The following is a 72,089-nucleotide window of genomic DNA, read 5'->3' as shown; positions in this document are numbered from 1 at the left end:
CCCCTTGTCTCAGTGCTATTTACAAACTTGCCTTTTTGACAATTAGTGCTGCAGCCGCTTCATAAATAAGTTCACAGGATTGATCACAATGTTATCTATATGGCACACATGAAGTAGCAGTGTCTTGCTGTGAAAAGCTTATAAAATGCACTGAGATAAGAGACTGTCTGTAGTGGCTTAGAAACAGTCAGAAATTTAGAGGTTTAAAGGTTATAAAGTATATTAATATCATAATGTTGTCTCTAATCACATGCTTTTTTATTAGCTTTTTAAAACAGGAGACTGCTAGTTCATATGGGTCATATAGATAACATTGTGTTCACGCCCAGGGAGTTATTTAACAGTCAGCACAACACTGCACTAATTGGCTAAAATGCAAGTCAATAGATAATAAATAAAAAGTCATGTGATCAGGGGGCTGTCAGAAGAAGCTTAGCTACAAGGTAATCACAGAGGTAAAAAGTACATTATTATAACCGTGTTAGGAGGGGAAGAATTATTATATATATCAGAGAACATGTACAAACTGCAAATCAATGGGTTGTATTTCTCAGATAGCAGGGAGGTGGACTAACAAAAAAAAAATGATACTAGCCCCGACTGTACTGCATAATTACATGTAATATGAATCACATATAGATAATCACTCACTGCAAGTATCTAGGCCCAGTAGCAGCAGCTACAACACAGGAAACTATAAAGGGAACAATCATTAGAACAATCATTAGACGTATATCTTACATAGATAGGAACATGGCATGTGGAAAGACATTAGTGCGACTGTGCAGTGTAATGCACACCTGACTGACCAGCTGGAGACCATTACCTAATTAGCACCCTTTATAAACTTGCAGTTTTTGTTAGTTGGTGCTTGGTTATTCTGGCTCTCTGTAGCAGTTACCTGCCATTTCTACCCCCTGTTTTTGTTCTCTGATTAGATTCTGACTTTTTTTTTTAACCTCTGTACCTCTTAGAAATTTCATGGATGCATGGATTTTATTCTAACTTTTTTTTATTACCACATTGTATTTTAACATTTTACCTGCGATTCAACTTGATTGTTTATGTAATAAAATCATCTGTAACATCTTCGAGTATTTAGCCTTTTAAGCTATCTTAGCGCTTACTATCGCTCCATATTTCATATCTCACTTTTTAGCCTACTAGGAGGCTATTCTGTTAGTAAGCTTAAGGCCTATATTTATATAGCGCTCGGTTCACACATTATCATTAGATTCTGACTTTGCTACTTGCCTGCTCCTTTAATTTGCTGTATGTTCTGTTTCCTCACCCTGCAATGGCTACTGACTCCACTGTTTGCGTGTTTCATGATCTTCTATCTATTCCAATATTAAACCCTGCCCTGGCTACTGTCTCCGCTGTTTGACCTGCTCCTTTATCTGCTGTTGTTCCAGTACCTGAGCCTAGCCTTACTACTGACTCCGCTGTTTGACCTGCTGTAGATCTAGTACCTGACCCTGACCTGGCTACTGACTCCACTGTTTGACCTGCTCCTTGATCTGCTGTTGTTCCAGTACCTGACCCTAGCCTTACTACTGACTCCGCTGTTTGACCTGCTATAGGTCTAGTACCTGACCCTGGCCTGGCTACTCTCTGCCATTTGACCTGCTCCTTGATCTGCTGTTGTTCCAGTACCTGACCCTAACCTGGCTACTGACTCCACTGTTTGACTTGCTGTAGTTCCAGTACCTGACCCTGACCTGGCTAATGACTCAGCTGTGTGACCTGTTCCTTGATCTGCTGTTGTTCCAGTACCTGACCCTGGCCTGGCTCCTGACTCTGCTGTTTGACCTGCTGTAGTTCTAGGACCTGACCCTGGCCTGGCTACTGACTCCACTGTTTCCTTGATCAGCTGTTCCGGTACCTGATACTGCTTCTCTGCTCAGCCCCTGTGCTTTGGCCCACTCATGTTTGAATTGTGATCCTTACACTGAGAGACCACTGTAAGAGTGAGCCTTTTCTGCAATATGGAGTTTGGTCTACTAACCAAGTAAGTCCTTTCATAAATACTCTATTGCCTTTGTGAAGTATCTTGTCTTGCGGACATCTCTATTTAAAAGCTGCTAAGGTTGTCTTGCTTTTATTTTTATTATGTCTGTAACAATTTTAAATTGATGGTACTCTAAGTGTATAACAAATGCTAGGATTCACCATCACTAAAAATAAACATTGGTTTCTCTCATCATTTCGTATAAAACCATGTTAAACTCATCCTATTTGTAAGGAACGTAGATTGCTAACTCAGTGCCTCCGGCCGCCCATGGCACAGTGCCTTCTCCACTGAGGTGACGTTTTCACCTCTAGACCAATAGCCGTGCTAGGATGTCAGTTGACACACACAGCTATTGGTCTACAGATGGAAACGTCACCTCATTGAAGAAAGCCCTGTGCCGTGGGTGGCCGGAGTTGCTGAGTTAGCGATCTACTTTCCTTACAAATAGGGTGAGTTTGACCCTGTTTTTTACGAAATGATGAGAGAAACTAATGTTTATTTTTAGTGATGGTAAATCCTAGCATTTGTTATACGCTTGGGTTTACAATCACTTTAAGGTTCTTTGTTGAATGTGTTAGAGTACCCAATAGGTCACTCTGCCCCTGTTGTTGATGCTGCTCCTAATATCACCTAAGGATTTTCAGCACCTAGTTTGAGCATAAGTATATTTTTACAAACATTGATCACTGTTTATTGAAGAAAATTAATGTACATTTTGTCTCAAAACAAAGTTAGAGCTGAAGAATCTGTTGGCGCTCTACAAATAATAATAATAGTAGCTGAATTTTATAAATCTTCTACAGTGTGAAGTACACTTGCTACTAGAAATGTGAGACACAAGATAAAGCACATTTTCTAACTTCCCCAACACATTCATTTGCTTTCCTTCCCTACAGTGGGCCAGATTAAAATTGGATCACTATTTAACACTACCGCTCGATTGTTAACTGCGCTAGAAGTAAGTTTTTTGCGCACATCGAATTACGCTTGTATTATGAGTTGAAAGCAAAAAGTTTTCGCTCTTTCAATACCCTGACAAGCTCAATATATATATATATATAGGTATAGATATATACATATATATACTGTATATAGGAATATCCATGAATACATAGAACATATTCCCCTATGTGCAGACTATGAATGTGAAATATTTACAGTAAATACACTGTATTAAATATGAATATTGCATAAATATGCTCTTACGTTTTTATCTACTTAACTGCAAAGTTCTTCAGTGCACTTATATATATGTCTATATATTTGTACATATGTATTTATGTGTTAATATACATATATACACATATAAATACATATGTACACATATACTGTATAAATATATATATATATATTTAGAAAAAATAACTCATTGTGTAGTTCATTAGAAAATCTAGACAGGCCCAGAGGCTTGTTTTCCCACAGAAAACCTCTGAATTACACTGTTTCCAATGCAGCAAAGGATTCTGGGTAAGATATGCAAATTAAGTACACAATGACACACCTTTTTACTTCAGTCTGCTTTTCAGCAGGTTCCCTTTACGCCAAAGTATCGCTGTTCACACAGCTTATAAACTTAGCTAGGGTTAGTGCAGTGATTCATAACCATCCCAGAACAGACTGTTTCGTGGTTTTTGTCACTCATCAGCTGGGAGAAGGTTAGAATCACTGTGGTAATTTGCATATCTTACCCAGAATCCTTTTCTGCATTGGAAACAGTGTAATTCAGAGGTTTTCTGTGGGAAAACAAGCCTCTGGGCCTGTCTAGATTTGCTAATGAATTACACAATGAGTTATTTTTTCTATATTTTGTGCATAGTGGAGGATTTTAAACTCACCTTTTATCTCCCCCTAATTTAAAATGTTGTTATATATATATATATATATATATATATATATACATATACATATAGATATTTACAGGTATGTATTTATGTTAAAGCCCTTTGCCTGCCTTTTTTTTTACCACCTGAGACCGTATATCTTTGAGCCCTAATAACGTTTGTTACAATAATTTAAGAGTACTTTGTAATTTACTTTGTAACTGTACTATGTAATGTATTATGTAATGTATTTTTAATGTGTTTTGTGACACTTTTTTCGATCGCGTTCACTTTCAACTTGTAAAACAAGCGATAAACCCCGCAGCATATGTGCGTATTCTGCAGGAAAAAAGTAATAACTTTTACTAGAAGCCTTTATAGAAGTACATTTTTTTTTTTTAAATGCTATTTCAAATTGAAATCCTCCCACGCACATTTCAATTTTGACCTATCTATCCTTTTAAGCTGCAAATCTATTTTGTTGTTATTTTTTTTTTAACTTTTTAAATAAGGTGAAATAACGCTAAAACAAAGATGTATAGCTTCATGGAAGTGCAACTATGAGTTTATTTTATTCGAACAGTTAATGTTAAAGAAACAGTATAGTCCAAAATGCATTGCATGCTACTGCCTACACCTGTATCTAAAACGTGTGCATAATTAAAACAAAAATATTAACAGTCATGCTCCCTTTGAAATTTAAATGCACTTACACATTTGTTTGACAGTCGCTTGCTGCAATTACAGTTAATAGACAAGATAGTACAGGCTTGTCAGGGAAGAAAAAAACTTGCTTTCAGCTGGCTAAACATGCAGAGCTAACATACACTTACATTCGGCTAGATTCCAAGTTATGCGTTATGAGTGAAAAGCAGCGTTATGGCTCTTTTTCACTACCGCTGGTATTACGAGTTTTGCAGGTATAGGTGCACCGCACACCTTTTTGGCCATAACGCAACGTAATTACTGCATCTTTCAAAAAGTCCTTTTTCAATGGGACTTCCACAGCGCCGGTATTACGAGTTTGCCTGTCCTGGCAAAAAGTGATTGGTACAGCCCATAACTACAAGATCTGTACCGCCACCTGAAAGTCAGTAGTTATGAGTTTTACGTTACAAAGCTGTACCATAAAACTCATAACTAAAGTGTTACAAAGTACACTAACAGCCATAAACTACCTATTAACCCCTAAACCGAGGCCCTCCCGCATCGCAAACACTAAAATAAAATTATTAACCCCTAATCTGCTGCTCCGGACATCGCCGCCACTATAATAAACATATTAACCCCTAAACCGCCGAGCTCCCGCAGCGTAAACACTAGTTAAATATTATTAACCCCTAATCTGCTGCCCCCAAAATCACCACCAGCTAACTACACTTATTAACCCCTAATCTGCTGCCCCAATGTCGCCGCCACTATACTAAAGTTATTAACCCCTAAACCTAACCCTAAGTCTAACCCTAACCCTCTAACGTAACCCTAACCCTAACACCTACTAACTTTAACATAATTAAAATAATTCCAAATAAAAATTACAATTAATACCTAAATTATTCCTATTTAAAAATAAATAAATACTTACCTGTAAAATAAAACCTAAGCTAGCTACAATATAACTAATAGTTACATTGTAGCTATCTTAGGTTTTATTTTTATTTCACAGGTAAGTTTGTATTTATTTTAGCTAGGTTGACTACCTAGTAAAAATAAATACAAATTTACCTGTAAAATAAAACCTAACCTGCCTTACAGTTAAACCTAACATTACCCTAGAAATAAATAAATTAAATTAAAAAAATACATTTATCTAAATTACAAAAAATAATAAACACTAAATTACACAAAATAAAAAAGAAATGATCAAATATTTAAACTAATTACACCTAATCTAATAGCCCTATCAAAATATAAAAAGCCCCCCTAAAATAAAAAAAACCTTAGCCTACACTAAACTGCCAATAGCCCTTAAAAGGCCTTTTGCTGGGCATTGCCCCAAAGAAATCGGCTCTTTTACCTGTAAAAAAAATACAAACAACCCCCCAACAGTAAAACCCACCACCCACACAACCAAACACCCCACATAAAATCCTATCTAAATAAACTTAAGCTCCCCATTGCCCTGAAAAGGGCATTTGTATGGGCATTGCCCTTAAAAGGGCATTTAGCTCTTTTACGGTGCCCAAAATCCCTAATCTAAAAATAAAACCCACCCAATAAACCCTTAAAAAAAAAACTAACACTAACCCCCGAAGATCCACCTACAGTTTTTGAAGACCGGACATCCATTCTCATTCAGCCGGGAGAAGTCTTCATCCAAGCGGCAAGAAGTCCGCAAGACTCAGTCACAAGTGCTGCCTGGATCCGTTGGACTCACTTGGTCCCCATGGTTGAGCCGGCCCCTGTGAGAGGGTTTAGTTTTACGTTTATCTAGAGCACTGGTTTTTAAACCTGTCCTCGGGCCTCCCTAACAGGCCAGATTTTGAGGATATCTGAACTTGAGCACAGGTGAAATAATCAGCTGATTAGTAAACATGATTATTTTACCTACTCTCATCCAAGGTAATACTTAAAATTTACCCTGTTGGGGAGCCCTGAGGTAGGGTTGCCACCACAGCCATGTTTTCCTGGACACTTATGAGTTACACATGCCGCAGGGTGGAACATGTATTGTGTTTCTGGACGGCACTATTTATATTCCTCCCTGCACACCCTGCAGCATGTGTAACTTATAAGTATTCTGTATTTTAAGGGACGGGTGGCAACCCTACCCTGAGGGCAGGTTTGAAAACCAGTGATCTAGAATAGCTGACACTTGGTCATGATTTGCAGCACCCAACATTTTTTCTGCTGTGCTGCAAGTGCAATGTAAAACCTTTGCTATAGATAGGGTTGCCAGCTGTGATCCATAGAAATACCAGACAACCTATAGCTGACTGGGCACAGGAGGGAGGTGGGCTCACACAATGTCCCCCTAAAATCTCAAACATAGGCTCCACCCTTGATCCCACCATGTATATTTTTCACAACTAAGCAGTCATATTATTCCCTTGGTTGCCAGTAAAACACATTTGCAGTTGTGGTTTAACTACCAGGAGAGCATGCACATACAGCAATGATTTAACACCCCCTTAGCTGTTTGTAAAACATATAATAGAAAATGTTTTTTTTGCCTATATTTGTAATGCATAGAGGCCCTTTACATTTAGCTGACACTTAGGGGACTTTAAAAACACTTGACATTTAAGTGTCCTGTATTTTTGTATCGCTTTTACTGGACAGCCTGCTAAGATACTTGACTGTTCGGTTAAATACTGGACACCTTGCAACCCTAGCATTTGAAGGTGCTTTTTAAAAGGAACAGTAAATGTAGGAATTCAGATGTAATTTTACTAAATGTACTATTTATCTAATATAGGCTGTGCATATATGATGTTTAAAATTTCAAGGTAACGGGTAAAAAATAGTGTGGGTGTCTCCACTGGCCGCCCTCTGGCCTTGTTACTGATTGCGCTGCTGTATAAATCAGTGGTGCGAATGTTCAACTTTCTCACTGAGCCTGGCTTTGCAGAGAATAAGGCCTCTATTTATGAAAGGTCTTGCGGATCAGGTCCGCAAGACCTCGCTGAATGCGGAGAGCAATAGCTGCTGGTGCAACGCCGCCCCCTGCAGACTCGCAGCCAATCGGCCGCCAGCAGGGAGGTGTCAATCAACTCGATCGGGTTGAATTGTGGTGATTCCTGTCCGCCTGCTCAGAGCAGGCGGACAGGGTTATGGAGCAGCGGTCTTTAGACCGCTGCTTCATAACTGGTGTTTCTGGCGAGTCTGAAGACTCGCCAGAAACACGGGCCATTCGGAGCTTGATAGATAGGCCCCTAAGTCTGGCACGTGTGCATTACCTCTCTGCTAACATCAAAGTAAACACGAGGGGATTGCTATACTATACACAATGATCCTGTGTTTACTAGGGATGGGCGAATGTTTTGCAACCTCTGAAAAATTAAACACATTTTTACACATTCAATTTGTACAATATTTTAACGTTCATCTAATGTAATAGTATTTCTAATAGTCAAATGTAATATTTGAATAGTATTTGTTAAATTAAATGTTACATTTGAAAGTTTGAATGTGGATTTTCTATCTAATTATGAACATTTAAAAACAAAAGTACCATTCAAAAATCAGAAATAACATTAGTTTAACGGATTTTAAGTTGTTTTCCTCCTTATTGACATTAGTATGTCCACAGAACTATTTGTTCGACCAAACAAATTGTACTTTCGACAAATTCGTCCATCCCTAGTAACAATTTGATGGCGAAGCAGGGCAGGCAACAGAGGAAAAGGGGAGAGGGTGAAAGCCGCCTTGTGCACTGGACTGCTCCCCCAATAGGAGCAGCTTAGTGAACAGCCAGCAAGGGGATCCATAACAAATCTAAAAATATAATAATATAAGGTAATCAATGATTAAATACTTTTTTTTGCATAATCATTGCAACCATAAAGGCTGCTTAAAGGGACAGTCTACAATAGCATTTTATTGTTTTAAAAGATAGATAATCCCTTTATTACCCATTCCCCAGTTTTGCATAACCAACACAGTTATATTAATACACCTTTTACCTCTGTGATTACCTTGTATCTAAGCCTCTGCAGACAGCCCCCTGATCACATGACTTTTTATATATTTTCTATTGACTTGCATTTTAGCCAATTAGTGTTGTGCTGACTCTTAAATAACTCAACGGGCGTGAGCATAATGTTAAAGGTGGTGTATGTTTCACCCAGGCAGATGAGATACAGCTGGTTGTGAATAACTTAAAGGGACATGAAACCTAAAATGTTTCTTTCATGATTCAGATAGAGAATACAATTTTAAAAATTATTCCAATTTACTTCTATTATCTAATTTGCTTTATTCTTTAGATATTCTTTGTTGAAGAAATAGCAATCCACATGGATGAGCCAATCACACGAGGCATCTATGTGCAGCCACCAATCAGCAGCTACTGAGCCTATTTAAAAAGTATTTTCAACAAAGGATATCAAGAGAAAGAAGCAAATGAGATAATAGAAGTAAAAGGGAAAGTTGTTTAAAATTGCATGCTCTTTCTAAATTATGAAGGAAAAAATTTGGGTTTCATGTCCCTTTTAATATTACAAAGAAGGACCACTAAAATGGTGCATAGACTAAAAACAAATTTTTCACCGAAAGTTTGTATGGCCTTAATATGTGTAAGAAATGCATTTGAAGTGACATTGTATACTAGATTGTTCTTTACATAAATGTTTTGTAGACGATCCATTTATATAGCCCATCTGGGAATGTTCTTGTTAAAATGAATAATTTTGCTTATTTTTAAATAACATTGTGCTGATTTTCAGATTCCTAGCCAAGCCCCAAAGTTTTAGATGTATACTGATGTCTGCAGATGCCTGCTATCTCCTGTTTGTATAATGGGTCTTTCATATGCAGGGGATGGAGATGTCTGCTCTTCCTGATTTCACTGAGTATCCCAGCCTTACCTCATCAACAGTGATAAATTGGGAGCTTCTAAGTATGCTTTAAAATGTTTATATTTGATTTTTATATCGGTATCTGTGCATATTCTTTAGACATGTGCGCAGCGGAAAAATTTGTTTCGGACCGATTCAGATTTTTTCGAATTTCGTTTCGGATCGATTTGAATTCGGATACATTCGAATGTATTTGTTTTGTCTTCATTCAGATTCGAATAAATTTGGATGTATTTGTTTCGTATTCGATTTGTATTTGGATGTATTTGTTTCGGATTCGATTCATAAATTCGGAAGTTCGGTATGTGTAATGTTGATGCAGATGGTTCCAAGTTACATAAACTGAATTATTTCACTGTCCAATCTCACTAAATCTCACTAAATTTATTTTTTATATTTGCATTGTGATTATAGATTTAATTTTTTTGATACCACACTAGCGGGCACAAAAACTTAGATGTAAGTTAGCTGTATTGTAATGCTGTAAAGCAGGGCTGCCCAAACTGTGGTCCAATAGGTTAGATATGATCCTTCAATGTTTATTGAAATTGGAAGTATTAGAGTTGTTGTTGTTAGTATTAGAATTGTTGTTAGTATTAGAGGAGTTGTTGTTAGTATTAGAGTTGTTATTGTTAGTATTAAATTGTTAGTTATTGTTAGTTGTTGTTTTGGTTGTTAGTGTTAGTTGTTGTTTTTGTTGTTAGTATTAGAATTGTTGTTAGTATTAGAGTTGTTATTGTTAGTATTAGAATTGTTGTGTGTTGTTGTTAGTATTAGAGTAGTTATTGTTAGTATTACAGTTGTTGTTAGTATTAGAATTGTTGTTAGTTGTTGTTGTTAGTATTAGAATTGTTGTTGTTGTTAGTATTAGAATTGTTGTTGTTGTTGTTGTTGTTAGTATTAGAGTTGTTGTTGTTGTTAGTATTAGAGTTGTTGTTGTTGTTAGTATTAGAGTTGTTATTGTTGTTAGTATTAGAGTTGTTATTGTTAGTATTAGAGTTGTTATTGTTGTTAGTATTAGAGTTGTTATTGTTGTTAGTATTAGAGTTGTTATTGTTGTTAGTATTAGAGTTGTTATTGTTGGTATTAAAATTGTTAGTTGTTGTTTTTAGTATTAGAGTTGTTGAACTAATTCAGATTTATTTATTACAAATGCATTCGGATTAGTTTTGTTTCATTGCTAGGGTAATTCGGAAATTTGAATCGAATCTTCGAATTTGTCGAATTCGTCCGAATTTTGATTCTAAACAAAACGCACATGTCAAATATTCTTCTCTATTGTAGAGTCTATTACATGCAGTTATATGAAAATTGGTGCATACTGTTCTTTTAATTGAGACAAAGCGGTGCAGGGGGCAAGCAATGTAAGGAGGCATTGTCTAATGTAATGTGGTCATACAGCTGATTTAAAGCCGGTGTTGGGGGCATGTATCTCTTCTGAGGTCTTATGTTGTGGGCATGTAACAGGCATAAAGGATTTGCAGGGGGCATGAATCTGGTCTGATGTGGCCAAGCAACTGGTATGAAGTATGTGTGCCAGAGTGTGGGTCTTGGTCTAATGTTATTGCCATATACTCTGCATTATGAATGTGCAGAAGACATGCATTTGACCCGAATTCTGATCTTGTGGGTATATAGGTTGCATGCATCTGGTCGAGGGGTCTTGTGGTTGTATAAGTGGCATAAAACCATTCAGAGGGCGTAAAGCGCAGTGTTATATAATTTTACAGCTTGCCCAAATGGGTACAGTGTAGTTAGAAAACTCTTTATCCAAACTGTTTGGGACCAGAAATGTTTGGATTTCGGAATATTTGCATCTTTAAAATGGGACAGTTTGGAGAGGAGATGGGACCAAAAGTAAACAGCAATATCTTATATCATTTAGGCAATATTTACGTGCCACAATACTGCTTATATATGCATAATAGTATTATATAATTTTTTAATACTTTTGTATACATGGTACGGTACCCTCAGAAAGATAGTACAGTACTCTAATCAGAAAGGTAATATTTGCTGTTGTAAATAGAGACTATTGTTTGCATTTTAGACACAAAAAAGCAAACCAAAGACACAGGCAGAGATTTCTATTATTATTACTTACAGGCAGGGAAAAATAATAATTTCTGATAATTTAAAAATATTAATTTAAAAAGTTGTATTTCAGATCAAATTTGGATTTTTTGGAATTCAGTATTTGGGGATTTGTACCTATACTGGAATCATTTCAGATAGCAAAATATAAACAGATTTGCTATCTTGAGGGAAATCTCGATGTACAGTACTTCTTCCAAAGCTAAGCACTTAAATAGGAATTTTATTGTATTACTTTTAGAGCTTCTATACATTATGTGCCAGAAAAGCTTCTCAGACATATGCTTCTGCCTGTTAGGTTTTACTAATGTCAAGCTCTTCTCTGGCTATTGCATTATGAAGCCGAACTGGGTACACAAATCATTCATGATTAAAATTGTCAACATTTTCACTATATTTATCGCAGTCTACTGAAGTGAAGACAGCCACATTGATTCTACTCAGTAGAACTATACAGTTTTATAGAGGTGGAAGGTTCTTTTAGGCTCCATGCATCTAAAATAGGTAATATTTTATAATACCAGAAAAACAGATATTTTATATATATATTGTGCGTAAAGTAAGAAATTTGGTAATCCTAGCATTATCCCGGTAGTCCTGACATTACCCAAACGGCTGTGGGTAAAGCCCAATGTAACATGATAAATCTTCTAAAAGTGCATTGAATCACTGCATCAAACATATATACGATGCACTGTAATTCACACATCCTCATGATCTTTTTTGCCTCTGCCTGGGGGGGCAAAGCCCCCTCAAAAACCTCATTTCTAAGGTTTACTTGGGTGGATGCCAGAGGATCAGCGGGACGCCTTCCTTGAACTCCCCCCCCCCCCAAGCAGAGGTAAAAAAAATAGTGTGGATGGGGGAATTACATTACATTGGGCTTTAACCCACAGCCGCTTAGGTAATGTCAGGTTTACCCGGATTTCTGACTTTTTCCTGTAACACACGCATATATATATATATATATATATATATATATATATATATATATATATATTGTACTTAATTTGCATATCAGCTTGTGACATCACTGAGCATGTGCAGTTATTAGATGCGCATGCAGGCTGCATGCAAAATAAATATTATAATAAGCCTGTTATAATTCTAGAAAACATTTTTGCAAAAAAATGCTTCTAAATGAATCTGAAATACACTATTGTGATTTTTAAATGTACTTTTACATCCCTCTTACTTGCTGTTAGTGCCTGGTAATATCATTAAGTGTTATCCTAAAAAAGACAGAACATCAGACACTACCTACGCAGCATATTAAAAACGTTATGCCTATTATTCTGAACTTCATGTTCCAGTATGTGCTGCTGATACAGTGGGAGTATTTTCAGCATTCAGTGTCTACAGGCAATGCTGTTCTCATCTGTCTGCATTCTGTGTATAAAAAAATAAGGGGAAAAAAAAACATTTGGAGTCCTGGATGTGCAGTGATTAAAATTGTTAGATTGCAAATTCCTATACTGCTATTTTTTTAGATGAAAATGGGATAAAAGCCTTATAAATTATACAAAAACAAACAAACAGAAAAACAAAAGCATATTTACTTTCAGATAAAATTTCCACATAGAATAATACTGAAGCTGAATTGTTTTTTTTTTTTTGTTTTTTTTTTATTAAATATTTTTTTTTTATATGCATAGGTTATCACAACTCTTTCAAACGTTACAAATATGAAGTAAACACAGAAATCACAAGAATGGTATCTCGCATTACATTGAAATGACATAGATATTGCATAATATAACCAGGTTTTCACCTCCATTTCTAACAGATCTAAAGGTCAAACTATACCTGAGTGGGAGGTGAAATGAGGAGTGAGTAGGAGCGTTTACAGGTTAGGAGAGTCGTCAGTTGGTAGGTTAAGGTTTTGGCGTTTTTTCCGCCTTTTGATCTGCTTTATAAAAGCGGAATTACGCTAGTAGTCGGTTGTTATGTGGGTATTGCCTGTATAAGCAGTTGAGCGGATGCGAGGGGCCTACAAGGGCCACCGCTCCAAAGGAGTGAAATCAAGATTCAGTCATCCTTGCGCTATCGTGGGCTAAAGTACCCCCTTTGAGGGGGGAGAGGATATTAGATGAGGGGGGGGGGAGGGGGGGGGGAGGGGCTCATTGAGTGGAGGGGGGGGTGGAGGGGGGGGGGAAGGGTGGACAGACCGTCCTGGACCCGTATCAGGGGCCAGTGACACTAAGGGGCAGGGAATCCTAAGATTTAGCTCTGAGGCTCTGTAGGTAAGCTTCCCAGGGTTCCCAGACAAGACAGAAAGTTTCTGACTTGCGCCGGACTCTGTAGACAAAGTCTTCCATGGACTTGACATAATTCAGGTATTCCAATACACTCTGCCATTTTGGAGGGTGCACTTTTTTCCAGTTCCTGGCAATTGCCATTTTAACTGAGGTGAGTATGTATATAAGAAGGGTTCTCTGGTGCGGAGGCACTTTCTCTAGACCCAAGTGTAGAAGAGCCATTCCGGGGTCCTTTATCTCTGGAAGACCCATCAAGCAACAGATCTTACTGGTCTTACCCCAGAGTGCCTTTAGGTTGGGACAAGTCCACCAGGTGTGTAGTGGGGTGCCAATGCCACCACAGTTTCTCCAACAGGAGGGGGGGTGATTAGGATAGAAGGTCTGCAGTCTGGTTGGGACCAGATGCCACCTAGTGAGCATTTTAAAGTAGAGCTCATACATCGTGGTGCAATGTAAGGCAGCCTTGGTCTTGGCGATGGCCAATGTCCATTTCTTAGGGGAGTATACCGTTTGTAGCTCTGCCTCCCAGGAGAGCATGTGTCTCGTCTTAGGAATTGTGGGGGGAACCAGTAGGCATCGATAGTGTGCCGTGAGGGGTTTATAGGTCTGGAGGCCCGTTTTCCATCGAGCTTCCCAAGCCGTAAGAGGCCGTGGGGCATCTCTCAGGAACCCCCAGGCTTTTAGTAGAGATCTTAATCTTAGAAGTTCAAATTCCAATTGCCGCGGGACCTCAAAGTTTGCCACCATCTCGTCTTGCGTTAGAAGCCGATCTTCTACATAAAAGTCACCTACTGTCAAAATTCCGATCTGCCGCCACCAGTTCAGTCTCATATTGGGGAGGGTCTGAAGTATGGGGAGTACAGGTTGGATAGGAGAAGGATGGGGGGCGATCTGAGTGTGGTGTCGTAATTTATACCATAGCATTTGGCATCCTCTAACAATTGAGTTAGAGATGGTGTGTACGGTAGCAAGATGCGGGGGGAACCACAGCAAATCAGATAGATCTATATAGGCAGGCAATGATGCCTGTTCCAGGTCCCTCCATCTCGTGGGAGGGAGGTCTCGTCCCCAAGCTGAGACATGAGAGATCATTGCCGCCTCATAGTACATCTTCACGCTTGGCAATCCCAGCCCTCCCTGATCTAGGGGGGACTGTAAGATTGAGGCCGCGACTCTGGGTTTCTTGTTGTTCCAGACATATCTATTAAAAAGGGTCTGAAAATTTTTCAGAAGTTTATCTGGGACTGGGAGGGGAATACATCACATAATGTACGTTAGCTTGGGTAGCAGCATCATTTTCAGGGCTGCAATTCTACCCATCCAGGAGAGTTCGTCATATTTCTTTGCTCTCAGGTGTTTGTCAACTGCCTTCAACAAGGTGTGGTAGTTCTCATGGAGGACCGTCTCCTTGTCGTGAGACAAGAAGACCCCAAGGTGCCGGATACCTCTGGTAGACCATTTGAAGGAGTATTGCTGTCGCAAAGTTCTCTGTTCTTGATGGTCCAGATGAATCGGGAACGCCTCCGTCTTGGCTACATTTATTTTGTAGTTAGAGAGTACACCGAATCTTTCAATAAGAGCCATCAGCGGTGGGAGCGATAAGGTCGGCTCGGCAATGAAAAGTGTAAGATCATCAGCGAATAATGCCACCTTTTGTACTGAATCATGCAGTAACAGACCCTGGATTTGGGTGTCCTGCCTAATGGCTTCCGCTAATGGCTCCATAACCATCGCAAAAAGGAGCGGCGACAGGGGGCATCCCTGCCTCGTTCCATTTCGTATGTGTATCTTAGGGGAGCAAAAACCTAACCCCTTGACCACCGCTGTGGGAAGGGTATATAGGGCCTCAACTGCCCTACAGAATGAGAGCGGGATCCCAAATGTTCTCAGAGTCTCAAACATATATTCCCATCTCACCCTGTCGAAGGCCTTTTCGGCATCTAATGACAGGGTGAGAAGGGGCAAGCCCATATCGTGTGATTCAGCGAAGATGTTCAGCAGTCTACGGGTATTGTCAGAGCCCTGTCTGCCTTGAACAAATCCGACTTGGTCTAGATGGATTATAGAAGGGAGGTGTTTCCCTAGTCTTGTCGCAAGAACTTTAGAATATATCTTGATGTCCTCATTGATAAGGGAAATAGGTCTATAGCTCCCGCATTCCTTGGGGTCCTTCCCTTCTTTAGGGATGGTCATAATAGTAGCCTCTAAGAATTCCCTTAACATCTTGCCTCCTTTAGCCACATCGTTAAACAGTCGGAGTAGAAGAGGAGAAAGAAGAGACACAAAGGTTCTGTAGAAGAGGGTGGAGAAGCCATCCGGACCAGGGGCCTTGTGAGGTTTAAGGGACAGGACGGCCGCCTTCACTTCCTCTAAGGTGAATGGTCTATCAAGGTCTGCAGCAGACTCCTCACTCAGCTGTGGTAGACGCAACTTGGTTAAGAATTGCCCCAACTCCCCACCGCTCACCGGTGGGTCATTAGAACCGCTGTCTAGATCATAAAGGGCAGCATAATAGTCTGAGAAGGCTTGACCGATCTCCCTAGGAGAGCAGACCATGACACGGACAGAATTGATGGCCGGGATCCTACTGGCAACCGCCCTATTACGAAGTTTGGGAGCCAAAAGCCTATCGGCTTTGTTCCCTTTGCTATAGTATATTTGTTTTAATTTGAATAGGTTGGCTTGCACTTTTAAAAGCTCTCGTTTGTTGATCTCAGACCTTATTGCACCCACCTGGGTGGCAAGAGCGGGGTCCGGGGCTTTTTTGTTGGCCATCTCTAGGAGTCTTAGTTCGGCATACAGTTTTGATAAGGGAATCTTATGAGCCGCCTTCCATTGGGCCTTTTTCTTTATGAAATGACCTCTCAGGTACGCTTTAAGGGTGGCCCAGACTATTTCAAGACTCGTATCCCCAGTGTCATTGTGTGCTAAGAAATCTAGGATGATTTCATTTAGGAGTGGAATCTCTGTTTCCGCGAGACACTGGTCTGGAAGTTTCCAGGACGGCCTACAGTCAGGGGACTGTAAGGCTAAGAGTTGGGCACTAACCATATCGTGGTCTGACCACGGACAGGGCCTGATCTTTGACACAGCAAATTTGTCAAGTGTCCATGAGTCGCAGAGCAGATAATCCAACCGAGAGTATGAATTATGGGGCACCGAGTGGTGTGTGTAGTCTAGTTCGGTCGGAGCTAAGCATCTCCAGACATCAAACAGTCCAAATTGATACATTAGCCTACGAAAGGCCATTGACAGTGAAATTAGGTTTACGGTCAGTTGGGTGGTTTGTGTTTTTTTTCTTGTCTAGCACTGGGTTCCAGACCAGATTCAGATCGCCCCCCACCAAGAGATGTCCTCTCTTGATTGGATCTAGCTTGTTCAAGAATTTTCGGAGAAAGGGGATCTGTCCCGTATTCGGGGCATAGATGGATGCCAACGTGTAGAGGGCTCCATTCAGGGCACAAACTAGAATAAGGAACCTACCCTCAGGGTCTCGTTTAATATGGTCTATCTTACAACTGACATCACGGTGGATCATTATGGCAACTCCTCTTTTTTTTTCGTATAGGAGGCAGTTTCACAGATCGGATATAAAGGGGAACTCCTGGGCTGCTTAGAGCCCCTTTCCCAGTGGGTCTCCTGCAAAAACATTAAGTGTATTTTGTGGGCGAATAGGTAGTTATACAGGAGACTCCTTTTAGTAGGTGAGTTAAGTCCCTGGACGTTCAGGGTGGCAGCCAAAACGGGAGCCATGTTATGAGCGGGCGCCTCCTGGGTAACAAATGAGGACTTCAGTTGCGGGTAAGGGGAAAGGTTTTAAGGCGGGTGGCGCAGGTAAGTGGGGACGAGGGGATATGGGTGGGAAAAGGAGGGAGGCGGGTGTTGGAGCACTTCAGGCCACGAACAGGATGTCTTGAGGTTCAAACGCTACTAGCGTATGTTGATGTGTATATAAACACTATCACAATGAGTGATCTCGCAACTAACAGTTGGAGAGCACAACTATAGATGTGTGGGGGGGGGAGAGGCCAGCAAAGATAGCCGAGCCCCAGTCAGTCAGTTTAAAACGTGCAAGAATAGGGAGAGAGAGAGAGAGGGAAAGAGAGAGAAAGAGAAAACTCTCACGCCCCCAGTCACTATTGTAATTTTCTCGCTGTAAGCGAGGGTCTTATATTATATTACTGTAATGGGTGCATATTGTTATCTCTGGTATAAGGCTAAGAGAAAAATTGGGGTACGGGAAGTCTAATCTCAGTTCTGCAAGAATGAAGATTGGGGGAGAGAATGGAAGACTCGTGTGTTAGTCTGTATTTATGGTTCTCTGTCTATAATGTCTCCTCAAGGGAGGTTATGTGCATACAAGGTGCTCTTGTGGGGGAAGGTATTCCAGGCCCCAAATTTCTGCTATTATGAACAGAGGTATTAGGATGAACAGCCCAAAGCAATAAAAAGAAAAACAACAATAAACAACATCAACATCCTTATAAACAGACAATATATGATGGCCATCGTCAGTTCGCAGGGGCTAAGCTTGGGAGGGGTGTCGATCTTGTACCTTAGAGCTAATTTCTCATGTAAGTCTGACGGCCGCCAGGTTGAGAACTAATCTAATTCCTGGTTGATCAGGTACAAGTGGGGGGGACTGTTAGTATAAATGGTATGAGATCAACACAGTCGATGGGGCATATATTGAAGGTGCTTATGAATAGCTATAAATGGTGTACTTAACATTAGGGATATTGGTCACAAGTGGGGATTAAAAAGTGTGCAACTTCTGACGATAGCCATCTAACCTTTGTGAGGTATATACATAAATATCAGTTAGAACAGCAACAACGTGGGGACCTGGTGGTCGCCAGGTTGAAGACTCTGGGCAGATATTGGTTTTTGTACATCTTATATAACTTGAGGTACATACATAAATATCAGTAAAAACATCAACAGGGTAAACAGTAACAACATGGATACAAATAACATCACATAATGATGACCATCAGCCCAAAAGAACCAATTTAGGGATTATATAGGTCTGGGAACTCAGGCTGCTATTTAATGGGTGAATTGTCTTTTTATATAGAGAGCAACAGCAGGGGATCACTATTTCAGTTTGAAAAATTTCACATTCAGGAAAAGCTTGTGTAAGCACTTTGCTGTAGAAACGATAGTTGACTTGTGCAATAGATTTTCAGAGAGGGACAAATACAGTAAGGGAGAAGAATTGACATAAACATGAGGCTGTAATAAAAAAAAATAAGACTACATTTCAGTTGGCAATATGGACAGACTTAGTGGCCCTTCTGATTCTTATTTGACATCAAAATCTGTGTCTCTGTATTTTGATACATAAAAATGGATTTTGAATTAAATACATTTATTGTCAGTAGTTTGACTTTCAGATGGAATGGGGACAAATATCACAGAATGCTGTTACATGATGTGGAGAAGGCTCTAAATCTAATAGTAATTTTTACCTATCTTGGTCAACCTAGCAGCACTCACCAAAGATGTCTGTAACCTCTCCTTTCATATAAGACTCCTCCTCCTGCTAACACCATAAGTGGTGTTTTTTCTCCTGACATGAACAGTAATTTGACATTATATGTCTGGTGTGCTCCCTACAGTAAGCTATAGTGTTCCCTATTTAAATTTACTTTAACCCCCTTCCCGCCGTTAGGACGTTCCATGCCGTCCTAACTACGCTGGGCTTTCGCGTCGTTAGGATGGCATGGAACGTCCTAGCCGTTTGACTGTCTTGAAGCCATATCACCTTGCTAAATGGGATTGCGGGCTGGAGGGCATGCCTAGCGTCATAAGCACTCCCCCCTGACCCGATCCCATCATTGAAATCAATTCAATCAATTTTTAATTTATTGTTTACATCGGAACTTTGTTCTGATGTAGACAAATAAGTCCGGGCGGGAAGGGGTTAATGTTAGCATAGCTTTATTTCTGTTTACCAACAATGACACAGGAGCTGTCACTGTCAGCCAATAAACAAAGATATTGGCCAATACACATAAATACTGCTGTATAACTATGACTGTTGCTAATATCAAAATACATTGAAAAAGCTTTTATTTCAATTATAAAACATGTTTGATTGGCATTTAACTCCTACAAATGATAGGATACATTTTTTTTTATTCTCGTCTCTTTAACTTTATCCAGTTAAACTGAAATGCTGATGTGATGGGTAGATGATTGATGCTGTGTGATTTTTATTCTTTTTTGGGAGGTAAAAAGGGGGAAATTGTGGTTAGCTATTGAATAAAATCACTTTTATTAGTTAAAAAAAAAAACATTATTTAAAAGGACATGAAACCCAACATTTTTTTTAATGATTTATACGAAGCATGCCGTTTTTAACAACTTTCTAAATTACTTCTATTATCTAATGTACTTCATTTTATTGGTATCCACTGTTGAAAGCATATCTAGGTAAGCTCAGGAACAGCAATAGACTACTGGGAGCTAGCTTCTGTTTGGTGGCTGCACACATATGTCTCTTGTCATTGGGTTACCCAATGTGTTCAGCTAGCTCCCAGTTGTGCATTGCTGCTCCTTCAACAAAGGATAATACATATTCTAATATAGTACACATTGAAAAGCTCTAATTTGTATATCCAATAAACTAATATTTTTCTCTTTTTAACCTAATCTGGTGTTAGGACACAAACACAGCAAGGTCCGCTTGAGAATCACTCAGGCTCTCTACAACAATTGTTTAGTTCCTGCCCTCAGGAATAAGTTAGTGGTCAAAGGCTCTTCTTGCTTTTAGTTTGAAGCTGCAAAATGTTCATGTTTGCGTCCATCAGTCCTTTTGTCAGTCTGGTAGAAAGTAATGTTGTCACATTTTTTCCTAACTTTGAGGCACAATTAATATGTTAGTGCCATTCTGTGGAAAAGTTATGTGTCCAAATCATTTTAATTTTTTTCTGGGTTCAGAGTTTTGGAAAGCTCTGGTCTGGTCTAGGCAATGGCTGCCTTTGCTAGGCATAATGTCCTCACATTTCCTTTGGTAATGAGGTCTCATTGGAACATTTCTGAGAGACCCAGTCTATGGCAAAATTAGATAAACCAGATATAATATTCCACCATTATAAAAATATTCTTGTCTAAATTTTGATGATGAAAATATTTGGTTACATTTGATAAAGATTCTGATTTTTGTGCAGCCTGATTTAAATATAGAACAGTGGAAATGTGGTCCATGAGAAGGATTGATATTGGAGTTCTGTTTTTTATGATACGCTTGATTGTAAATTATCCTATGGATCATTATGTACATTTGATATGGGATTCGTTCTCCCCCAAGAATAGGTGGTCTGCAACAGGCTCCCTTAACTTTATTGCTTGCATTAGACTTTATAATGAGATCCGCAGCTTTGGCAAATACTGTTGTTTTCTCTTTCCAAGTCTCTATCTGAGATAGCCACCAGGAGAGTACTTCTGTTGCATATGAGAACAAAGATATTGTGGGAGTATGAAAGACTTTTGTGAAGAATAACAATTTTTAAAAGTTGAAGAGTGCAGTTATGTAGGGTGACGAGGAAAATGGCTTCGTTCAAGGATGTAGTAACCATGCTACTGTAGTTGTACCCAGCAGTTTATTGTCCCTTTAAGTCATGAGGTTTATGTTATCATATAAATGATTAGATGTTGTTCTCTGATTCTCTTCCAAGCTGTGACAGGTTTTAGGTTATTTATAAAGATTTATAGGATAGGCCGAATGTAAGGCATGTGAGGTATTTTTTTCCAGAAGAAAATACATGTAAGGTGGATTGGGACCATAAGCATCTGTAAGATTTAATCATACTTGCCATTATATATGACTTAAAGGCAATCTTTAAAGATTATTCTTATCTTGTTTATCAGAGATAAAAGTGTTCAGAGACCTTATTTTTATTTACTGGACAAAATTGTCCATTCTTCAATTTAATTCAAAATATGTTTCTTATAACACTTCCCTGATCCACCATAACTAGTTCTATGGCTTCATTATTTGCAAGGCAGTCCTGATTAGAAAAGGTTACAACAACAAAAAAAAAGGTCTTTGGAGTTTTAAAAAAGGTAAGAGTACAATTTAAAAAAAATGTATATACCTGAGACTGAAGAAACAATAAATCTTAATTAGAGCCCAATTTAAAAGAAAAACGGCGAGTCTGCTACCATTATGTTTTGGGGAAAAAATATGTGAAAAGAGAAAAGAAACAACTCACTTGTGGTGGATTTAGAGCATTCTTTAACTCTTGGAGCCATGGACAACCATCGGAATGCTCATCAAGGGAAGAAGCTGTAAGAATTTGGTAGGGGCCTTAAAATATTAGAGAAGCAACTGGAAAAGTGTCCCTTCTTTTCCCGACCCTATCAAAAAAGCACTGGGTGTAAAGAGTTTTAAAAGTTTGGTGTAGTTATTTAACTTTTGTATATACACAGTAGAGGCAAATTCAGCTAACATAGGTTCAATACTTCTAAGGATGAGCCTCCTTCTCTCAGAGGGTAATGCAGCATTGACAATAACTAGTAGACATATTGGTGTCTAAGCCTTTAGCCTGGCAGGCTTTTAATAGTTTAAGCCTCTTTCGTTAAGCTAGTGCCAGCAGTGCCCAGAAATTGTACATGGCTTGAATGAATGTCAAGGGTGATGTTAGAATTACTTGGGAGTTAGGAAGAGGGTCATTCTGCTTTCAGTTTATAGTAGACCTCTTTGGAAATAGGATAATAATTATAATAATTTGCATAGTCTACCACTTTAAGGATATGGGGTCTTTTAGATCTGCATGTTTAAACTGGCGGTATCTAGAACAATTTTCATGATGGGATAGAAATTTCTTAGAGGGTCTTTTAAACTGAAGAAGTTCATCAAAGTCTGAATCTAGATGATCGTCAGTAGAAAAATGTAAAACATTTTTTTTAATATTGTTTAAAAACAAATCCTTGTCTGAGGAAGTGTTATTCTTGGGTAAAGATTAGGTTGCTGGGAAACTTTCAAATACTGATTGTGTATAATGGGTTCTGGACAGATATATTTTTAATGAAAAAAAAACATCTCCTGACATGACTTCCTAAATATCGACAAGTTCGAATGTCTGGAGAACCTGTTTTGCAGAACATTTTTGGAATCATGGCGCTGAGAGGGATGAGAGATCATCCATTTTTTTATATAAAATTTTGCAAACTGTTATGATATTCTAAATGGGCTGTGCAGTTATAGGCTGACTGGAAATCTCCCAGTTTCTATTTCAAAAACAGGCACTTATCACACAAAAAGTCCTTTTCGGGAGCTTTTTTGATTGAACGTGCATTAGCAGTTGTTGATTTTTTTATTTTTTTTTAACACAATATGATATAGCATTTTGACCACTCAAGAAACTCGTCTTCCAATTTGGCCAGAGAGCAGAAATAATTTTTTGAAGCAAATTACTGATTGTAATCAAGGCCAAAGTCAGAAAGTTAAAGGGACAGTAAACCATAAAAAAAGTTATATAATTCTGCACATAGTGCAGAATTATATAACATTATAATAGCGCAAACATTGTAAAACCAAATTTCCCCTTTGAATTTAAAAAAATAACTGCTGTTTTACAGACCCGCTCTCTGTGATCTTCTGAGCGGGTCTGTTTTTTTCAAACAGCGCATCGGGCCGGGCTGTGACTATACAGCTGGCCCGATGCGCTGTTTGAAAAAAACAGACCCGCTCAGAAGATCACAGAGAGCGGGTCTGTAAAACAGCAGTTATTTTTTTAAATTCAAAGGGGAAATTTGGTTTTACAATGTTTGTGCTATTATAATGTTATATAATTCTGCACTATGTGCAGAATTATATAACATTTTTTTATGGTTTACTGGCACTTTAAGGTATTCAAAATGCTACTTATTTCATAAAGCAGTAAAAGAGGTAGATTGGGCATATTTTGCATGAGAGCTAATTGTTTGATTTCTGCTGCCCCACTAATCTGTGTTCTTTCATTTGGTCTTTTCTTCTTATCTTTATGCTCTGTTTTGTGTTTACTAGTAATGTGTTTATTATATCTGTATTTATTTTAAAAGCTACATAAACTAGTAAACAGAAGATAAAGCAAAATATGTCACACTACAGATGATTTGAAATTTGGTAAGCTATGTAATTATGCATTTGTGACACTTTACTGACTGTTAAGGGGGAACGGACTTGGAAATTATTATTTCAGATGATTTGAAATTTGGTAAGCGATGTAGTATTGCAGCAAGGCCAGTAGAAAGCTTGGTTATATAGGTAGTGGTGTTTGCAGCAGAGATAGTAAGGTTCTTATGCCACTTTACAGATCCCTAGTTAGGCCTCATCTGGAGTATTGTAAGCAGCTTTGGAGGCCATATTTCCCAAATGATATAACTAAATTGGAATCTATTCAAAGGAGGGCTAACAAAATGGTACATGATCTAAAAAATAAAACTTATCAGTTACGGTTCAATGACCTAAATATGTATAGCTTAAAAGAAAGAAGGAATGTGATATAAGGAGGAGATATGATAGAAACGTTCAAGTATATTAAGGGGCTTAATAAAGCTGAGGCTGTATTTATCACAAATAGGGCAGTTCCAGAACAAGACGTCATGATCTCAAGCTGAAGCGTTGTAGATTTAGGAGTAACTTGCGGAAGCCCTTTACAGAAAGGGTGGTTGATTTATAGAATAAACTTCCATCAGAGGTGTTAAGGACCAACACAGTTGGGGACTTCAAGAATGCTTGGGTTAAGCATTAGTCTATCCTACAAACTAAATATGCTTGCACATTTTGGGCCTATGGTTCTTATCTGCTATCAACATTTTTTTCTATGTCAAGATTACATACTTATTGGTTGACACAGTTATCAACTGACAAGAAAATTGCTAAGTAATCATCAGTGTGAATTTGAACTTTTGAAGTTTTTCCTGTCTTCAGAATAAGTTGTTGCATGCATTAATTAGTTTGTTCATTTTTTTCTTTTGTTTCGGATAAACGCAACAAATATGAAAAAAACATAATTTATGCTTACCTGATAAATTCCTTTCTCCTGTAGTGTAGTCAGTCCACGGGTCATCATTACTTATGGGATATTAACTCCTCCCCAACAGGAAGTGCAAGAGGATCACCCAAGCAGAGCTGCTATATAGCTCCTCCCCTCTACGTCACACCCAGTCATTCGACCAAGAACCAAACGAGAAAGGAGAAACTATAGGGTGCAGTGGTGACTGGAGTATAATTAAAAAATTTAGACCTGCCTTAAAAAACAGGGCGGGCCGTGGACTGACTACACTACAGGAGAAAGGAATTTATCAGGTAAGCATAAATTATGTTTTCTCCTGTTAAGTGTAGTCAGTCCACGGGTCATCATTACTTATGGGATACCAATACCAAAGCTAAGTACACGGATGACGGGAGGGACAGGCAGGATCTCTATACAGAAGGAACCACTGCCTGAAGAACCTTTCTCCCAAAAACAGCCTCCGAAGAAGCAAAAGTGTCAAATTTGTAAAATTTGGAAAAAGTATGAAGAGAAGACCAAGTTGCAGCCTTGCAAATCTGTTCAACAGAGGCCTCGTTCTTAAAGGCCCAAGTGGAAGCCACAGCTCTAGTAGAATGAGCTGTAATCCTTTCAGGAGGTTGCTGTCCAGCAGTCTCATAGGCTAAACGTATTATGCTACGAAGCCAAAAGGATAGAGAGGTAGCAGATGCTTTTTCACCTCTCCTCTGTCCAGAATAAACGACAAACAGGGAAGAAGTTTGTCGAAAATCTTTAGTTGCCTGTAAATAAAATTTCAGGGCACGGACTACATCTAGATTGTGCAGAAGTCGTTCCTTCTTTGAAGAAGGGTTAGGACACAATGATGGAACAACAATCTCTTGATTGATATTCTTGTTAGAGACTACCTTAGGTAAGAACCCAGGTTTAGTACGCAGAACTACCTTATCTGAATGAAAAATCAGATACGGCGAATCACAATGTAAGGCTGATAATTCAGAGACTCTACGAGCCGAGGAAATAGCCATTAAAAACAGAACTTTCCAAGATAACAGCTTGATATCAATGGAGTGAAGGGGTTCAAACGGAACACCCTGTAAAACGTTAAGAACTAAGTTTAAGCTCCACGGCGGAGCAACAGATTTAAACACAGGCTTAATCCTGGCCAAAGCCTGACAAAAAGCCTGAACGTCTGGAACTTCTGACAGACGCTTGTGTAAAAGGATGGACAGAGCTGAGATCTGTCCCTTTAACGAACTAGCAGATAAACCCTTTTCTAAACCTTCTTGTAGAAAAGACAATATCCTAGGAATCCTAACCTTACTCCATGAGTAACCCTTGGATTCGCACCAGTGTAAGTATTTACGCCATATCTTATGGTAAATTTTCCTGGTAACAGGTTTCCTACCCTGTATTAAGGTATCAATTACTGGCTCTGAAAATCCACGCTTTGATAAAATTAAGCGTTCAATTTCCATGCAGTCAGCTTCAGAGAAATTAGGTTTTGATGTTTGAAAGGACCCTGAATTAGAAGGTCCTGTCTCAGAGGCAGAGACCAAGGTGGACAGGATGACATGTCCACTAGATCTGCATACCAGGTCCTGCGTGGCCACGCAGGCGCTATTAGAATCACTGATGCTTTCTCCTGTTTGATCCTTGCAATCAAACGAGGAAGCATCAGGAAGGGTGGAAACACATAAGCCATCCTGATGGTCCAAGGTGCTGTCAAGGCATCTATCAGGACCGCTCCCGGGTCCCTGGACCTGGACCCGTAGCGAGGAAGCTTGGCGTTCCGGCGAGACGCCATGAGATCCATATCTGGTTTGCCCCAACGTCGAAGTATTTGGGCAAAGACCTCCGGATGAAGTTCCCACTCCCCCGGATGAAAAGTCTGGCGACTTAGGAAATCCGCCTCCCAGTTGTCCACTCCTGGGATGTGGATCGCTGACAGGTGGCAAGAGTGAGACTCTGCCCAGCGAATTATCTTTGATACTTCCATCATCGCTAGGGAACTTCTTGTCCCTCCCTGATGGTTGATGTAAGCCACAGTCGTGATGTTGTCCGACTGAAACCTGATAAACCTCAGAGTTGCTAACTGAGGCCAAGCCAGTAGGGCATTGAGAACTGCTCTCAATTCCAGAATGTTTATTGGAAGGAGACTCTCCTCTTGAGTCCATGATCCCTGAGCCTTCAGGGAATTCCAGACAGCGCCCCAACCTAGAAGGCTGGCGTCTGTAGTTACAATTGTCCAGTCTGGCCTGCTGAAGGGCATCCCCCTGGACAGATGCGGCCGAAAAAGCCACCATAGAAGAGAATCTCTGGTCTCCTGATCCAGATTCAGCGTAGGGGACAAATCTGAGTAATCCACATTCCACTGACTTAGCATGCACAATTGCAGCGGTCTGAGGTGCAGGCGTGCAAAAGGAACTATGTCCATTGCCGCTACCATTAAGCCGATTACCTCCATGCATTGAGCCACTGACGGGTGTTGAATGGAATGAAAGGCACGGCAAGCATTTAGAAGCTTTGTTAACCTGTCCTCTGTCAGGTAAATTTTCATTTCTACAGAATCTATAAGAGTCCCCAAGAAGGGAACTCTTGTGAGTGGTAAGAGAGAACTCTTCTCCTCGTTTACTTTCCACCCATGTGATCTCAGAAATGCCAGTACTAACTCTGTATGAGACTTGGCAGTTTGAAAGCTTGACGCTTGTATCAGAATGTCGTCTAGGTACGGAGCTACCAAAATTCCTCGCGGTCTTAGTACCGCCAGAAGAGAGCCCAGAACCTTTGTAAAGATTCTTGGAGCCGTAGCCAACCCGAAGGGAAGAGCTACAAACTGGTAATGTTTGTCTAGGAAGGCAAACCTTAGATACCGGTAATGTTCTCTGTGAATCGGTATGTGAAGGTAAGCATCCTTTAAATCCACTGTGGTCATGTACTGACCTCTTTGGATCATGGGTAAGATTGTCCGAATAGTTTCCATCTTGAATGATGGAACTCTTAGGAATTTGTTTAGGATCTTTAAATCCAATATTGGTCTGAAGGTTCCCTCTTTTTTGGGAACCACAAACAGGTTTGAGTAAAACCCTAGTCCGTGTTCCGACCGCGGAACTGGATGGATCACTCCCATTAGTAAAAGGTCTTGTACACAGCGTAGAAACGCCTCTTTCTTTATCTGGTTTGTTGACAACCTTGAAAGGTGAAATCTCCCTTGTGGAGGAGAAGCTTTGAAGTCCAGAAGATATCCCTGAGATATGATCTCCAACGCCCAGGGATCCTGGACATCTCTTGCCCAAGCCTGGGCGAAGAGAGAGAGTCTGCCCCCCACTAGATCCGTTACCGGATCGGGGGCCCTCACTTCATGCTGTCTTAGGGGCAGCAGCAGGCTTTCTGGCCTGCTTGCCCTTGTTCCAGGCCTGGTTAGGTTTCCAGCCTTGTCTGTAGCGAGCAACAGCTCCTTCCTGTTTTGGAGCAGAGGAAGTTGAAGCTGCTCCTGCCTTGAAATTACGAAAGGCACGAAAATTAGACTGTCTAGCCCTGGGTTTGGCTCTGTCTTGAGGCAGGGCATGGCCTTTACCTCCCGTAATATCAGCGATAATTTCTTTCAAACCGGGCCCGAATAAAGTCTGCCCCTTGAAAGGTATGTTAAGTAGTTTCGATTTAGAAGTTACATCAGCTGACCAGGATTTTAGCCACAGCGCTCTACGTGCCTGAATGTCGAATCCGGAATTCTTAGCCGTAAGTTTAGTTAAATGTACTACGGCATCAGAAATAAATGAATTAGCTAGCTTAAGGGTTTTAAGCTTAAGTGAAATCTCATCTAATGTCGCTGAGTCAAGGGTGTCTTCCAGAGACTCAAACCAAAATGCTGCCGCAGCCGTGACAGGCGCAATGCATGCAAGGGGTTGTAATATAAAACCTTGTTGAACAAACATTTTCTTAAGGTAGCCCTCTAACTTTTTATCCATTGGATCTGAAAAAGCACAGCTATCCTCCACCGGGATAGTGGTACGCTTAGCTAAAGTAGAAACTGCTCCATCCACCTTAGGGACCGTTTGCCATAAGTCCCGTGTGGTGGCGTCTATTGGAAACATTTTTCTGAATATAGGAGGGGGTGAGAAAGGCACACCGGGTCTGTCCCACTCCTTAGTAATAATTTCAGTAAGTCTTTTAGGTATAGGAAAAACATCAGTACTCGTCGGTACCGCAAAATATTTATCCAACCTACACATTTTCTCTGGGATTGCAACTGTGTTACAATCATTCAGAGCCGCTAATACCTCCCCTAGCAACACAAAGAGGTTTTCCATCTTAAACTTAAAATTTGAAATGTCTGAATCCAATTTATTTGGATCAGATCCGTCACCCGCAGAATGAAGCTCTCCGTCCTCATGCTCTGCATATTGTGACGCAGTATCAGACATGGCCCTAGCATTATCAGTATACTCTGTTCTCATCCCAGAGTGATCTTGTTTACCTCTAAGTTCTGGCAATTTAGACATAACTTCAGTCATAACATTAGCCATGTCTTGTAAAGTGATTTGTAATGGCCGCCCTGATGTGCTTGGCGTTACAATATCACGCACCTCCTGAGCGGGAGATGCAGGTACTGACACGTGAGGCAAGTTAGTCGGCATAACTTCCCTCTCGTTGTCTGGTGAATGTTGCTTAACATGTACAGATTGACTTTTATTTAAAGTAGCATCAATGCAATTAGTACATAAATTTCTATTGGGCTCCACCTCGGCTTTTGAACATATTGCACAAAGAGTTTCCTCTGTGTCAGACATGTTTAAACAAACTAGCAATTAGACTAGCAAGCTTGGAAATACTTTTCAACTAAATTTACAAGCAATATGTAAAAACGTTACTGTGCCTTTAAGAAGCACACAAAAACTGTCACAGTTGAATAACAATGAACCGGATTAGTTATATAAACCAAATTTAGCAAAGGATTGCACACATTAGCAATGGATGATTAACCCTTAATATCAGAAAAAAACGTATAACAATTGACAATATAAGCGTTTTTATCACAGTCAAGCACAGTCTCACAGGTCTGCTGTGAGTGATTACCTCCCTCAAAACTAGTTTTGAAGACCCCTGAGCTCTGTGGAGACGTCCTGGATCATGCAGGGAGAAAAAGACAGACTGTGACTGAATTTCTGATGCGTAGTAAAAGCGCCAAAATAGGCCCCTCCCACTCACACTACAACAGTGAGGGAAGCTCAGTAAACTGTTTTAATTTAAAACAAACGACAGCCATGTGGAAACTAAAGCCCAAAACAATTTTCACCAAGTACCTCAGATAATTAAACGATTTAACATGCCAGTAAACGTTTAAAATCTAATATATGAAATGTCATAAAAAAAAGCCTGCTGCTAGTCGCTCACACTGCAAGTTATATGCATATAGTATTTTCCCAGTGAAGTGCCATTCCCCAGAAATACTTAAGTGTAAACATATATACATGTCAGCCTGATACCAGTTGCTACTACTGCATTTAAGGCTGTACTTACATTATATCGGTATTAGCAGTATTTTCAAAGTCAATTCCATTCCTTAGAAAATAATATACTGCAACATACCTCTTTGCAGGTGAACCTGCCCGCTGTCCCCTGATCTGAAGTTACCTTACTCCTCAGAATGGCCGAGAACAGCAAACGGATCTTAGTTATGTCCGCTAAGATCATATACAAAAACTCAGGTAGATTCTTCTTCCAATTCTGCCTGAGAAGGAAACAACACACTCCGGTGTTGTTTAAAATAACAAACTTTTGATTGAAGATATAAAAAACTAAGTTTAATCACCACAGTCCTCTCACACATCCTATCTATTAGTTGGGTGCAAGAGAATGACTGGGTGTGACGTAGAGGGGAGGAGCTATATAGCAGCTCTGCTTGGGTGATCCTCTTGCACTTCCTGTTGGGGAGGAGTTAATATCCCATAAGTAATGATGACCCGTGGACTGACTACACTTAACAGGAGAAATTCTTAATTCTTCTTCCAAAAACATTCCATGTGACCACAGTGGATGACTTTATATATTATATACACAGTGTGTTACTTTATTGACTTCACTTAAATTAATGCATTGCCAAGGTAAATTATGAAACTTATTTAGTCTCCAATACGGTCTCAAAGTAGATTCACTTTCCCAAGGGCTTTTGTTGACTTTGCAGTTTAGTACCATTACAAATATATAAATAAGCTTGTGCTAAACTGTATATATTGGAGTTTTTAATCTAAAAATACAGTGTAGCCTAAAACTCCATGTAACATTTTCTTGGTTTGCAGAGATTATTAGAGCAGAAAATGTTGGTTTGCACTAGAAAGGGAAAATTAAGAGGCCTATTTATCAAAGGTCTGATCCGACAGTGCGGATCAGGTCCAACAGACCTCGCTGAATGCGGAGAGCAATACGCTCTCCGTATTCAGCATTGCACCAGCAGCTCTTGCGAGCTGCTGGTGCAACGCCGTCCCCTGCAAATTGGCGGCCAATCGGCCGCCAGCAGGGGGGTGTCAATCAACCCAATCGTACTCGATCGGGTTGAATTGTGGTGATCTCTGTCCGCCTGCTCAGAGCAGACGGACAGGGTTATGGAGCAGCAGTCTTTAGACCGCTGCTTCACAACTGGTGTTTCTGGCGAGCCTGCAGGCTCGCCAGAAGCACGGGCCCTCAAGCTCCATTCGGAGCTTGATAAATGGGCCTCTTAGTCACTTTTGGATTTCATGGAATGACCAAAAAGATGATTGTGAATTAACCCTATGGTGCCTACACCACAGAAATGTACACTATGGAGTGTGCTCTGTTATTAAGTGTAGGAAAGCACTGTGTTATGGAACAATTATTTTATAACTTATGATTACTACGTGATGAGGTTGTTTACTTTTACAAGCACAGTTTAAAAATAATGTCTCAACATTCTTTTTATCCTAAAAGTAATTTATTTATTTACATTATTCTTATGGGTGATTTCCTTTAAGGAAAATAGCAGTAATTTCTCATAACGTGAACATGATCCTATAATCATGCAGACCAAAACTTTAATGCTGACATCACAAAAAAAGTCCCTCTCTTGCTCTGTGAATCCTGTATGTTTAGTTGTAAATAAGAAATACACTTCCTTTTTAGCTGAAACATCTCTCATGATTGGGTGTATTCTTCTTCATAACCTCACTCTGTGTGGAGCCATCACAAACAAGGTTTGGAGTTTATCACTTGGTCTTTAGAAGATCCTCCCATTTAAATGATTCGGTATTAGAGGTCTGCTCTTGGGTTTTAGGCACAGCTGGAAATATAGACTGCATTTTCTCCCGAAATTCTTTAAGCTGAAAAAAGCAACATAAACAATAAGTTATATCATTATATTTGCACCATAATATACAAATCTTGCAAATAAAAATGACATTTATAGCATTAGACAAATTGTCTTTGAACTTCAAATAGGTTTTCTAAGTTCCATGAACTATATCTGCCAGTTTGAAAAGGTTTCACATCTAAGAAATATTAAAATAATTCAAGCACATGGACGAGAGACAGTTTACATAAATGTATTTAAACATTATTTAAACTGTTAACTATATTTTGTTATCCATGGATGATATGTTAACAAGCAGAGTGGATAAAAAGGATTTTTTTTAAATAAATTCAAGCAAAATCTATTTAAAGGGACAGTCTACAATATAATTTTTATTGTTTTAAAAGATAATCCCTTTATTACCCTTTCCCAGTTTTGCATAACCAACACAGTTATATTAATATACTTTTTACCTATGTGATTACCTTGTTTCTAAACATCTTCTGACAGCCCCCTGTTCACATGAGTTTGTATTTATTATCTATTGACTTGCTAAATCTTAAATAACTCCTTGGACGTGAACACAATGTTATCTATATGTCCCACATGAACTAGCAGTCTCCTGTTGTGAAAAACAAATAAAAAAGTATGTGAAAAGAGGCTGTCTATAGTGGCTTAGAAACAGGCAGACATTTAGAGGTTTAAATGTTATAAAGTATATTAATATAACAATGTTGGTTGTAGAAAGCTGTGGAATGGATAGTAAAGGCATTATCTTTCTTTTTAAACAATAGCAATTTTAGTGCAGACTGTCCCTTTAAAGATAGGTTGTTTTTTTTTTGTTTTTTTTTTAAATATACATTAAAATACAAAGGTTATTCATCATAAAATTAGCACTAGTTTTTAATGATGTAGCATGAGGCTGTATATTCATGGCTGCAATTGTTAATCATTTTCATAAACTAATTCTCTTAATCCATTCACATTGTCATGCTCTCCCAGAGGTTTCTGTGAGATTATTTTCTGCATTCTTTCTATCTTGAATATATAATACTAGTCCTAAAGCCCGTTCACACGGGCCGTGTTGGGTGTGTCTCTCTCTCTCTCTCTCTCTCTCTCTCGTCGGGTGGGTGCGCGTGCGATCAGCTGCAAGAGTTTGTCTGAACTGCGCATGACGGCTTCAGACAAACTCTTGTCTTTTATAATATAGGATATTATTGGTTTTGTAGTTCTCAAAACTGTGAATTTGTGTTTGCAGAAATAATGGGCCTCTTTTTAAAAGCAAAAATGTTATAAAATAAACATACAAAGGGGGGGGCGTGTCCGTACAGCATCCTGAACAGGACGCATTTTCTGCTTGCTCTGGTGGAATCTTTGGTAATCCGCCGATTATCATTACTTAACAGCGAATGTAAGATCACTAACTACAACTTCTCCACAGTACAGGTGATTGCGGCCCTTTATATGATCATTGGCTGTTTTTGTGACACTAAGGGCTCAGAACGGAGCACAAGGGCCTAGGGCGGCGGCCTACTAAGGCATCCACCTCCCCCCCGGGAAGAGCCGGGTTACCGGTGCTGTCTGAATAATCAGACTTACTGGATCTCTTCAAATCATATCGCACAAGTACCAAAAAACAGAGCAAGTAATATATAGCAAAAAAAACAAACCTCAAAGCAGCTATAGTCTATCAGATCTTCTCAGAATGGCGACCGCATGGGAGATACGTTTGGAGCAAGAGCTGGACTGGCGTTTTGCTAAACTAGAGAACCTGCTTCTCAAAATATACCAAAGGATACTTCCACTAGACTGCATAGAGTACACCCTACCCTTAAATATGCACACAAATACTGAAGACCCAGAACAGATCCTTATAATGCATCCAAATAAAGATGGTGACCAGAGGGATATAATAGTGGAGGAAAATCCCTCACCTGCTGAAAAACTCCCTATGCAGCTGAGGGAGCGGGAGCCAGCTAAAACCTTACAGGATGACAAGTGCACCTTCTACAGCAAAGAGGCAGACCTGGCTGACCTTATCCTGCAGACTGCGACGAAGGGCCTCGGCTTGGTTAAAAGGACAGCTCACACGGTTCGGGTGCCGGCTGGGACCGTCCCCGCTGCCCCTGATACCGGTGAGTCAGCTACGATCATCACTAACAAGCAGCTAATGTCTGAGGCCGGAACTAACATTACAGTTTCAGTGCAGAAATCCTCCGTTGTCAGAGCATCACCAAAAGCAAACGCTAGCAAGCAGCATTATGCACTGGATAACGTATCCCAGCATGCCACCCGCAGCAACTCTCCACATGGGACTAATACTATACAGATTACATACAAAAACAACTCAATTTCCTTATGGCACTTACAGGGAGAGAACTGTCTGACTAACCTCTTGCTTAGAGCAACTAGTGCCTACAATGAGTCGCTGCTTAACTTGCAAATAGACCCAGGGGGCTGACAACCTGTAAATGTAAAATTGGTCTTTGCTTTCCCCTGACTATTAGACCTACTGTTAAAGTTCCTAGCACATTTTTTTCTTTTTTTTATGATATGTTGAGTTTTGTTCTTATAAGCAGATAATATGTTTTCAAGATGTTCATCTGATATTTCAGTGCTTGGTCACGCAGTGGCCACTGACACTTCACTGCTGGCTTTATACAGGCTAATTTTTATAATATGTCCTGCAAACAGGTATTTGATGCACGGTATCTGCCTACATTGCAGTCGCTAACATAATATTAAGGGAGTGTAGATCTGATATTTATATGTTTGACGGTGCTGTGGCTACTAACACTGTGTTCCAGTTATACACAAGCTCATCATTCATAATGCACACTACAATATGGGTACCTGTTTTACAGTCACTGACCACATTACAGTCTCCAGCATCATTTGTCCTATTTCATATTAGCCCATATTTACAACATGATCTACTGGACAGTTATTGCCACATATGTAATAGCCTGCATTGTAGCTACAGACAACACACTATGGCAGGATGTATCTCTTTAAAGCTACGTGAGATAACAAGCCTTGCAGAAATACACCTGCTCATTACATGTCTCTGGGTGGTATAGGGTAGAACATCAAATAATCCTTGACTACTAACAATCAACTCAGTACTTGGAGGTTCAGATTGTGCTTAACCTTGTTTGTTTATACAATATTTTGTTTATATAATCTTACACAACACTATAAAATCCCAATTTCTTACGGATATAGACTAATCAAAGGCCCAAGAGTGGTCTAGAAAATTGTTATATGGGAAAAAAATGAGGATTGACTTCACAGATCAATGTATTTTTGCATGAATCAACATCTGCTCTCTTGTCACTTGCATTCTTATTCATGTATGTATACTTCCTCAATAAAAAAATGTTTAAATAAAAAAAAAAAAAAAAAACATACAAAGACCTTAAGGGACATAAAGCCCACATTGTTCTTTTATTATTCAGATAGAGCATACAATTTTAAACAGATGTACTTATATGTTCAAATTTTCTTCATTATCTTTGTATCCTTTGTTGAAGGAGCAGCAATGCACTACTGTGAGATAGCTGAACAAAAGGCTTATATGTGCAGCCACCAATCAGCAGCTAGCTCCCAGTAGTGTATTGCTGCTTGTGAGCATACCTAGGTATACTTTTTTAACAAAGGATACCAAGAGTAGAAAGCACACTATATAATAAAAGTACATGGGAACTTTGTTTAAAATTGCATGTCCTATCTGAATCATCATGGACGTTTCATTTTGATTTTACTGTCCCTTTAATCCCATTGTTCCCCTGCAAATGTATGTACACAGAATCAATCTCTTACAATGAATAGAAGATTGTTTGGAGTGAAATAGATCTGCACAAGCACCTAAGTGTGAGGAGGGAGGGACAAGCAGTAAAAATGAAAGTGAAACCTATAATGTTAATGCTTTAGTTAAATAAAACTATTTAAATTGATATTAATTTAGCCACCAATCAAAGCGCTACCCAGGATTCTGAACCAAAAATGGCCCGGCTCCTAAGCTTACATTCCTGCTTTTTAGAAACATAGATATTGACGGCAGAAAGAGTCATAGGCCCAGCAAGTCTACCCGATATTTCCTAAAAGTATAAATGTATCTAGTTTGTAGGATAGCCTTATGCTTGTCCCAGGCATTTTTAAAGTCCCCCACAGTGTTTGTCATTACCACCTCTTGTGGAAGTTTATTCCATGAATCAATCACTCTTTCTGTAAACAAGTGCTTCCTCAAATTACTCCTGAATATACTACCTTTTTTCAAAAAAAGATACCAAGAGAACAAATAAAAAGTGATAATAGGAGTAAATTAGAAAGTTGCTTAAAATTGCATGCGATGTCTGAATCATGAACGAAAATAATTGTTTCCTATCTCTTTAACTCTGAGATTAACCCCTTTGCACATTACAGCATCACTAGTGTTAAAATGACAGAGCATGTAATTTTAATACTATAATGACCCTTTAAGTATACTGTTTGATAAACTGTATTTTTTGGGGGGAAAAAAGTTTTTCAGAAATGCTAAAAGTAATATCTTGTTAACTCATACATCTATATACATTTAAGAAACAAATACACACAAAGGGGCCGATTTATCATATGTCGGGTAGACATAATCCGCTAAGCGGATCATGTCCGCCCAACATCGCTGAATGCGGACAGTATACGCTGTCGGCATTTAGCACTGCACAAGCAGTTCTGGTGAACTGCTTGTGCAATGCCACCTCTGCAGATTCGCAGCCAATTGGACGCTAGCAGGAGGTGCCAATCAACCCGATCGCATTCGATCGGGCTGACTGCTGTCCGCCGCCTCAGACCGCTGCTTCTTAACTGCTGTTTCCGGCGAGCTTTCAGGCTCACGCGGAAAAAGCTGCATTGGGGCCAATTGACTGCTTGGTAAATCGGCCCCAAAATGTACTAATCAGGAAAGATGACAATATTAATATACTATTGAACATTTCAAGTGAATGAAGTTGCATTTCCCTTTATAAATAAATCCTCTCAAATCACAGTATCTCCAGAAAAAAGGAAGAAAAAAAAATTATATTTCTAATGGCAAAAGTTGTTTTTTTTTTAAAAATGGTCTCAGATTTCATCAGTGTTCTATTTTGGTTCTTGTGTACTGGTGGAAAATTTTTGCAAACAGGTCCTGTGGGAACTAGTGATTATGTCTTTGAAGTATAGCTTACAGTGGCATCATCTGTATGAGATCCAATGGGGATTCTTCTCTAACTTAGCTATTCCTTTTATGTCAGGCTGCAGGGAACAGAATACTGATGTGCTTGTAATGAATTACATGGATTTTAAGAGGAACTAGGGTATCATAAACACAAGAAAATGGTTGCTTTCTTCTCTAATGGTTTGCTGGCATGGTATTGTGAATGTGTATTTTGTGTGTGGTTTTTAGTCATCTTGTTCAGAACTGTTACACAGCAAAAAGTAAATGTCAAAGTTAGACCAGCAATCTTTAGACTTGAGAAATAAAAGCATTTTACCATGCAACACCTTTTCCATTTTGAATCAAAGGATGGAATTATGTGTGAATATGTTACACTGATTGCCAGAATTCTGCACATCCCTACAGTTTACAACAAATTGTGCAGCAATGCATTGCAACCAAGTGGTTAAAGACAGTGTTTCCTTGTTTATTTAAAAAAAAAATAGGGAAACTACTCTGGAAGAAGAGTTTAGCCATTTAAAGGGCCACTGTAAGTAAATATTTTCTATGCCTGTTACTAACTAACTACCCCAAATACGCTTTTTATCAATAGCATTTCATTAACATATCTCTACCGTATATCAGAAATCTTGTCTGCAAATTTAATTGTTTTCCAAACCCACTCCGTGGGTATCCTTTGCTCTGTACCAATCCGTTTACAATACCTAGGTTTCAAAATGGCGCTTTAAACACAAAGTTATTGGTTTAAGTATTTTGAACATGCAGTGCTGAAAATAGTGGGCAGGATAACGTGACATCATCAGCGAATAAAAGATATAACTTTTAGAACGTTATGAAACTTCGTTTTGGAGAAAATATAGGTCAGTAGGTTTTAATTAATGTTTATTAACTTTAATATGTTAGTTGTTTAGCTTAAAAATTATAACAGAAAGTAATCCTTTAAGTTCTTATTCAAAAGTGAAAAAAGCCAGCAAAATTCCAGTAATTTCAAAATGTAAACTTCTCCCCCACCCCACACACAAATAAAAGTTAACTTATATTGCTAAGTAAAGAGTTCCATAATAAAGCATATCAATCCATTTTCTAGTTACACTTGTATGCAGAATAATGGGAATTTTCCCTTTAAATTTCCATTAGAACAAGTATTTTTTTTAAATAATATTTACATAATACGTATATGCTATAGATTTGCATTCAGGCTTTGGAAAGAATTGTAATGAATATATACAGGGGGTCTTACCATTCAATTGTCCATTGCCCCCTGTCCAATCCTGCCATAGTATTACTAATGGCTGATGTTAGGGACAGCCGGTCAGGCACTAAATGCTGGGTTTTAGTCATCCAGGAGTTTTATGTTCTTTTAACATTGACAGAAAAGTTCTTTTAATTGTTTGAATCCTATAATGTCAGTTTTTTGTTAATATTAAATGTCTATATTAGCTGTTCCCATTGAAAATAACAGTAACAAATCCATATTCATCCAAACCAAATGCCTACACGAAATCGGGCCAAGCCAAAAAAAATTATGAAATTCGGAAACCAATCTTTCAGACTAAACAAATTTTTCACCTGTGCATATGTCTACCATATGCTAATTCACTTGAAAGTGATGCAGCATAAAAGCTGAAAATATCACTGTAAAAAAAGGAAAATGTTATCTCAATTTTTACAGCTCACAATTCTGTGAACAGTTATTCTTCAGATACTGTTAGATGCATATTTGAAGAAACAAAAAACAATCAGTAGATCTCATGAGATTTCACTGAAATCTTGCGAGATTTCATAGTATACTTCCTTATACTGAGGAGGGAAATAACATGACCGTGTCTGCACATGTCAGATGCATGCTCCCTTCCAAGTCCCCGGATCCTGATTGGCTGCTTTAAAGGACCAGTCAACACTGTACATTTGCATAATCAACAAATGCATGATAAGAAGACAGTGCAATAGCACTTAGTCTGAACTTCAAATGAGTAGTAGATTTTTGTTAAATAAATTGCAAAGTTATGTCTATTTCCACTCCCCCTGTATCATGTGACAGCCATCAGCCAATCACAAATGCATATACGTATATGCTGTGAATTCTTGCACATGCTCAGTAGGAGTTGGTGACTCAAAAAGTGTAAATATAAAAAGACTGTGCACATTTTGTTAATGGAAGTACATTGGAAAGTTGTTTAAAATTGCATGCTGTATCTAAATCATGAAATTTAATTTTAACTTGAGTGTCCCTTTAAGTCTCTTTACAGTGGGATGTGGCTACTGGGGAAATTTTGAGGTAAAATATCTTCCTTTTTCACATAGAAATGTTCAGGTGATATTTTCTGTTCAGCTTTTTACAGATATGCTGCATCACTTTCAAGTGATCCAACATTTGGGTATCACGTTTTTGGTGCCATTTAGTACATAGCTATTGACAGTGCACATTTAGCAGCACATTAGATTTTGGACGATAGAACCAATTAATTGTTAGAAGGGTATTTCTTATCACACAGGAATATATATTTATGTTTTGATGTATAAGTTACTGATTATCTTCTATATCTATTTAGCTTAAAACACATTCTTGCAAGAAATTATACTTAACTGCTGTATGTTTCTATACGTCAGCTACCAAGGATGTGAACAATCCTGATTTTAAATATTTCCTTCCTTGGGCTGTTCAGTAACTCAACCATCGTAATTTCCCACTGATAACATAGGAAAATCCTTTCAAACTAGCCTGTTGGAAGCACGTGAGGACTGGATTTGAGAAAGAATGGTGCAGATAATATGTATAATAAAAGAAAGCCTTTGTGTGTGTGAGTATACATATTTAACAGCAAATAATAATCCTCACATCTATTTCTGGGGGAAATCGCAACAACACATCAGCTTGTGATCTTTTGTAAACAAGCATCTCTTGCTATATAAATATATATATGCCTGGGGTATAATCTGATGAAATATTTTTAGCTTCCATAATATAAGCACAACTACAATAATGAAAAGAATTGTTGCAATACTACTTGTACTATTGAGAAACAAAACTCTTTTACTGTAAATAAAAAATGTTCTGTTTCCTCGGGGGAAGGGAGAGATAGACAGATATATATAAAATGTCCTTAAAGGGACATAAAAGTCCTTATATTACATTAATGTGGTTTTGGTTTTAAAGTGAATGTAAACTTTCAGGAATAAGTGCCCGTTTTTTAAAAAAATACTATTAAAAACAGGGGCACTTTCATTCATCAAAGTTTACATTTCAGTCGTTTTGTTAAAATACCTTTTCTTCATGAAGCCGGACCTGCGATTCCCCCGCCTGCCGCTCGTCTCTTCATAGGTCAGAAATGAAGAATCCGGCTTCCTCCAATCACTGCATGGCCCCAGGCAATGTTTGCTCTGGGGGGAGCCGTGACTGGAGGAAGCCGGATTCTTCATTTCTGACGTAAGAAGAGATGAGCGGAAGGCGAGGAGAACCAATGGTCGGCTTCATGAAGAAAAGGTAAGTATTTTAACAAAACGGCTGAAATGTAAACTTTGATGAATGACAGTGCCCCTGTTTTTAATAGGATTTTTAAAAACTGGGCACACATTCCTCAAAGTTTACATTCACTTTAAGGTTTGTTCATTCAGGAGCATACATAAAAGGTACTTGCCTCACTGAAAGGGTATTTTATTTATTTATTTTTGTGTGCAGAAGGCACAGCTGCCTCTAATTCTTTCCACTGCCCAAAAATATGCACCCCAGTGCAATACTCCTGTATTGGCTGTGAGCAAATCTCTATCCAATCCGATGGGAAAAAAAAAAAAGAAGCACTATATCGCAGCAGTTTTGCAAGAATTTTATCCATGTACACTAGATGGCAGCACTATTTCCTGCTATGTAGTTCTCTAGTCTAGACACCTACTTAGGTGTATATTTAACAAAGAATATAATGGGAACAAAGCAAATTTGATAGATTTAAATTGGAAACTTATTTTTTGTTTTGTATGCTCTGTCTGAATCACAAAATATAATTTTGTGTTTCATATCCCTTTAAAGGATTACTTTTCTGTTATAATTTTTAAGCTAAACAACTAACATATTAAAGTTAATAAACATTAATTAAAACCTACTGACCTATATTTTCTCCAAAACAAAGTTTCATAACGTTCTAAAAGTTATATATTTTATTCGCCGATGATGTCACGTTATCCTGCCCACTAATTTCAGCACTGCGTGTTCAAAATACTTAAACCAATAACTTTGTGTTTAAAGCGCCATTTTGAAACCTAGGTATTGTAAACGGATTGGTACAGAGCAAAGGATACCCACGGAGTGGGTTTGGAAAACAATTAAATTTGCAGACAAGATTTCTGATATACGGTAGAGATATGTTAATGAAATGCTATTGATAAAAAGCGTATTTGGGGTAGTTAGTAACAGGCATAGAAAATATTTACTTACAGTGGCCCTTTAATTATGCTCCCACACAGACACACTTTAAAATCACATTGGGACTTCTTTGCGCCTATCCAACTTATGGGTTGATTTATTTTATTAGCAAGTTTGTTCTTTAAAAGGACTGACACCCATGAACGACATCCAGAGACACTTCTGTAGCCCATGTATGCACATTTAGAACACTAAGCAATATACCAGGGTGGGATTGGATTCCAATCAAACTGATTTAAATTGTGATATAAATCACTAGTCAGTAAGACCAATTTAAATAAAAGTTTTCATACTTAGAATAATAATAGTTTTCCCCCACCCGTTATATCAGACCATTACTGATTTGTTTATATATCATTAGATATGCCTAGATAGATCATTTAAATTAAGGAAATGATTGGGAGGTGAACTATCTCCAGTTTAATAACTTAATCATTCATACTTGATAAACTTTTTAGATGTACTTTATTGGAAGGAGAAAAATAAAGATTACCTTAATAATAACAATTTAAATAGCTTATTTAACTAAAGTAAAATAACCATTACCTTAATAATAGCATTTTGAATAGCTTTATTTATCTAAAACAATAACATATTTCATTTTAAATGCTTGCCCCTCCCTCCTTGTACAGATTTATTCCACTCCAAACAATCTCTTCTATTCATTAAATTTCTTTATACTTAGTATGGGTTGATTCTGTATACAAATTTTTGCGGGGGATCAATCACCTTAAAGGGACAGTAAAGTCAAAATTACACTTTCATGATTCAGAAAACATGCAATTTTTAACAGTTGTCCAATTTACTTCTCATCTAATTTGCTTCATTGGTATCCATTGTTGAAAAGCATACATAGGTAGGGTCAGACGCAATGACCCAATGTGTTAAACTAGGCCTCAGTAGAGCATTGCTCGCCTTTAATACAAGATACCAAGAGAATGAAGCAAATTTGATCATAGAATTAAATCTGAAAACTGAACGTATGCTCTATAACATTTTTTTATGTGCATTTGGGGCATGTTATTTCTGCAGACACAAATTCAGTTTTGAGAACTACAAAATCAATAATATGTTATAATATCTTCTAGACAGAAAAATTGCCCAAAATAGTCTGACAAAAAACACAGGGTAAAGTACATCTTTCATTTAAAGAGACACTCAACCAAAATTAAACTTTCATTATTCAGATAGAGCATGCCATTTTAAACAACTTTCCAATTTACTTCCATTAACTAAATGTGCACAGTCTTCTTATATTTAAACTTTTTGAGTCACCAGCTCCTACTGAGCATGTGCAAGAATAAGTGTGTATGCATTTGTGAATGGCTGATGGCTGTCACATTGTATGTGTATGCATTTGTGATTGGCTGATGGCTGTCACATGGTACAGTGGGAGTGGAAAAATACATAACTTTTAAAATTGTCAGAAAAAAAATCTACTACTCATTTGAAGTTCAGACTAAGTGCTATTGCATTGTCTTGTTATCATGCATTTGTTGATTATGCAAATCTACTGTGTTGACTGGTCCTTTAAATAAAATCAATATAAGCAGTGTATTCATGGGTAAAAGATCAGTGTGAAAACCTTAGTATGATGACAGAAAAAGAGCAGCAGTCTGTAAATGCTTCAAATGAGAGACAAAATGGCTTTTGCAAGATTTGCTTTTACGACCATGTGGTTAATTCTGCAGCAAAGTGGAAGATCTGGTCAAAAAATATTGGATCCCGCCAGCTCTTTTGACCCCTGGCGGGATCTGTAGTCCAGGAGTTGTCAGTGATCCAGCACTCCTTGAGACGGCTCCAGGAAACGTTATCAGCCCCGCGACTGCAGAGCGGGTGTGTTCGTTTGCAAAGCCGGCAACGTGAACTGACCTGTGATACATCCTTGGAAACACTGCCACAAGGATCGGTTTTTGGGACCTAGCAATCGGCTATTATATGCATAATCTTGTGAGTGTTCAATTTGTTATTTGTCTGTTGCTTAAATAAAAACTTTAAATATTGCACTTGAGTCTGCGCTCTTTCCCTTCTATCATTCACAATATTTTCTGTGTTCAATAGCTTAATCAACCAGCTGGAAACTTTGCCAAGCTGTGTTAGAAAATAACTTCTTCAGATATATTAACTTGAAAATGACAGCACTTTATTCATTCTTCAGGACAGTACAGAGAAGCAAATGTGGGCTTTTTCTGGAAAGGGTGACTGATTCTTTTTAAAGGACATAATAGTCAAAACTGAAATGTACATGAGTGCATAAACATTTTTGAAAATAAGCATTTTTGCAGTGTAAATGCTTCTAGTAAAATTAGTATTAGTTTCAGCGGCATATATACATATTCTGCTTATGTTCTAGGCACCAGTATTCAAACACCACATCTGCTCAGAAACTCAGAGGTGGCATGTATAATACAAATTAAAAGGACATTTCATGTCCTGTGTGTCTAACTATGTGTTTAACCTATTTAAAGAGGTTAAAGTACCACTTGGAAGCCACAAAGAACTACTTGTCACGAGTGGACATGGCAGATGATCCAATCTGTAACGGCAGTTGTACAATTAAAGGAAATCATTTTTGCATGATAATATCCCTTTAAAGCAGTATTTCCCGACCGCGGTCCTCAAGTACCCCCAACAGTCCTGGTTCCCATTATAGCTGAACTAGAGCACAGGTGAAATAATCAGCTGATGGATGAGAGCAGGTTAGTAACCATGGTTACTGATCAACTGATTATTTCACCTGTGCACTGGTTCAGCTATAATGAAAACCAGGCCTGTTGGGGGTACTTGAGGACCGCGGTTGGGAAACACTGCTTTAAAGGGACAGTAAAGTCAAAATTAAACTTTTCAAGAATCAGAGCATGCAATTTTAGACAACTTTCCAATTTACTTCTATTAAATTTGCTTCATTCTCTAGGTATCTTTTATTAAAGAGTAAAACTAGGTAGGCTCAGGAGTGTGCACGTGTCTTTAGTACTCTATGGCAGCAGTGTTTTGCAACATTATTAGTAGCTTTGTTATACATTGTTGCAAAACACTGCTGCCACAGAGTACTAAATACACGTGCACACTCTTTAGCGCTTATGAGCCTACCTAGTTTTACTCTTCAATAAAAGATACCAAAAGAACAAAGCTAATTTGAAAACAGAAGTAAAATGGTAATTTGTTTAAAATTGCATGCGAATCATGAAAGTGTAAAGGGACACTAAACCCAAATTTTTTCTTTCATGATTCAGATAGAGCATGCAAATTTAAGCAACTTTCTAATTTATTCCTATTAATTTTTTTCGTTCTTCTGCTATCTTTATTTAATAAGAAGGAATGTGATGCATTGGAGCCGGCTCATTCTTGGTTGAGAACCTGGGTTATGTTTGCTTATTGGTGGGTAAATACCTCCAACAAGCAAGCGATATCCATGGTGCTGAACCTAAAATAGGCTGGCTGCTAAGATTTATATTCCTGCTTTTAAATAAAGATAGCAAGAGAACAAAATTGACAAGAGGAGTAGATTAGAAAGTTGCATAAAATTCCATGCTCTATCTGAATCATGAAAGAAAAAATTTGGGTTCAGTGTCCCTTTAATCATGACTTTACTGTCCCTTTAAATTTGACAATGCATACCATCACTTGATCTCTAGTGTTTAATTACAAGCACATTTAGTGTTGACTATTATGCCCCTTTAATTTGGACAACATGGGATGAAATAATAGTGCAAATTGTAGCAACTTCTGTTCAAATATAAAATGTTGTAAATTTTCTGCTTTGCAATAATTTAATAGCTGGCTATGGTACAACAAAAATGATAAACTGCATAATACCTTGCTGATCTTCTGAATACTGTATGTTGAACCCCCCTCTCAACAAATGCTAAAAAAACAATCAATTTCTTATTATATCAGAGCCTTCTTAGTTATTTATCCAAACCAACCAACAATATTTCATAATGGACCGTTGTGTCTTTGTTTTTCTTTACCTAACCCAGTAACATAGTTTACCAAATAAGTCATAGCACTTCTAAAATACAGCTATTTTATAGATATTCTGAAATAATTCCTTTCTTCCTCTAGGTGGCAGCGGTACATTGCAGATCAGTAACAAAGATCTGCTCTATTACTGAGCCAGTTATTGTTCAGTTATATAATGCTCTGTGAGCTATTCTGCGCGGAGAAAACAGCTAAATAATTTTTCACTGCAATATCTTTAAAACTGCTCTCAAAACAGAGGTAGAAAAATGTTCAATAGATAAAGATTCCTGAAGAATTACCTATTTTTGGTCAAAGAAGTTTGCTAAACACACTCTGCTATATTTAAATATTATAGTGAAAATATGACTTGCTCTGAGTAATTAGATTATTATTATTATCAGGTATTTGTAGAGCGCCAACAGATTCTGCAGCGCTATAAACATAGGCGGTATACAAGGTAACATTTATAGCGGGTCAAATGGGTAGAAGGTCCCTGCTGAGAGTTGCACTGTTGTAATCGGTTCTTATGCGGGTGATCTACAAACAGCTGGGCTCATAGGCTTACATGCTAAGGGGTTCAAGGAGATAGCAGTGGATTTAGGAAAGGTTAGTGTAGGTTGTATGCATCCCTGAACAGTAGAGTCTTTAGGGAGCGGTTGAAGCTTTCAAAACTAGGGGAGAGTCTTGTGGAGCGAGGCAGAGAGTTCCACAAGATGGGAGCCAGTCTGGAGAAGTCCTGTAATGGGATTATGTAATTTTATCTCTAGAGACCCTGCAGGTCTCAAGTGTGTTGATAAGATATAGCGCCAAAATACAGGACACATCTATAGCTCTGAGCAAAGACTGACTAGCTAGCCTAAAGAGAGGTAATAAAGAATATATTGTGTTCAAAGCGCCTCAGGTGGGCTAGGTGTCGCAGGAGATGATGAAATATTAAAAGCAAGTTTAATTATAAACCTACTAATTCACAGATGGATTGGTATCATAACAGTGGTAAATTCAAATACAGTTTAAATACATTAAAATGTGGATCCACAATCTGACAAATTAAACAATGAAATAAAATCTATTAAAACGCTACACACATTAGATCTACAATGTGTTTGAATGTAGTGAAGGATGAGACTCCAATTTGTGGAAAGGAGACCTGTGCTGGATAACTTGCGGGTATTAGCTTGCAAACTTGTGATGGTAGTATGAAGTTGTGCTATGTGAGCACCCCTAGAGTGTAACTGATATGGAGAAAAATTGGTGTTGGATGCCTTTAAAGGGACACTCAATCAAAATGAAACTTTCATTATTCAGATAGAGCAGCCATTTTAAACAACTTTCCAATTAATTTCCATTAACTAAATGTGCACAGTCTTTTTATATTTAAACTTTTTGAGTCACCAGCTCCTACTGAGCATGTGCAAGAATAAGTGTATATGCATTTGTGAATGGCTGATGGCTGTCACATGGTACGTGTATGCATTTGTGATTGGCTGATGGCTGTCACATGGTACAGGGGGAGTGGAAAAAGACATAACTTAAAATTGTCAGAAAAAAAATCTACTATTCATTTGAAGTGCAGACTAAGTGCTATTGCATTGTCTTGTTATCTTGCATTTGTTGATTATGCAAATCTTCTGTGTTGACTGGTCCTTTAAGTGTGGGCGATCAGTGTGAAAAAGTGTGTTATAAAATTGTGGAACACAACAAAAATCGCAAATATTCAAATTGGGAAGGATGGGAAATAGTGCTGCACTGAAAACAAAAATAGTGGACAATGCAAAATTGAAAAAAATATATAAAATATATATAAAAAAAATTGTAAAAAAAAAAAAATATAGGTGAAAAAAATTTGCACAAAAAGGTGAAAAAAGAACAAAGTCAGGAATTGTAATCCAATAGACTAGTGGCCTGCACTTAGTCTGGGTGAGTAAAAATAGTGTGTGGAAAGTTTAAAACAACCTTATTTTCTTGATGGTGGGACTCTTTTGTGATTCCTGGTGGTGAGAATCCAACCAACAGTCTTTGGGTGTCTCCCAGTGGGTGATCTGAGATTCCTATTCCTGGTGGTGAGAACCCTTGGGATTGGAAAAAAAACAGTCTGGTTCCTTTGGTTTTATACTAGTCAGTGTCCTGAAAAGGTAAAAGTCAAAGAATAGTGTAGATGGTATAGACTCGTGTGTAGAGATGAAATAATGCTTACCAGCTGTGGTCAACACTGACTAGTATAAAACCAAAGGAACCAGACTGGTTTTTTTCCAATCCCAAGGGTTCTCACCACCAGGAATAGGAATCTCAGATCACCCACTGGGAGACACCCAAAGACTGTCGGTTGGATTCTCACCACCAGGAACCACAATTTTATAACACACTTTTTTACACTGATCGCCCACACTTAAAGGCATCCAACACCAATTTTTCTCCATATCAGTTACACTCTAGGGGTGCTCACATAGCACAACTTCATACTACCATCACAAGTTTGCAAGCTAATACCCGCAAGTTATCCAGCACAGGTCTCCTTTCCACAAATTGGAGTCTCATCCTTCACTACATTCAAACACATTGTAGATCTAATGTGTGTAGCGTTTTAATAGATTTTATTTCATTGTTTAATTTGTCAGATTGTGGATCCACATTTTAATGTATTTAAACTGTATTTGAATTTACCACTGTTATGATACCAATCCATCTGTGAATTAGTAGGTTTATAATTAAACTTGCTTTTAATATTTCATCATCTCCTGCGACACCTAGCCCACCTGAGGCGCTTTGAACACAATATATTCTTTATTACAGCAGCATTAGTCACACAGCTGGGTTGTGTAACTACCTAACTACGACAGCTGTTTGGGTCAGTGACACTTTCTGCTCTGGACCAGCAGTGCTCTGTGACTTCCGTGTATTACTTTATTCCCCCAAAAGGGTTAGACACATAGATTTGGGGCATGGTTGGTGTCAAATGATTTCACTATTATGGACCTTTAAATTTGAAGTTATACTATCAGTCTTTTACTTATTTGCCCTAGAGTGCTTCCCATTAACGGTTTAGATTAGGCTTGTCCAACCAATGCCTAGAAGACATAATTTAGCTATACAATCCTTTTAACTGTTGCCTACTTCACCATCCCATACTGACCAACTACCAATATGCAACACACATAATGCTATAACATTTTAGTATCATCCGTGTAAATCCAACGTACGCTCCAATGGAATTCTGTGTATATACACAATAGCAGCCACTTACCTTGCTAAATACCATGCTAAAATTTATATATAAAAAATACAGGAAAAGAGCCAAATTATACGTGCATTGCTTCAGTTTTTAATTGTATTTTATTACATTGTGTATTTATTTGTTTTTAAAACACCAGCTTTCATATATAAATATGTTTACTAATAAAATACATAATGACTTAATAAATATTTTATTTATATATTTGATAAAAAAAAACAACATGCTTGTATTTAGCATTACGTTAAATTAAGCTGCATTCACACCCAACCGCCTGGTGCCTTTTCTGGTAATATCATGCAGCAAATTACTAGCCATGACAGCTAGCGCCTCCCTGAGACAGAACAAGGAGGTGCACTGCAGATGTATGTATATGACACATACTGTAAGCAGGTTGCCTCCGCTAACAGTGGCTCATTTTATGCAATACAAATTTAAAAACAAAGCAGTTTAATCCAACAAATAAGAATAAAGGAAAAAATAATATATGTTGTCTATTATGTTATTTTAAATGAAGGAAACTGGACACCATAAATAAGCATTAAAGGATTACTTTCTGTTATAATTTTTAAGCTAAACAACTAACATATTAAAGTTAATAAACATTAATTAAAACCTACTGACCTATATTTTCTCCAAAACGAAGTTTCATAACGTTCTAAAAGTTATATCTTTTATTCGCCAATGATGTCACGTTATCCTGCCCACTATTTTCAGCACTGAGTGTTCAAAATACTTAAACCAATAACTTTGTGTTTAAAGCGCCATTTTGAAACCTAGGTATTGTAAACGGATTGGTACAGAGCAAAGGATACCCACGGAGTGGGTTTGGAAAACAATTAAATTTGCAGACAAGATTTCTGATATACGGTAGAGATATGTTAATGAAATGTTATTGATAAAAAGCGTATTTGGGGTAGTTAGTTAGTAACAGGCATAGAAAATATTTACTTACAGTGGCCCTTTAAATATATATTTTATTTTAACCAAACAGAATGTGACCAGGTTATGCTACAGTACAATATTATACGAGTCACTTACACTGTGTACGCCAAGAGCCTTCCAGACTGCAAAACTGATCAGTCCCACTCCACACCAGGCGTATAGAGAGCCCCACCCCAAGGCCCTCAAAGCAAGGGACGAGCCACTTTCTGGTAAAGCGACTGTAGCAATGACACCCTGAAAATAAACAAATACAATCTTCAATATCCTCTGAAACCACTGCTAGCGTGATACAAGTCATCAACTTTATTTACAGTATTTAAATGGACATGAAACCCAACATTTTTCTTTCATGATGCAGATAGAGAATACAATTTTAAATAACTTTCCAATTTACTTCTATTATTGAATTTGCTTCCTTCTCTTGTTATTCTTTGCTGAAAGATTTATCTACGTAAGCTCAGGAGCAGCAAAGAACCTAGGTCCTAGCTGCTGATTGGTGGCTGCATATATAAACAGATTGTCATTAGCTTACCCATGTGTTCAGTTAGAAACCAGTAGTGCATTGCTGCTCCTTCAACAAATGATACCAAGAGAATGAAACAAATTAGATAATAGAAGTAAATTTGAAAGTTGTTTAAAATTGTATGTTCTACCAAAATCATGAAAGAACATTTTTGGGTTTCATGTCCATTTAAAATATTTTTTTATATAAAATGTTTATTTATGCATAATGAAACAACTTTGCAATTTATTGTGCTTAGTAATTTTGCCCCCCCCCCCCACCCCCCTTAGCAATTTCCAATTCTCAGAACTTGGAATGCACCCTGCTGACTTCTCAAGGCCAACACTGCTACACATGTCCCTAATTGGCTTTATCAGATAACTGCAAAACAACTCATTTTATACTGATGTTATGGCAGTGGCAATCCTTGTTGCCTGTGGACTAACGCTCAGAAGTGATGCAGCATAACTGTAAAAAGATGAATAGAAAATATCACCTGAACATCTCTGTGTAAAAAAGGAAGGTATTTTACCTCAAAAGTTCCTCACAGAGCACTCATTATTGTGAGGTGAACAGTTATCCTTCAGCTGTATGTTGGGGAAAAACAGCTTTATCAGTGCTGATGTCACACTTTGCTATATTGTGGTCTCATCAGATTTCACTTACATCTTGTGGGATTTATGTAAACTTCCTTAACCCCTTAACGACCAAGGACGTGCAGGGTACGTCCTCAAAAAAAGGCAGTTAACGCCTGAGGATGTACCCTGCACGTCCTCGGTGTGGAAAGCAGCTGGAAGCGATCCTGCTCGCTTCCAGCTGCTTTCCGGTTATTGCAGTGATGCCTCGATATGGAGGCATCCTGCAATAACCTTTTTAAGCCATCCGGTGCAGAGAGAGCCACTCTGTGGCCCTCTCTGCACCAGAGATCGGTGGCTCACTGCGTTGGTGGGTGGGAGCCGGACCGGGAGGCGGCCATCGATGGCCCTGGTGATGTGGAGGGGGGCAGGATCGTGGGTGGGGATGGCCGGGGGCGCACATGGGCGGGCGGGCGCGTGCACGGGGAGGGAGCGGGTGGGAACCGCTACACTACAGAAAATGCTACAATAAAAAATGTTAATAAATGCCTAAAACGTAAAACAAAAAAACGATCAGCAAGGTGGTGGGGGTTTGTCTGTGTGGGGGGGAAGCTACACTACAGAAAAAAACAAAAAAAAACAACCTTTTTTTTTTGCAAACTGGGTACTGGCAGACAGCTGCCAGTACCCAAGATGGCTCCCAATAAGGCAGAGGGGAGGGTTAGGGAGCGGTTTTGGGGGGATCAGGGAGGTTGGGGGCTAAGGGGGGATCCTACACAGTAGCATATGTAAATATGCTAAAAAAAAATCATTTTTTTTTTAAAACCCTTTTATTTTAGTACTGGCAGACTTTCTGCCAGTACTTAAGATGGCGGGGACAATTGTGGGGGAGGGAAGGGAGCTGTTTGGGAGGGATCAGGGGGTGGGATGTGTCAGGTGGGAGGCTGATCTCTACACTAAAGCTAAAATTAACCCTGCAAGCTCCCTACAAACTCCCTAATTAACCCCTTAACTGCTAGCCATAATACATGTGTGAGGCGCAGCAGGATTTAGCGGCCTTCTAATTACCAGAAAGCAATGCCAAAGCCATATATGGCTGCTATTTCTGAACAAAGGGGATCCCAGAGAAGGATTTACAACCATTTGTGCCATAATTGCACAAGCTGTTTGTAAATGATTTCAGTGAGAAACCTAAAATTGTGAAAAATTTAACGTTTTTTTTTAATTTGATCGCATTTGCCGGTGAAATGGTGGCATGAAATATACCAAAATGTGCCTAGATCAATACTTGGGGTTGTCTACTACACTACACTAAAGCTAAAATTAACCCTACAAGCTCCCTAAAAGCTCCCTAATTAACCCCTTAACTGCTGGGCATAATACACTTGTGGTACGCAGTGGCATTTAGCGGCCTTCTAATTACCAAAAAGCAACGCCAAAGCCATATATGTCTGCTATTTCTGAACAAAGGGGATCCCAGAGAAGAATTTACAACAATTTATGCCATAATTGCACAAGTTGTTTGTAAATAATTTCAGTGAGAAACCGAAAGTTTGTGAAAAAAATTATGAAAAAGTGAACAATTTTTTGTATTTGATCGCATTTGGCGGTGAAATGGTGGTATGAAATATACCAAAATTGGCCTAGATCAATACTTTGGGATGTCTACTAAAAAAAAATATATACATGTCAAGGGATATTCAGGGATTCCTGAAAGATATTAGTGTTCTAATGTAACTAGCGCTAATTTTGGAAAAAAGTGGTTTGGAAATAGCAAAGTGCTACTTGTATTTATGGCCCTATAACTTGCAAAAAAAGCAAAGAACATGTAAACATTGGGTATTTCTAAACTCAGGACAAAATATAGAAACTATTTAGCATGGGTGTTTTTTGGTGGTTGTAGATATGTAACAGATGTTGGGGGTCAAAGTTAGAAAAAGTGTGTTTTTTTCAATTTTTCCTCATATTTTATAAAAAAAATTTATAGTAAATTATAAGATATGATGAAAATAATGGTATCTTTAGAAAGTCCATTTAGTGGCGAGAAAAACGGTATATAATATGTGTGGGTACAGTAAATGAGTAAGAAGAAAATTACAACTAAACACAAACACCGCAAAAATGTAAAAATAGCCTTGGTCCCAAACGGACAGAAAATGGAAAAGTGCTGTGGTGATTAAGGGGTTAAACTGAAGAGGAAAATAACAGTACTATGACTGCACATGCCAGATGCAATCTTCCTTTCAAGTCCCAGGACTAGCATCCTGATTGGCTGCATAAGGTTTCTTTATAATTGAATGTGGCTACTAAGTACATTTTAAGATAAATATCTTCCGTTTTTTACCTAAAGATGTTAAGGTAATATTTTCTAGTCAGCTTTTTAAATCTATGCTGCATCGCTTTCAAGTGCTTTAACATTTGGGTATTATCTCCCTTTAAAGAAATATAAAGCTATGTCTTTATTGATGATAGATTAGCAGAACTAGCATGCAGTGGCTGCTTTTCCGCATCAAATACATAGAATTTTTGAGTTATAAGACAATTTGCTTTTAAAACGCACACAGAAAATGTCTGATCAAAGCCTAAAGTGTATTAACAGACCACTTTCTAATGACATTACTATAAATATTTATGACCCCCAACTTGGGAATTGTTTTCTTACTTTTTTTATGGTACAATGCTCTCATTTTATCCAAGACAGATGTAAGGTATATATCACCTACTCTGACTGAGAAATTGCTTTTAAAAATGCCTCCTGCTTGGAGGATGGAAAAAAAATAAATTAAATTACCTTATCTCACAGATTGCAAAGAATATTGGGCTGTGCAATTAATTGCATGATGCATTTAATCATAATATTTATGTCTATACCATATTTAAATCGCATGAGGCTGCCATTTTTTATCAAAACAAACAACAACAAAAAATAGTCTGAAACGGCTTCCCTAACATGTCTTGTCAGTCACATAAATGCTCCAGTCCAGCATATCAGTAACATGGATCACTCATTCAGGGTGCAGACCAGGAAGTGTCACATCAGTATCATAGCACGTAACACTACTGCTGCCATTTTACTTGCCTCATAGTTTGCTTCTATAGTCCTGAGGTGTGCACATAAAAAGCAAGATGGCAGACTGGTGGAGCTCTTTTCTCTGGCCTATTTAGTCTGCAATGCAAACTGCAAGGGAACAAGCCGCTGTTTTGGACAGGTAAATGCATTTTTGAATGTAAAATGTATGTTTAAAAAATATATTAATAAATTTGCAATTTAAAATCACAATTCTTAAAAAAATGTGATTTCTTTCCTTCCTATAACGCACAGCCCATATATATATATATATATATATATATATATATTGTATGTGCATTTGGATGCTTCATTAGCATCTGATTGTGGAGGAAGGCAGCCACTTGTGTGGTGTTCAGCACTTTTCAAAGCCGGATTTCTTCTTGTTAAAGTGTAACACCCTAAGATCTGGATTCCTCCGAAAAGAGACGGTTGCCACAAGCAACATTCTTCCGTATTTGGATTCTAAAGAAACATCTGAATGCACAAACCGGTGCATATTTATTGGAAAACCACAAATTTATTGATATCAGCAGATTATTTTATTTTTATTCAATTTGTTATTTTTTTTTGTGTACACCCCGGACTGCCTCTAATCTGAATGCAGAGGGCATTAGTTCATGTGTTTCATTTAGATAACATTGAGCTCAAGCACGTTAACTTACCCCGGAGTGAGCACTGATTGGCTAAAATGCAAGTCTGTCAAAAGAACTGAAATAAGGGGGTAGTCTGCAGAGGCTTAAATACAAGGTAATTACAGATGTAAAAAGTGTATTAATATAACAGTGTTGGTTATGCAAAGCTGGGGAATGAGTAATAAAGGAATTATCTTTCTTTTTAAACAACACAAAATATGGTGTTGACTGTCCCTTTAAGCTACTTCAATATGCTCTCATGTTTCACTGACTTTACATCAAGGAAGAATTATTCTAAGACTTGAGTGTCTTCTGTGATACACATGCATACACTATTGACACATTCACATTACCAGTGTAACTGTGTATGATTCAAGGTTATTTTAAAGGGCCATAAAACTATCAACCCTACACTACTCTGTGTTTAGCCCCAGCAACAGGGTTAAATACACAATAGAAGTGCTTCTCAAAACCTGCAGAGCACTGCAGGTATCGAGCAGAAACCGCAGCTGATGCAATCAGCAGCGCTAGTTACACATCTGAGTCATGCGGCACAGCAGCGTACGATTGATAGTCTTAAAATAACAAATTAGACGTAATTTTTTGCCTCTTTTGTCCCTTTAAAGGGACAGTAAAGCTAAATGAAACTTTCAAGTTTCAGACAGAGCAGGCACTTTTAAACAACTTTCACATTTACGTCTGTTATCAAATTTACTTTGTTTTCTTGATATCCTTTGTTGAAGAATAAAGCTAGATAGGCTGATAGGAGCTAATGAGTGTCTATTATAACCTTTGGCAGCAGTGTTTGTAACTTCAGTTGTATGCAAAAGTCTAGGCACCCCTGACAATTTCCATGATGTTTGGATCAGCAATTTAATTTTGATCTATCAAATAACTGAAGGACACAGTAATATTTCAGTAGTGAAATGAGGTTTATTGGATTAACAGAAAATGTGCAATATGCATCAAAACAAAATTAGACAGGTGCATACATTTGGGCACCCCAACAGAACACAGAAATATTGCAACAATATTTAGTAGAGCCTCCTTTAGCAGAAATAACAACCTCTAGATGCTTCCTATAGCATGTAATGAGTGTCTGGATTCTGGATGAAGGTATTTTGGACCATTCCTCCTTGCAAAACATCTCCAGTTCAGTTAGGTTTGATGGTTGCCGAGCATGGACAGCCCGCTTCAAATCACCCCACAGATTTTCAATGATATTCAGGTCTGGGGACTGAGATGGCCATTCCAGAACATTGTACTTGTTCCTCTGCATAAATGCCTGAGTAGATTTTGAGCAGTGTTTTGGGTCGTTGTCTTGTTGAAATATCCAGCTCCAGCGTAACTTCAACTTTGTGACCTATTCCTCAACATTATTCTCAAGTATCTGCTGATATTGAGTGGAATCCATGCGACCCTCAACTTTAACAAGATTCCCAGTACCGGCACTGGCCACACAGCATGATGGAACATCCACTAAATTTTACTGTGGGTAGAAAACGTTTGTCTTGGAACGCTGTGTTCTTTTGCTGCCATGCATAATGCCCCTTGTTATGACCAAATAACTAAATTTTTGTTTCACCAGTCCACAGCACCTTCTTCCAAAATGAAGCTGGCTTGTCCAAATGTGCGTTTGCATTCCTCAAACGACTCTGTTTGTGGCGTGTGTGCAAAAAAGGCTTCTTCCGCATCACTCTCCCATACACTGAATTGTTGAACGATGCACAGTGACACCATCTGCAGCAAGATGATGTTGTAGGTCTTTGGAGGTGGTCTGTGGGCTGTTTTTGACCGTTCTCACAATCCTTTGCCTCTTTGATATTTTACTTGGCCTGCCACGTCTGGCCTTAACAAGAACTGTGCCTGTGGTCTTCCATTTCTTCACTATGTTCCTCACAGTGGACACTGACAGCTTAAATCTCTGTGATAGCTTTTTGTAGCCTTCCTCTAAACGTTGAACAATCTTTGTTTTCAGGTAATTTGAGAGTTGTTTTGAGGCCACCATGTTGCCACTCTTCAGAGGAGAGTCAAAGAGAACAACAACTTGCAATTAGCTACCTTAAATACCTTTTCTCATGATTGGATGCACCTGTCTATGACGTTCAAGGCTAAATGGGCTCACAAACCAATTAATCAGTGCTAGGTAGTTACAGGTATTCAAATCAACAAAATGACAAGGGTGCCAAAATTTATACACCTGTCTTATTTCGTGTTGATGCATATTGCACATTTTCTGTTAATCCAATAAACCTCATTTCACTACTGAAATATTACTGTGTCCTTCAGTTATTTGATAGATCAAAATGAAATTGCTGATCCAAACACCCAATTATTTATAAATGAAAATCATAGAAACTTTTGCATACAACTGTATGTATAACATTGCTCTAAACAACATTGCAAACACTGCTGCCAGATTGCTAAAGATTTGTGCACGATCCTGAGCTCACCTAGGATTACTCTTTAACAAAGGATACCAAGAGAACAAAGCAAAAAAATTGATAAAATAATTAAACTGGAAAGTTGAAAATTCCATGCACTATCCAATTTTAAGTTTAATTTTGACTTTAAGTTGCAGTCCTGCCTGGTATAAAATCTCTGGATAAAATTTACAACGAAGTAGCACCCCCCCCCCAAAAAAAAAAAAGTTCAAAAGGCCAATCTAGAGTCACAAAAGCTCTGCTTGAGGAGTCTAGTAAGCCATACGTGCGGTATCATATGATTATGATGATACATGTTTTTCAGCCCCTTAGGACAAACATTGTTGAATATCTTAGTCAAGGGGTCTGGAAGTTGCCAAGATGAATATTCACAGAGAAAGATACTATTGATAGAATACTGGAAAAACTCAGGACAGCTGATGTGGAAACAAGACCAGGGTTGGTCCCAGGACCTTGTGGATTGATGAGCACAGAAATGGAGGGCATGAATGTGACTAGTCAGGGAAAGCTGAAATAAACCGCGACACACAAAAAGGTCAAAAGTCCAGTATCAGAGTAGTTTGACTCCCATAAACAATATGTCTGAAACTCCTAGCACAGGAGAAGCGTTTTGGCCTATGGTAGACCTGATAATTAGTTTAATAAGTGAACACAACAAACCTATAACTAAACCAAATGTGTAACTGAAAGCAGATTTATTTATGGCAATTAAAAAAAGGCAACAGCCTTGGTCAATATGGGCGCACTTTACCTGTGTACTTATTTTAGATCAGCAGTGACTCAGTCTTATGATAACGTTAACATATTACCCAAGGCCCACACCCATTTGAAGTACTTACACGGATATATTTTATTTTTCATGAAGCATGTTTTTTTTTGTTTAAAGGGACATTAAACCCAAAACTTTTCTTCCATGATTCAGATAGAACATGTCATTTTAAACAACTTTCTAATGTACTTCCATTATCCCATTGTCTTTGTTCGTTTGGTATCTTTTGTTGAAAAGCAGGGACATAGGCTAAGGAGCAATTGGATCAGCCAATAGGATTGCAAGAATGTTTTCCATATGCAAGAGTACTGGGTTGCAGCACTATTTCCTACCATGTAGTGCTACAGGTGACTACCTAGGTATCTCTTCAACAAAGAATATCATGGGAACGAAGCAAATTTCATAATAGAAGTAAATTGGAAACTTTTTTTTAAATTGTATGTTCTGTCAGAATCACAAAAGAAAATGTTTGGGTTTCATATCCCTTTAAGGTGTCAGTATCCCTTTAAGGTGTCAGTATCACGCAACCAAGACATACTCTATGGCAGTGCTTTCCAAACTGTGTGTCGGGACACACTAGTGTGTCGGCAGCAGTGTGTAGGTGTGTCCCTGCTTCAGCACAAATTTAATTACATTTTTTTTAAATTGTTTTTTGGTTTCTGACTTTCCACCTGCCTGCTACGCATATCACATGGTTGACACGTGATTGATACCTAGTGGGTCACAGATCATCTTTACCTATTGTCGCAGCTCAGTGGGAACTGAAACTATTACCATTGGCGGATTTGACTGCACGTGTAGTCTCCTTAATTGGCTTGTGACTGCATGTGTAGTCAGTGAGTGGGACAGCAGTGTGTTTGCAGCGCGGGCATTAGTCAGTCAGACTCACAGAACTCTGAGGGTGGCAGCTTTAAACGCTGAGCTGAAGTTGGAAGTCAGTGGGGTTTTTTTTTTGCAACTAGCTCCCAGTAGTGCATTGCTGCTCCTGCTCTTGATATATGGATAGGAAGCTTAAAAATGCTTGATGATGAAATGTGAGTGTCTTTATCTAATATTACACCAAATGTTCAGAAATTGTGTTCATCCCATCAACCTCATACATCCCATTAAAATAGTAAGTAGCTATTGGTGTTATTAAACTTTTTTGAATTCTTGCACATATATACTGTTACTTGTAAATGCATTTTGTTATTATATAATTTATGTATGTGTCCGTATTCCTTAAAACAAGTTAGTTTAACCTCCTTTTTGCTAGTACAACTTCATTACTGTGTCGCGAAATGATGTAGGTCTACAAAGTGTGTCACCAACATGAAAAGTTTGGAAACCTCTGCTCTATGGGGTATATTTATGTAAGTGCGAGCAGACTTAATACAAAGTAGCGCATCACATGTCCGCTGCACATCGAAAAAAATGCCATCAGCATACGCTGTCGGCATTTATCATTGCACCAGCAGTTCTTGTGAACTACTGGTACAATGCCACCCCCTGCAGATTCGTGACTAATCGGCCGCTAGCAAGGGGTGTCAATCAACCCGATAGGGTTGATTTCTGTCCGCTACCTCAGAGCAGGTGGACAAGGTATGGAGCAGTGGTCTTTAGACCGTTGCTTCATAACTTCTGTTTCGGGCATCAAGCTCCATAAGGAGTTTGATAAATCGGCCCCTATATGTGAAATTACATAAGCACCAAGTTGCAAGAAAACTAGAAATGTAATAAAAGCAGAGAAAGATGTTCTTTTCATAAGAAAAAGCTCACATAAAACATCACTATGTACATGAAGCGGGAGATTACCATCAGTACTATGCACACACCTCTATTATCACATTGTCTTTGTTCTCATATTATTCTTTGTTGAAGAGATATCTTGAAGAGATATCTAGATAGGTAGCATGCACAAGTCTGGAGTAGTAGATGAGAGGAAATAGTGCTGCCATCTATTGCTCTTGCTAATGTATAACATTGCTGCAAAACTGCTGCCATATAGTTCTTTAGACACGTGCACACTCCTCAACAAAGGATAAGAAGTTAATGAAGAACATTTTATAATAGAAGTACATTGAAAATGTGTTTGAAATTGTATGTTCTATATGAATCATGAAAAAAATTTTTGGGGGGGGTTTATGTCCCTTTAAAATACTGCTGGAAGCTTGAGAGATACATGCACATGAATCCAAAGGTTGTTTCCCATCAGACACTGACATAACCTTGAAAGACTATATTAGGTTTGTTATATAAGAGTTTGTATTCCCTTGAAAAAAATGAATACATATGATTTATAAAATAAATTAAGTGAAAACTCAGAGACCTGAAATTAATTTCCTGGATGCTAAAAAAAAAACTTCCTATCTCAAGGCAATAACAGCGAATGTAATTTTATGTTTCACAACTCACGGTCATTGCATATGATATTGGTTTCCTATTTGCCAAAATATTTTTAACTGAAAACTAAAACATTTTTAATGGGCTCACGTGTCGCAAGACTAAATCATTTTTTATTTGTATTTATTTTTTTAAATATAATGACCTAAGCCCAGTGTTACTGGAGATATTACAGCACAGATGTATTCTGCATATCTAATCAGTATTTGTTTGTAGGTATCTGTCAGTGAAAGAATTAAAGAGACATAAAAGCCCTAAATTTTTATTTCATGATTCAGATAGAGAATACAATTTTAAACAAGATTCCAATTTACTTGAATTATCTAATTTGTTTTATTCTTTTAGTATCATTTGTTGATAGAAGAAATAGCAATGCACATGGTGAGCAATTAACATGATGCTTATATATGTGCAGCCACCAATCAGCAGCTCCTAAGCCTAGTTAGATATGCTGTTTCAACAATGGATATCAAGAGAATGAAAAAAATTAGATAATAGAAGTAAATTGCAAAGTTTAAAATTGCGTACTCTCTCTAAATTGTGAAAGGAAAAAAATGTGGGTTTCACGTCCCTTTAACAGTTCTAAAGCTGTTATTCTAAGTGAAGATTTTGCAGTGCAGAATAATTACATAGATACAAACCTTATTGAACCAGTTGGGGCTTTTTTTCTTCGCAAGAGACAGAGTTGTGCCAAAGCCAGCAAACATCCCTGCTGTAGCAACCGTGCCAAGAAAAATCCCACCTGTTAATAAAAAATATAAAGTAAGACATGCATATATTTTATCTATATAATCTTTAATTACTAAGTCGCATCTGTTGATAAGCTGCTCCTTAAAAACAAGATATCAGTTTATGATTTCAAGCAATCTATCACAAACTAATGAGTAAAACAGTAGAAAGGCTACTAGGACAAAAAGAGCTAGAAGCCATACTGATAATCTACAAAAATACCCACAATTCTAGCTTTAAACTGTATAGAATGGAGAGTTCTGTCCATTAAAAAAAAAAAAAAATCCAAGGCTTGACAAATCCGGTAGCCAGAGAGCTACAAGCTCCTAACTTATGCGTTATTCTACATTTAGCTATATACAAATACCACTGTCTGGCTCCTAAACATTCTTACTGGCTCCTACATTTTAAACAAACCCTGGCCTAATCAATCACGTTGAAGAGAAGTTGCTTCATAAACGAGCATAGGAACTGACAACACTCTGTTAGTGGACCTAGTTAGGTCTCTTTGCCCTCAATTCTTTTCGCCTTTTATTCAGAGACGTGGTGCCCATGCACCAATGCAGTTGTTTTCAGCCTTTTTTTTTTTTTTTTTTTTTTTTTTGCTTTAGGGCAACCTTAGTGTAGTTTTAAAATGCATATGAACACCATTTATTTGACTATGCCAAAGACACCTTAAATACTCCATTAAAGGGACATATCAATTTTTTTTTTTTTATCTTGCATATGAATAAGCTGCAGTTAGGCATGTTAAAAAATAATTTTGCTTGAAAAAGTTTATATAAAAACTGGTTAACTTTAAAGTGAAATAACATGATACAGTACTGCTCACTGAATGACAGGGACAAATCTTATAGAAAAAAAAGATGGATTTATTTAAAGCAACAGCCTACTTGATTTTTTTTTTTATTTAAAAAGATTGAACACCTTTACTAACCATTCCACAACTTTGCAAAACTAACATTGTTATAGTAATATACTTTATAACTTCTATATTTGCGTGTTTATAAGCTCTTGCAGGCCGCCCCTTATCTCAGTGCTTTTTATTACCTTTTAAAATCTTCCACAACAGCCAGACAATGCTAGTTCGAATGGGTCATAAAGATAACATTGTGCTCACTGCCGTGGAGAATGATAATGTTATACAAGAAGAAGGCTTAAGACGGTGTCCAAACTTTGCTCTCCAGAGGTTTTGGAACTACATTTCCCATGATGCTTAGCTAGATAAAATGCTGGCTGAGCATCATCGGAAATGTAGTTCCAAAACCTCTGGAGAGCAAAGTTTGGACACCCATGTCGAGCAAAGTTTGGACACCCCTGGCTTAAGTGCAAGTTTGTAAAAAGCACTGAGATTAAGGGGCAGTCTGCAGGGGCTTACATACAGGTAATCATAGAGGTAAAAGGTACATTAATATAATAGTGTAGGTTATATAAAACAGGGGAATGAGTAATAAAGGGATTATCTATATTTTTAAACAACAATATTCAAGTAGACTGTCCCTTTAAATAAAAAAAAATGAATGCATTTTGAGACATCCTCTTTTAGATAGAACAGAAATAATGTTTAAGTATCATGCTCCTTTTAAAAAAATACAATAACCAGAAGGACATCTTAAAATTTGTGTGGCAGGGTAAAAGAGCAAGAATCAATAAGAAACTTATGTGTACTACTAAGGGAGATGGGGGGATAGGTCTCCCAAATCTAATATCGTATTATTATTCGGCCCGCACTGCCCAAACCCTACACTGGTTCAATATCAACAATAATTCACAATGGGTAAATATTGAATCAAGTGTTATGAACACCATTCCATTATCTAACCTCTTATGGACACCTGACACCACATCGACTACCAAAAGATGCGAATATATCACAATCCAACACACCCTACACATTTGGAAAACATTAAACTCTAAATTCCCCTTACTCAATAGGAGATCTATGATCACCCCTTTGATAACTAATAATACCTCTTTTGATAAAACCACTCAGCAAAAATGGCGTAATAGAGGACTCTATAGAATTGCAGATATATATAAAGAAGGTAGGATGATTACATATGAACAATATCAGGCTCTAGATCACGAAGACAAGAATATTTGGTATCACTACCTACAATTAAAATCTAGAGCACAGCAGGTCTTGGGGGGAGAGAGGGTCCCAACAAATACCACACTAGAGAAGCTCTGCCTAACGGATCATCAAATCAGAGGGGGCATATCCACCTTGTACACTCTATTCAACAGCGAACCTCAAGACAGTAAACCACCTATAATGCTAAAATGGGAAAATGACACAGGGAAAACTTGGTCAGTTAAGACGTGGAGAGAGACCTTAGCTAATGGCTTATCTTTCTCGCAAAACGCGACCCTTAGGGAAAATTTCCTTAAGGTAGCTTTCAGATGGTACCTATTCCCAACTAGATCAGGAAATGGAGGAGACCCATCATCCAACCTCTGTTACAGAGGCTGTGGCGAACTTGGGACATACCCACATATGTGGTGGGAATGCAGAAGCGTTAGAGAAACCTGGAACCATACATCTGCTCTCCTGAGCGATATCTTCCAAAAACCAATCATCTTGACTATGGAACAGGCTTTACTCCACTTTCCGATCCCTGGCATATCTAAGTATAATAATAAGTTAGCTAGGTGGATATGTACAATTGTTAGACTAGGCATAGCCCAATTTTGGAAAGAAACTCCCCCTAGTTTTGAAAGGATAAAACAAAAGATGATATTCCATTTCGATATGGCGAGCTCCACAGCAGAATATCTTGATGACAAAAAAACCATTCCTTCAACAATGGGAACCCTTCATACATTACTATGAAGCCATGAGGAGAGGGGGAGGGGCGGAAGTGGACCGGGCTGAACAAAGCATTTCAGAAACAACACCATTAACCCCCTTGGGGGTGTAGAGACACCTTTAGAATCTGTTAATTATATTACATGGGAATGTAGAGCTTTTTCAATGTACCGAATGACCTCTAAACGCTGAGATTTGTGACCAATGTTTATTGTTTATTGTTTATTGTATATATGAAAATTTTTGAATAAAATATTTTCAACATAAAAAAATACAATAAATGAAACTCTATTACAAGTACATATGCTAATAGTGTATATATAATGTATGCCACTGAAAACCTTTCACAATTAATAGTTTATACTTAAAAGGAAGTCGCCATGAGCAATGTGGGATTTCATCCTCATTTATAATTCTGTGTGAAACCCTCAGCTGAGGGCTGTCTTGATACCTTAGCTGAACATGTGAGAATCACTGTTCTGTTATGTAATAAACTAAAAGGCTAAAGGCAAAATGACAAAAATGGGTATCGCTGTGCTGCCTTTAGGTTAACAGACATATCTGGATTGCTTCCGTAGCAAAATAGAGCTGTATATGAGTGTATCTATCACAAAACAGCTCCGAGCCATAAAAGGCTGTGTGAGAGTCCTTTTTATTTTATTACAAACAATTTATATTCCTCACAGTTTTTAGACACTACACAAAGGATAACACACAACTAGCTTAAAGGGATAGTAAACACTAAAAATGGTGTTTAAAAAGATAGATAATCCCTTTTATTTACCATTCCCCAGTTTTGCATAACCAACACTGTTATAGAAATATACTTTTTACCTCTGTTATTACCTTGTAGCTAAGCTTCTGCCGACTGCCTCCTTATCTCAGATCTTTTGACAGACTTGCATTTCAGGCAATTAGTGATGACTCTTAAATAACTCCATGTGCATTAGCACAATGTTATTTATATAAAACACGTCTAATGCCCTCTAGCTGTGAAAACCTGTCAAATGCAATCAGATAAGAGGTGGCCTCCAAGGGCGTAAAAATTAGCATATGACCCTGCTTAGGTTTAGCTTTCAACTAAGAATACCAAGAGAACAAAGCACATTTGATGATAACATTAAAATAGAAAAGTTGTTTAAAATTGCATGCCCTATCTGAATCATGAAAGTTTAATTTGAACTTTACTATTCCTTTAAATAGACAATATAATATAAATTTGTTTTTCACTTAATGTGTTTCTAGTGGCTTGTTATACCAGCTGCATAGTATAAAATGTATGAGTATGAGAAATTGCTTCTTTGAGTTTATTTTTGTACAGAAAACAGCTAGTTGTGTTCTTTGAAACAACAACCCCCTAAAATGGGCTGTAGTTAGAGGGAATCAGACCTCTTTATTTTATTTTATACCTTTCTGTACAGACATGCTTTTTTATATTGTAATTTTTTTTCTGATAGCTATGTCTGCATAGCCTTTTTATAGCAATACTTATTAAAGGGACAGTCAAGTCCAAAAAAAAACTTTCATGATTAACAAAGGGAATGTCATTTTAAACTTTCCAATTCACTTTTATCACCAATTTTGCTTTGTTCTCTTGGCATTGTTAGTTGAGAGCTAAACCTAGGAGGTTCATATGCTAATTTCTTAGACATTGAAGACTGCCTCTAATCTGAATGCATTTTGACCACTAGAGGGCATTAGTTCATGTGTTTCGTATAGATAACATTGAGCTCATACACGTGAAGTTACCCTGGCGTGAGCACTGATTGGCTAAAATGCAAGTCTGTCAAAAGAACTAAAATAAGGGGGCAGTTTGCAGAGGCTTAGATACAAGGTAATTACAGAGGTAAAAAGTGTATTTATATAACTGTGTTGGTTATGCAAAACTGGGGAATGGGTAATAAAGGGATTATCTTTCTTTTCAAACTACAAAAATTCTAGTGTTGACTGTCCCTTTAATTATAGAAACTTTCAGTATAGGTAGGGATACCAAAGGCAAAATTGGTTATTTCAAATGTCGAAGCAAAGGTAAATTAGATATTTCTAAAACAATTTAATAGACTCCACCAGATAAAATAGATCATTGGGAAAAAAATAAATGGGAGAAAACTTTAGGGTACGCTGTCCCCTACATTTAGCCACCAATCAGCAAGCGCTACCCAGGTGCTGATCCAAAGATGGGCTGGCTCGTTATCTTACATTCCTGCTTTTTCAAATAAAGATACCAAGAGAACGAAGAAAAATTGATAATATTAGTAAATTAGAAAGTTGCTTAAAATTGCATGCTCTATCTGAATCATGAAAGAAAAAATTTTGGGTTCGGTATCCCTTTAAGATAGCACTCCACTCATTTAGCCCATAGGTATATGCAAGCAATAGAATAATAAAATGCACTTACACATTAGAGCATTTACTTTCTGCACTTTCATGTCCCATTAAATCAGACTCAAGAGATAAGGGAAGACTCCGCCTCAGTCACTGAACCCATACTGCGACACACAGCACACAACCAAATACCCAGTCATATTAAAAAATACCCATAACTATTCCTATTATCAAAATTCATATAAACATATTTAAGATGCTGATTAAAGAAGGTAATCAAACATATCCAACTAGGATTAGTGATATAGTACAGCATAGCAAATGCCAGCTACTCAAAAATATTTAAAACAAAACTTGAGAATCTTTTACACTAAAAATATGGCAATAAAAAAAAAAGGTGCCCAGAATGCCCATAATGCCAACATACAGTAGGCAGATGGTTTAGCAGTTGTGTGGATGGAAACGGATTGCAATAGATTCCTATGGAAGTCACTATTGCACAATCCTATTTTAAAACTCTGTTATGAAGACACCTGTGCTGTTAGCGACAAACACAACAGTGCGAGTGTGACTTAGAATTAAACATTAAAATAAGAAATAAAAACATGCCAATTATAGATGCTGGGGTTCTGATGTGACTACTGAAGTATGCCCATCATACTTCCGTCATTATGATGGATTCAGATTACAATAGGTTAATGTCGTAAATTAGTATTTCCCTTGCACAATGGGGTTACTTGAATAAATCTTTACTTTAACTGTAAAAGGAACAAGAAACACCAACATTTTCTTTCATGATTCAGATAGAGGATAACATTTTTAACAGCTTTCCCTTTTACTTCTATTATCTAATTTGCATTGCTCTCTTGCTATCCTTTGTTAAAAAGCATACTCAGCTAGCTCAGGAGCTGGGAGCTAACTTCTGATTGGTGGCTGAAAATTGGCACAGTAGTTCGTTGCTGCTCCTTCAATAAAGGATACCAACAGAATGAAGAAAAATTGATAATATTAGTTCATTGAAGAGTTGATCATGAAAGAAAGAGGTTTTATGTCCCTTTAAGATGTGTGAATGGGCTCTTGTATCAGTCAGTTTCAGGTGACTGCCCAGTTTCTATCACGAAAACAGGTATGTAACCCACAAAAAGGCCTTTTCAGGAGCTTTCTTGTTAAAGGGACACTCAGGTTTCATTAAATTTTCATGATTCAGATACAGCATGTCATTTTAAACAACTTTCCAATTTACTTCCATTAAAAAAAAATGTGCAGTCTTTTATATTTACTCTTTTTTTGAGTCACCAGCTCCTACTGAGCATGTGCAAGAACTCAGACTATACGTATATCCATTTGTGATTGGCTGATTGCTATCACATGGTACAGGGGGAGTGGAAATATACATAACTTTGAAATTTGTTAGAAAAGAATCTACTGCTCATTTGAAATTGAGAGTAAATGCTATTGGATTGTCTTGTTATCTTGCATTTGTTGATTATGCAAATCTGCTGTGTTTACTGGTCCTTTAAAAAGGTGTTTGCTGCTGCCAGGCTTTTAACAAACAAATCCTTTTTTCATTGTGATCACTGACAAAGTCTATGACAAATTCGGACAGAAAGCGAAAAGCCATTTATGAACTAAGCAAATTTGGTTATAGAAGTAAATTGGAAACTATTTTAAATGTTAAAGCCAATGTCTGTATATGTAGCAGGGTTAGCCTTCAGAAGTCAGCAGGGTGCAGTTTAAATCCTGTGAATTAGAAATGGTTTAAGTTTCATTGCTAAATTACATGAAAATGATGACAGCTCCTGACTTTTGTTTACATGGCTTTTCTATAGAGAATGCAGCTGTATTCATATTTTTGGGGTTCAACAGGCAACAACAGTTTCAAAGGACAAAATAAATGTAAAGGAGCTATTTGTAAACCATTTAATCGACTCCAGCACGGGCCATTTGAAACCTATTAAAGGGAAGGCAATTTCACAGTACACTGTCCCTTTAACTTCTTTGCAGTGGAGGAATATCATTCTAATACAATGCTCTGAGTATGTGAGCTTTTGGCAAATTAACTAATCTATAAATATATGTATGTGTGTGTATATATATATATATATACACATGCAACACATTTACAAATAGAACTATGTAAGTTTATAAAAACAGTAACACGATGTGGGTATATATATATATATATATATATATATATATATATATATATATATATATATATATATATATATATATATATATATATATATATGGTATAAAGGTTCTGTAGCATTAGAGTTACACTCACTGACAGTCGGACTTGTATTGTTTCTGCAAATAACCCCCCTCATATTTCTCTCATATAAGGGGCTGCACCATTTGTATTCTTTTGCTCTGTGCTACCTTTTATAAGGAAAAGCTTGTTTCTCGCACTGCTCTCTGCATGCTGGTCACCACTCCAGTCTGCCTCCTGCTCACACTTGCCGTGTCCCTCCATGTCACTGTAGGAAGGTAGCAGTGAGGGTGAGCTGAGAGAGGACACACATAGCTTGCACTGCTCAGGAACATACACTAACTAATCTCCTCCTCTTCCTGGGCTAGCAAGCAAGTGCTTCCTGAGACACTGGCAGCTCTGTGCACGTTGTTAGAAAGTGTAAGAAAAAGCTGTGCATGAATTTACAGGTACAGGGCTGGATTAGTCACACAAATAACAGGGGGACACAAATTAAAACTCAGCAATCTGAAGTAATAAGGGATTTTTTTTCTCCTCAACTGTAAAATACATAAATAAAATAATGTGACTGTCACTTATTATTTGTATCATGTTAACAGGCACTGTAATGCAATTTGAAATGGATTTTTTCACGTATAATAATGCCGAATTGTGGCACAAATGAGTGACAATGTAGCAGAAGAGACAACAATATGTCATGTTTAGAGAGAGAGAAAGCAATATGTACACTTAAAGCGACACTGAACCCAATTGTTTTTCTTTCGTGATTCAAACAGAGCATGCAATTTTAAGCAACTTTCTAATTTACTCTTTTTATCAAATTTTCTTCATTCTCTTGGTATCTTTATTTGAAAAGCAAGAATATAAGTTTAGATGCTGGCCCATTTTTGGTGAACAACCTGGGTTGTTCTTGCTGATTGGTGGATAAATTCATCCACCAATAAAAAAAATGCTGTCCAGAGTGCTGAATCAAAAAAAGCTTAGATGCATTCTTTTTCAAATAAAGATAGCAAGAGAAAGAAGAAAAATTGATAATAGGAGTAAATTAGAAAGTTGCTTAAAATTGCATGCTCTATCTGAATCACGAAAAGAAAAAATTTGGATTCAGCATCCTTTTAAAGGGATATTAAACAGTATGATATTGTAAGCTAAAATGTTTAATTATGTGTAGTTGCAAAAAAATGGCAATATCATTTAATTATTTATTTTGTCCCCTTCCCCTGTTATTTAACTCTTAATATTATTGTTTTTCTAAATTCCACTGAGTTTCTATAAAGTATTGGGCGCCGTAAATACAGTAGATTTGCATAATCAACAAATGCAATAGCACTTAGTCTGATTTTTTTTCTGACAATTTTCAGTTATGTCTATTTCCACATCCCCTGTACCATGTGACAGCCATCAGCCAATCACAAATGTATATACATATATTCTGTGAATTCTTGCACATGCTCAGTGGGAGCTGGTGACTCAAAAAGCATAAATATAAAAATACTGTGCACATTTTGTTAATGGAAGTAAATTGGAAAGTTGTTTAAAATTTGATAAACCTTACCTCTGTGCAAACAAAGCTGCATGGAATCCCTTTTTGACTATCCTATGTTCTGCAAAACTATTTTTTCCCTAATTGTCTACATCAGGGAAAACAAATAAGGGACAACTTAAAGGGAACATGAAACCCAAAATTGTTCTTTTATGATTTAGATAGAGCATACAATTCTAAACAACTTTCCAATTTACTTCTATTAACAATGTTGCTTATTTATCTTGGTATCCTTTATTGAAGTAACAGCAATGCACTACTGGGAGTTAGCTGAACACAATGATAAGCCAATAAAAAGAGGCATATATATGCAGCCACCAATCAGCAGCTAGCTCCCATCTCCCAAGCCTATCTACATATGCTTTTCCACAAAGGATACCATGAAAACAAAGAAATGAAATAATATAAGTAATTTGGAAAGCTGTTTAAAATTGTATGCGCTAACTGAATCATGAAAGAAAAATTTGGGGTTAAGTTTCCCTTTAATGGGACACTCAGGTCAAAATTAAAGTTTCTTGATTTGGATGGAGCATGGAATTATTTATTATTTATAGCTTTGTTATACAATGTTGCAAAACACTGCTGTGATAGAGTACTAAAGACACGTGCACACTCCTGAGCTCTTATAAGCCTACCTAGCTTTACTCTTCAATAAAAGATACAAAGAGAATGAAGCAAATTTGACCACAGAAATAAATTTGAAAGTTGTTTAAAATTGCATGCTCTATCTGAATCGTGAAAGTTTAATTTTGACTTTACTGTCCCTTGATAATTGCATGCTCTATCTAAATCATTGGACTTTCAATTTTAAGCTTTATGTCCCTTTAAAGGGGAATTGTACTTCCCTTTAATGTGTTAGCAAATTATCCATTTTAACTGCTGGAGTGTATTTAATTGTTAAAACTACTCCTTTATGTTTATTTTAGTATTTTAAATAACTGTTTCTGCTTGCAGAAACTGCCACCTATACTGAAAATAGTAACAAACAGGTTCTCTGTAGAAAAGCTATGTAAACATGAGATAATAGCACTAATTAATCTCCCACTGGGGGTCAGGAGATAGATGAGCACAACCAGTTATTTTAGATACAAAAATCTCTCCAACTTCACAGCCATAATTAGCATTTCTATACCTAACTATTAGGCTGTGTGTTTTTATACATATATACAATGAACAGGTCTGCTTTACCTGCCGGCTTAGCCCATTTTTATGGGCATGTCCTTAAGAACTAGATGGTTTTAATGAGCAAACCATCAATTTCGAATACAAAAATATACATCTTGAAGCAGTTTTTCATACATTTAATACTCTGCAGTAGATATAACAAGACATTTGTTACACATCAAGGGGAAACACATTTTATAGTACAGTGATTTATAAGCTAACATGATTGCTAGGAACACATTGCTCACTTGTTAAGGACAGCTCCCACAACTATATTGGTAACCCTATAAGGACTGTATGTATTTTTTACATCAAAAACCAAAATATAAATGTAATCTTTCACATGCTGTACTATATTACAGCTCCTCTGATTGGTTCAGGGTGCTGTGTGTGACATACATCAAGGCAGGAAGTCCATTGACTTACTGAATATGTATTTACAGCCCAGGTTTTGAGAAAAAGGCCTAGTCTTTTAGAGATCTGTTCACTGAGAATTACACACATCTTTAGAACATCTGGATATGTATATGCGTGTCAACATAGCCTTTTATTCCTCAGGACCTTGTGATATATACACATGTCCAGATGATAGTTAAGAGGGGGACGAGTGACACCCACACACACATGCATGAAAACAGAAGCCGGTTTTTATTTTTCTGGCACAGAAACATATTTTCATATATATATATATATATATATATATATATATATCCCTCAGTTTAAGCCGGGGTTAGGTTCCAGAAGGAATGGTTGTAAATTGAAACCCAGTTTATAATGTAAGTCAAAGGTAAGTGAGGGAGATAGGTTCCAGGCCCCTCTCAAAATTGTCATAAGTAACACCCAATACATTATTTTTAAAGCTTTGAAATGAAGACTTTAAATGCTAAACAGCATTATAAACCTAATAAAATAATCACACAACACAGACTTCACTTGCATTTTTCTGCAAACAGTTCTTTCTATGCATTCCAATCTGGACTGATTTATAGACAGGAAGGTCTTGTTCCTTTGAAATCTGCTCGATAGCTCAGGTCTGGTTAAACTGATTAATTTCGGCTTGCTTGGCTTTGCTGCAACACAAGCGGACAGCTCCACCTACAGGCTATTTTAATAAATGCACTGCTTCTCAATGCTTTTCAATAGCAGTCACATGACTGGAAAAAAAGGTTGTTATTCTGAAACAGTGTAAATTGAA

The 72,089-nt window shown here is 37.8% G+C and overlaps 1 protein-coding gene across 1 annotated transcript; it reads right to left on the bottom strand.

The window, feature by feature from the left end:
• Nucleotides 1–31,614: 31,614 nt before the first annotated feature.
• Nucleotides 31,615–68,529, bottom strand: TMEM242 (transmembrane protein 242). Its single transcript, XM_053710951.1, has 4 exons — nucleotides 68,358–68,529; nucleotides 60,754–60,854; nucleotides 49,835–49,972; nucleotides 31,615–32,021 (listed from the first exon to the last, which is right to left on the bottom strand). The coding sequence occupies exons 1-4, from the start codon at nucleotides 68,449–68,451 to the stop codon at nucleotides 31,908–31,910; spliced, it is 447 nt and encodes a 148-aa protein (XP_053566926.1). The 5' UTR covers nucleotides 68,452–68,529; the 3' UTR covers nucleotides 31,615–31,907.
• Between the last annotated feature and the right edge of the window lie 3,560 nt (nucleotides 68,530–72,089).

Source organism: Bombina bombina, chromosome 4 (assembly GCF_027579735.1).
Source record: "Bombina bombina isolate aBomBom1 chromosome 4, aBomBom1.pri, whole genome shotgun sequence".
Taxonomy (NCBI): Eukaryota; Metazoa; Chordata; class Amphibia; order Anura; family Bombinatoridae; genus Bombina; species Bombina bombina.
Note: the sequence above shows the minus strand (reverse complement) of the source record. Positions and strands in the feature narration are given on the sequence as shown.

Coding starts and splice junctions, on each gene's coding strand:
- TMEM242 (XM_053710951.1), bottom strand. CDS start 68,451: ATGGAGGGACACGGCAAGTGTGAGCAGGAGGCAGACTGGAGTGGTGAC. Junction 49,973..60,753: donor GCCCCAACTGGTTCAATAAG/GTTTGTATCTAT, acceptor GTTTATTTTCAG/GGTGTCATTGCTACAGTCGC. Junction 32,022..49,834: donor AGGCTCTTGGCGTACACAGT/GTAAGTGACTCG, acceptor TGCTTTTTTCAG/CTTAAAGAATTTCGGGAGAA.